The 72089-nt window shown below is 37.8% G+C and overlaps 1 protein-coding gene across 3 annotated transcripts; it reads left to right on the top strand.

Annotated features, from left to right (window-relative positions):
* Positions 1–27738: 27738 nt before the first annotated feature.
* Positions 27739–70469, top strand: ino80e (INO80 complex subunit E). 3 transcript variants are annotated; one of them, XM_088912964.1, is made up of 8 exons: positions 27739–27802; positions 35932–36017; positions 38709–38779; positions 39498–39550; positions 63525–63600; positions 66290–66401; positions 66892–66990; positions 69155–70469. In XM_088912964.1, exons 2-8 carry the CDS (start codon positions 35937–35939, stop codon positions 69359–69361), a joined length of 699 nt encoding a protein of 232 aa, XP_088769090.1. In that variant the 5' UTR covers positions 27739–27802; positions 35932–35936; the 3' UTR covers positions 69362–70469. The 3 variants fall into 3 exon arrangements, with proteins under 3 accessions (XP_088769090.1, XP_088769092.1, XP_088769091.1); XM_088912965.1 differs by lacking the exon at positions 27739–27802 and adding an exon at positions 38317–38388; XM_088912966.1 differs by lacking the exon at positions 66892–66990.
* The last annotated feature ends 1620 nt before the right edge of the window (positions 70470–72089 follow it).

Raw genomic sequence — 72089 nt, 5'->3', positions numbered from 1 at the left:
TCCATCAGTAAACTGGTTTCACATATGAAACCACCTGTATATTAGATTCCATCCCCACCACTTTATTTAAGTCCTGTTTCATCATTATCCTCAGCATAGTAAATGAATCCTTGAGCACTGGCATTGTACCAATGGTCCTCAAAACTGCTACCATTACTCCCATGCCAAAAAAGCCTAACATGGCTCTGGATAATCTAAACAATTTTCACCCCATCTCCAACTTACCCTTTCTTGCAAAAATTCTAGAATGTGCTGTTACAATTCAGTTAAATAACCACCTCATTGCAAATAACCTTTTCAAACCTCTCTAATCTGGCTTCCGACAACTTCACAGGACAGAAACTGCCCTGGTCAAAGTCACTAATGATCTTCTAATTCTGATTCTGATTCTTTCTATCCTCATTCTTCTTGATCTTAGTGCTGCTTTCAATATTGTTAACCATGATGTCTTACTTTCTCGTCTTGAGACTTTTTGGAGTTTCTGACACTGCTCTAAAATGGTTCAAGTCTTACCTCACTGATCACTGTCACTTTGTCTCTCTTGGAAGATTTAGGTCTGAAATTGGAATAGTTAAGTATGGCATTCCTCAGGGCACAGTTCTGGGCCCTTTACTTTTCAGCATTTACATGGTTCCTTTTAAGAACACATGGCCTCAAACTATCATTTCTATGCTTATGATACTCAATTCTAAATCCACACCAAGCCTGACACTGATGTGGCTGTCTCTATTCTATCTAATTGCATCTCTGACATAAAAACTTGGATGACTCAAAATTTCCTTCATCTTAACTGTGACAAGACTGAAGTCTTGCTTATTTGTAAAGCCTTTGTAAAGCCAATGCTGTAATTCTAACTGTGGATGGTACTGTACTTGAGCTTCAGTCTAAATTGAAAAACTTGGGGGTGATATTTGAATCAGGCTTGACATTCGACCTACATTTGCAGCATATTGTCAAAACATCTTTTTTTTCATATCGCTTGACATGTCCTATGTTATCACTAACTGTGTCTGAAAAGCTATATCAACACATTTGTCTTCTCTCAAATTCACTACTGTAACACTCTACTCACTGGGTTTCCTAAATCCACACTGAACAAACTCCACTATATCAGAAATTCGGCAGACAGAATCCTGACCAGGTCTAGTGCAAGTGATCACATTACCCCTATCCTGGAGTCCTTGCACTGGCTTCCTGTCAAGTGTCATGTTGACTTCAAAATCCCAATGCTCACCTATAAGGCTCTGCATGGCTTGGTACCTCAGTACCTGTCGGAGCTATTATCTCCCTATTGCCCATTTTGCAACCTTCGCTCTTCTAGTTTTGGTCTCCTATCTGTCCCCCAAGCCTGTCTACACTCTATATGTGATAATAATTATAATTATTGCTTACACTTATAAAGCGCTTTTCTGGACACTCCACTTAAAGCGCTTTACAGCTAATGGGGACTCCCCTCCACCACCACCAATGTGCAGCATCCACCTGGGTGCCATAGTGTGGCAGAACGCTCACCACACATCAGCTGTTAGTGGGGAGGAGAGCAGAGTAATGAAGCCAATTCATAGGGCCTTCTCCTATTATGCCCCAGAACTCTGGAACTCTGTCCCCAAAGATATTAGAGTCACCTTCTCTAAAATCCATCAAATCCAGACTCAAAACCTTCTTCTTAGAAGAGCCTTTACTTTACTGTCTCTGTTCTTAATCCCTCTGCTCCTACTGTATTGAGTTCCCCCATCTACTGTCTCCTCTAACTGTATATTCTCATGGTGCATATTTTCCTCAATTTCCCTTCAGGATCAATAAAGTCTTATCTTACCTTGTGTATTTTTTATTGTTGTTGTCATTCTGTATAGCGCTTTGAGAAGCACCTTTAAAGGTGCTATATAAAATAAAGTTTATTATACAACTTTAAAAAATCTTCACGGAGGGAAAATATCAAATCCATTTGATTAAACACATTTTTTTTCCTTGAAATTACAATTGAGTTAGTTAGATATCACTAGCCAAGACAATAGATTGCTTTGAGTTAAGAATTCCTTTATCTTCATTAAATAAAACAAAACTGCTGACACAGTGGCTGAAACTGAAGTTGTGTCTTTTAAAACTGAACAAACTAAGGAAATTCAGGAATCATCCTGAAGCAAACCCAGTCTTTCAACAGAACACTTAAAAGCCACAAACAATGAGAGTGAGAAAATGTATAGTGACGTGAATAAAAAGGAACACGTTATAGGTTTATTCAATGCTGAAAAGAGAAGAAAACACAATGTTTCGGCTGTAGAGCCTTCTTCTGGTGTGAATAAAAAGGTTTGTTTAGCTCTAAACAGACTTCAGATTTAAAGGTTAAGGATTAACCTTGAAGATTATGACCATTGATTTACCCTATGGCACTCTAAAACCCTAATGGAAGAGGGGTGTTTTATTAAAATACATTAATGCACTAAGCTGTTGGTAAGAATGGGGGAATACGAAACTGGTGAAATTCAGGAATTGAATAATTATTCATAACCCCCAACTTGTACTGTAAGTGATTTCTAGCAATATACCTGAGCAGCTGGTATAATTAAGAGGCATGTGATTTCTTTATTCTCTGGCACAGCTTTGTTGAGAGGAGTAATAATCCAGGCACACTTGGTTAAACAAATTTTTATTACAATGACAAAACACAAACTACACTACATACAACAAAATATACAACACACAAGATACTTTATGTACAGTATTTACAAACAATGTGTTTCAGAGGCCTAACATTCTGGTCATCCACAAAGCCCCAGACTGGGTGAAAACAGGGCTGTGTTTTGGGCTGTGGCTGGAAGGTTGCCGGTTCGTATCCCACAGCCGGCAGAGGAATCCTACTCTGTTGGACCCCTGCGTAAGGCCCTTTATCCCAACAGCTCCAGGGGTGCCCTATAAATGGCTGACCCTGCGCTCTGACCCCAAGCTTCTCTCCCTGTCTGTGTGTCTCATGGAGAGCAAGCTGGGGTATGCAAAAAAACAAATTCCTAATACAAGAAATTGTATATGACTAACTAAGTGATCTTATCTTATCTAACTTACGTAGGTATATATACTAAGATAAACTTTACAATTGTTTCTGCTTAAGGGACCCCCCAGACCCCAGCAAACATCCTCTCTCCTTTGAAGTGTGAAGTTTCTTTACCCTTCCAAGTGTCAAAAACTTTATCTGAAATCTAAGAGACACTTCTCAGTCACCTAAAGCTGTCACATTATTATAATAAACATATTCTTATATTATATAAAAAGTAAGACATGGCTTCCCCTGGTAGTAAATCTCTATTCTATAAACTCATGGAAAGCAATAAAAAGCAGAAGCAGAATGAATACTCTGAGTATGGGATTGATTTTACTCTTGGTTTATTGTATTATGCATTAATGAATGTATATATACCTGAATAGATTCTTGAATAGTAATTCACAAAGTGACAATAATCAAACAGCCAATTTTTAATTGTAAAAACTAGTACAGTCTATATAGATGGCAACAAATAATTTTCATTGAGGATTTAACTTTTTACAAATATAAAGTATAAACATTTGTACAGTACATATACAACTGAAGCATTAATATTTAGTTAAGGATTTAGAAAAGTAAAGTTTGTGTGTAACTGTTTACGATTACTATAATTTAACTGAAGCTGTTTTTGAATTGTGGCATTACGCTGGGGCGTGTCCAGTGTGGAGGTGGAGCCCTGGTAAAAGGGTGATGCCTCGCCTTTGTGGTCTCAGCTCATTTGGCTTCCAGCTGATGAGCCCCAGCTGAAAAGGTCTTATAAAGGCACACTGGACACCCACCGATAGGACGAGCAGGGCCACCCCTGGAAGGGGGGGGGGGGAGAGTTTACACCGACAGTCCCAAAGGGGATTGCACCCGTGTAAGGTTTTCTTTTTCTTTTAATATTTTTTGTTGCCTGTCCCATCATGCACTTTCACTGGGGCAGGCATACACATGCATTTTTGTTATGAACTCAGTTCTTGTTTTGTTATTCCCTTACATGCCCTGCTCACCAGACTGGACCCCGCTTAATACGGTAAGTCCAGTTGAGTCACCACTGTGCTAGCAGCTCTTTTTTTTTTCCCAGGCTGGACCTGTTAAATAGGGTAAGCCCAGCCTGGAGGTAACGCAGCACAGCAGCCTACTTTCTTTTTGTTTTTTGTTAATTGTTTCCACTTTTTTTGGTTTATTTTTTGGTCCCTGCTAACCTCACACCAGTGCTTCTGTCCCCCACCCAGGGCATAGACATTTACTGGTGCTCGCTGCAGTACGTCCCAATACACACTGTCACAGTATACACTGAGACAAAACAGCAAAAAAGAGATTAGCTGCAGTTATTCCTATCAGTAATCTGTATTTTTCAAATGTATTGTGCAACCTGATCAAAGGTCTTATATGAAAACTGTAGATTTAGCTAAATAAATCCTGGCCAGATCAGCACTACTAAACACCCGCTCCATGAACAATAAGACTGTTCTCCAAAGTGACTTTATTCGTCAGGTGGAGGCATTATTGTTATTTATAATCTTCTTGTTATAATGTCCTGTTACTGTACATCTTCCCTTTTGTTTTGAATGTCTTGCTTTAAATGAAATAAATGCTTAAATAAGATGATGATAATAATGATGATGATGATTATTATTAGCATACTACTCCTGGCATACTGTACTACTAAAGCAGGCATCATCAATTGACATTTGAATTTATTTAAATACTAAATTAATTTATTTAGATAATTAAAAATATTTAAATTTTGTTATTTAGATTTTTTATTTATTTCGATCTGTGGTTCTCAAACTATGGTACAAGAATACTTTGTCCATCATAGCACAATGAACTGTAAAACACTAAAGACAGACGGCATTACAGTAGATCCGTGGTTCTCAAACTATGGTACAAACTAAGTGGTACGTGGAGCGCCCCCAGATGGTACGCCAGATGACCCTGGAAATTTGTTGTGTGCAAAATTGGGATGGGTTTTCATATTTTCTATGGCAGATGATGTCAAAAGTACGCTAACAGAGTGTGTTAAGATGCTTTTCACTGCAATTAGATGAGTCATTAGATACCTTTGATTTGGCCAATTTGCTCGTTTATGTTAGATCCGAGGGTACGTCCCATGAGGACTTTCTGTTCTGTAAGCCACTACCAACAGGAACTACAGGAGAGCACATATTTCAGCTTCTGAATGAATTAATTGAAGAGAATGGCATCGACTGGATAAAATGCATCAGAGTTTGTACAGAGCAATGACAAGCCGACACAGCGGTGTAGTGTCAGGAATTAGAGGTTGCTCCAAATATGAAGTGGATGCACTGCAGCATCTAACCCGAGGCCTTGGCCGTCAAGAAAATGCCTGAGGATTTAAAATCTGTTAGACTCTGTTGTGAATTTTTATTAAGGCTCGACCAATGAATTCACATTGGCTTTGCTCGGTTAAACAGGCTCACCCCTCTCACTAAAATGGTGCTTTTTTATTATTTATTTTTAATTGTTGTGGTTCCTGTTGTCATTCTGTAAAGCGCTTTGAGAAGCCACATTTAAAGGCACTACATCAAATAAAGCTTATTATTATTATAATATTTATTGCATGAGTGTGTGTGTGTGTGAGCGCTCATGTTGGTCCTTGAGATTTTCTGTGGTTCCTATGAGAAGATGGCTTGTAGGTGGTACTCGGATGCTTTGGTTTGATCAGGGGTGGTACTTGGTCCAAAAAGTTTGAGAACCACTGATTTAGATTATTAAAGCAGATATATTTCTTTTTACTTTAGTACAGAAAGAAATGTCTTTAATGACCTTTGTATTCTATATATCCACATATATGTATATATCTCTCAGTTTTTGTACAGATTTTTATTCTTCACAAGAATCAAAAGTTTGTGGATGTTAATTTAAATGGTCAAAACCAGTATTGCATTATACTGCCCCCTTTTACATTTAAAAGAGTAAAATCTCACAATATACTATTGGTGTAGATGATTTCTGGAGACTTCCTTCCTAGAACCTTGCCGCTAATCATAGGTTTAGAGAAGGGATTCTCACAGAAACCCATGAGAAACTTATTTCTACATTTTGTATTAAATTACATTTTATTTATAACAATAACAACACAATATACAGTATTGTTTAATAACATCAAGCCATTTCCTAATGGTTGTGGTTAGCCAGAGCCTAGCCCACCAGTTACAGGGTTCAAGGAGAGACTACAACTTGGTCAGAACACATGGGGGACAATATAACAAAATACCATTTAATCTGTCTGAAATTTCATGTGGCTGTGGAATGAAATCAGTGCACTCAGAGACAGTTCAGGTGCTCATTTAAGACCATGTGAAGGCCAACTCAAAGATGAGCCATGCTGAAATTGAACGCAAGAACTAGGAACAGTTGTTCTGCTTCTCATGAGCACGGACTAAGAAGCTCTTAAAGATTGAATGGAACGTACATTACAAAGTACTGTCAAACCTTAGAGGAAAACATGCTTCAGACATAAAACTAGAACAAAAATGCATCCATCAGCAGGACAGAAATCCAAATCTACAAAGAAGTACCTTAAAAATGCAAGGCACTATATACATTCTGGTCACATATACATTCATACAGAATCATGCAGTTTGTTCAGAATTTCTCTAAAGGGGTTGCAAAGGGTATTTTTAAAATAAAACAGATTCTAGATTAATCATAATGATGAGAAATATAAACAAAAATATAATTATTCCATATTGCTACGTTATATATTTTTTCAAACTGAAATGTTAACTGATTACAGATGGAACAGTATAATAAATTTGTATTGTACTGATTTATTTAGAATATTAATAAACACACTTTAGGTAGAATATGGAAGTGAAAAATAAAGTAATCTCATGCATCATAATAACATGCATCACACTTTTGAGCAAAGATTTCTGTAGACTTTTATCTATAAAATCTACTATACATTGCAAAATGTAAATTTTTGATACATTTTAGAAGATACATTTTTTCTCCAAATATTAAAAGATCTTATAAAGTATTACAAATACCTAACCTTTTTAAAAGACTATTTGGAGATGGGAAAGACTGCAGATTTTTTTTTTGCTGCATACACAAATATTTTGCGTACAGAGTTTGTAAAATTACAGTTATGTTCAAATATACTCAGGGAGTTTTGAGAAAATATATTTAAGGCAATATATAATACATGACATGGATCTACTTTTGTTATGTTTAAAAGATACATCCATTGATTTATGAGTTTAATAGTTTTTTTTTTAATTTGAACAATGCTTCCTGTTTACCTTAACTTATCGTTTCATTGTCAACTGGTGCTCTGCACTCAATTGTATTTCCCACAGAGCAGACAGGAAGCACCTCTGTGGCATTTCACTTCCTTGAATACAATTTCTGAAAAGCCCACCAACCTGCCTGCTCCTGATTGTTGCGATTTGACTGTGAAAAACTCTTGGTGTAGACGATTTCTGGAGACTTCCTTCCTAGAACCTAGCCGAGGCTGTCCGCTAATCATAGGTTTAGAGAAGGGATTCCCACAGAAACCCATGAGAAACTTATTTCTACATTTTTGTATTAAATTACATTTTATTTATAACAACAACAACAATAATAATAATTCTTTACACTTATATAGCACTTTTCTGGACACTCCATTCAAAGCGCTTTTTTCTCCTGTTCTTTATGTTATACAAGAACAAGGAGTTTTTTTTTTCTTATGCTAGTATATGTCTCACAATAATCAGCTGTTCTCCGTTTTTCAGGCTCCACAAGTGGTCATGTGGTAGCTTTGATTTATGCAGGAATACTGTTTCACTATGTTGTACTTGCATTTTCATTACAATGATACCTGGGTTTGAAATAAATTGATTAAAAGATGTTTGAAGAGGAGCAGTTTTCCAGCATCAAAGATGACATTTATATAAATGGTTCTATAACATTTTAGGTGGAAAAGTCACTTGTGGAGTGAAAACCAGAATGAACTCTGGTTATTCATAAACATCTGCAAATTGCTGCTGACAGTCAGGCAGCCATCTTATTTTATGAAGGAATGATAATGCTTCAGATATTAAATGGTATGCTCACTTGATTGAAACTTAGCTTGGATTAATCAGCATTCAATACACTTGCACAGGGCCTCCAGCTCAAAAGTGGCAATAAAAATATGGTTCAGAAGGCTCATTGAGACTACTGGAGCATAATAGAAATAAATAAACTACCAATACAGTGCTATTCTATCTTAAAATGTTTAGTTTTCAAAGAAAAATGAACTAAAATAAAATGACTTAAAGAAAAGGCTAGATAAAGAAAAATGACCTCCTTGAAACTGCTTTCATATCAGTGTAGTGCACCCTTAACAATTTCATTCAACAAGCACCACACTTCAAAAGTGGAGATTGACCTTGGTGGCACTGTTTAACACCTGGAGTCACTGTGTTTTTTAACACATGAAAGTGATCAGTTTACTGACCTGGAAACTTGTATAAACACAAAATTATTGATGGTAGCACAGGATTATTACACCGAGACATATCTACACTAAGGCATGAATTGAACCCCGATAAGAATTATACCCACATGGAAAAAGTCCAAAAAAATTCAGAGCTAAAACATTTAACATCAATTACATGTTGAATGTGTTCATAACAAATCATCTTGAGGAGTGTAACTAAAAGCTTTGGCTTCTTGACCAACACAGACAACATGTCCTATACAGAGAACCATTCAGGGGCAAAATATGTAAAAATAAGCTATATTTGATCTTGAGACAGGTTTTACCAACAGGTTTTAACAATTCTACAGCTGAAGAAATAATGAAAGTAATCCTCAATCTTGCATCAGCTGAAAGTTAGTGAGCAAGCGTAGTCTTTTCTAAACAAATTAATCTTGTTACATGCTTACCCCGCTTTTACAAAAGATGAAGCAAAGCTGTCATTCTCCAGAATGAAGTAAATTCATTGTTTTGATTGTTCAGCGATCAAATTGTTATGCCACGGCTGGATGGAGCTCATTGCCGTGGTCAAATTGACAGGCAGAGTTTCAAGTGCAGGAATAGGTTTTCTCTGCAAGATCCCAGAAAGAACTGAAGACTGAGGGGAGAGAGGCAGACTGGAAAGAAACCATTGGGCCAATTAATGTTAAGTGGCAGGCAGATGACAGGCAGACAAATGACAGACAGACTGACAAGAATGGATTGGCATGCTGGCAGGATCAGGCAGAAAGGAACAGGCTGTCAGGAACAGCCCCACTGGACTAGTACTTTAGTGAATAATGGACAAGATGCTGAAGTGTGATTAACAAGATTTGGAGTCTTCAGATTTTAGGATTACAGGCTTCTCAGAGCAGGACTGGTCACAGCGCTACCTGAAGTATCTCAATGTCAGAGCACTGTTTCAGGGATTAAATAGGATGTTCAGTTAGCAGTTTGATTGCCTGATTGACAGGGGGCAGGGTAAACTGACAGGTGGCTTGGCTATGACCTAATTGGCTCAGAAAGAATGCGAGCGCTTGTGGGAATGCTGTGGTATCCCATAGCAACCACAGGTTACAAGCTGCCATCAGCTCCAGTGTGACACACATAAGACAGATGAACATATTTACCTGATCATTGAAAGTGAGAAAGAAAACTGTAATTTACATACGTAATGAAAGACTTTCTGAGTCCAATCTTGAAGAAAAACAGCAGTGGGATAATATTCTGCAATAGGCAGTATTAATCAACTAACCTTTTTTAATTGAGCTTATCTTTGTCAGGATTCTGTTATAGGTTTGATTCAGAAAGAGTACAAGATAATCAGAAAATAGTACTTGAAGTATTAACCCATAATAAAATGTTTATTTTATTTGACTATGAATTCATGTTTACAGTATTTAAGTAATTCTAGTTAAATAATTATAATTCTAAAGCAGGAAAAAGTGATTATACACAAATTAGACTTTAATATTTTTGAGAATTAAATATAATATTAATATCAGTGTGTATGAATAATGTGTGTGTATGAATATGTATGCTCCAATTTCCTCCAAGTCCAAAGACATACTAGTAGGTTAACTGGCTTCTGTAAAAACTGGCCCTAGTATGATTGTGAGTCTGACTAGTGCTCTGCTATGCACTAGTCCCATCCAGGGTGTATCACACCTTGAACCTGTTGCTTGCCAGGTTAGGCACTGAAAAACAGTCTGATGGATTGAAATATAGTTTTGAGAATTAAATTAAATACTACCCCATACTGTATTATACAGACATGCTAAAACATCATTGGTTAGCAGGCAGCACATCAGAAAGTGCTACACCATGTCAAAGCCTACATTATATACGCAGTGAAAGCATGGTATTAAATACCTGCATGTGATAAACACTATGGCTACTGGAAAGAAAATCTCAGAGAACATGAGTACAAAAAATAAAATATGAATTAATCCATGCTATTCCTATCAACAGTTTGCAGCTTAATATTTCACCTAATGCTGTATGTAGGACTTTGGAGATATTTTTAACTGGTACTGTTGATAGAGACTGAGGAAGAAACTATATAAAAATGATTACAAGTTTTTCAGCATACATTTTCTATGTGTTTGGTCCTGAAGAGTCTTTGTAAATAACCTTGCTGCAAAAACAGATATTAACAATTTTGGAAGATCAATATGCCCTTGCTTAGCAGAGAAAAAACAAAAAATGGAATAAAGGCATCACTACTTCAATTAAATAAGCTTATTAGCTACAGTATAAGGTGGTTGTGGGAAATTTAGAGGAAATTTTCAACCAGTGCTGTTTTAGCATTTTAGTAGAATTCCGGGCAAAATATCCTATTTAGGCCAGTTCTATTATTATATGATATATGATTTGTATGAAATAACACGTTTTACCAAATGTTTTGATTTGTTTCCATAATTACATGTAATGTATTCTCTTTAAATATAATCACTTTGAATGATAATTTCTAAAGCTGAAATTACATTTGGTTATCTTTTTCTCAAGGTAGTTTTAGATGTTCATTAAAAATATAAATGTTTAGATTTTAAAAAATACTTTAAAAGACTAATGATTAATTATACATAATTAATTTACTAATTATGCATAAACTTCATCTACATTAAAGTAAATTTTAGTTTCCTAAGCATCACAAAGCATCACAAAGACATCATATGTTTAATAATATGTGGCCCTTGACATTAATTTGAGATAGTATCAAGAAAGTCTTCAATACATAGCATTTTAAATTTTCCAATATTTACATGGTTACAACTTTGCAAACATTTCAACATCTCTGTTCTAATAAAACAAATTACAAAGTAGGTTAAAAACAGTAAAACAGTAAAACAGTAAAACTCAGCACAGAAATATAGGCTTAAAGGAAAAAAATAATTATCAGGATTTAAAAGGTTGGAGATTATAAAGTCTACTACTGTAGATTTATGATTAAAGGCATGTACTCCTTGATCCTGTCATTCAAGGCATTTTGGATTATCACACCTTTGGTTCAAGGGGTAAGACTTTTTTAAATATGAAAAATGACTAGGTTTCAGACTTGATATGTTTTTAACACTTGAACGGCAGAAGAGCAGAAATTAAGCAAACTTATTTCCCTGCCTACCTGAAACATGTAGACTGTACTTGTCATTTTGGAAGCCAGTTCCATAAGCTCAAGGCTTTGTTTAGGCACTTCAAGCAAAAAAAAAAGATAGCAAGATAATAATGTTTCCCAATGAGCACAAATCACTTGCATTTCACCTGACTCTCCAGTTATCATTATGGGTGACTTCAATCATGACTACAATCTGAGTGCTGAACTGCCGAAATACAAAAAATCGATCAATTGCTCTACCAGAGAAGTCAAAACCTTGGACCACTGTTATAGCACCATTAAGGATGCATACCAGATGATCGCCCGTGCCCCACTTGGAAACTCTGATCATTCCCTCATCCACCTTATCCCCTTATAGAGGCAAAAGCTTAAAACTGTTAAGGCTGAGGTAAAATCAGTGAGAATATGGTCAACCGATGCCATTGAGGAGTTGAGGGACTGCTTGGATTCCACCAATTGGAACATTTTCAAAACCACCAATGAAAATTTGGATGACTATGCTCTTGCAGTTACTTCTTACATCAGTTTTTGTGAGGAAACCTGCATACCAACAAAGACTGTTTGCAGGTACAATAACAAACCTTGGTTTACCACTGAGCTAGGAAAACTACATTCTGCCAAAGAAGGTTAGATCCCCTTTTCTGACCATAAAGGCCCATGGGGTAATAATCCTATTACCCTCAAACAGATTAACCCCCAGTACTCATTTGGAAAGCAGGCTGAGTGGACCCAGGAGCCATTTGGAAGGAATTAGAACAAGTTACATCACTTGCCCCTCCCTGGGAGTGAACCTGGGAACTTCCAGTCAGGAGCTAGACACCCTTGCTGTCTGAGCTACCTATCACGGACGTCCAAAGGGACTAACCGTGGGGAGCAGGAGAGCGGAAAAAGACCCATATGCGTTGCGGCGAGACGGGAAAAAGGCCTGGGCTCATTAGTGCAAAGAGTTCAGGAATGCCGTATAGAAACCTATGCCCTCAGGTAGCGGACGTGGGGCGCCCTGGTGCTAGGCGGGTCTCAGGACATCCCAACGTCAATGTTGAGCGAGGACAGAGTGCAAGACCCGGAAATATATAGCCCAAGGGAAAGAGAGGGACCGGAAGGACAGCAGACCAGAAACCAGGGACAGGACAGAGAAGGAGCGCCCTCTGGCTGCAGAGGGCGTGAGACTACCACAGCCCCTCTGCCAAGCAAGTGGCCTATAAAAGTGACGGCTGGGATGCATAATAAGAGGCCATGTATGCACTCGATAAGGCAGTCAGGGCTGCCAAACGCCAACACAGGGAAAAACTGGAACAGCAGTTCTCCTTAAACGACTGTTCATCCATATGGAAGGGTCACCATACCATTACAAACTATAAATCAAAACCTTATAATACTGCAGCAGACCCCTCACTTGTAAACCAGCTTAACATTTTTTATTCAAGATTTGAGAGTCAAAGGATTTCCACTTCACGCCCCTCCCTCCAGCCTAGCCAAAGTCAGTCTATGACATCCTTTACACCTCCTCTCTCCTTTCACCCCCGCCAATTCACACCTTTTCATCCTAACATTTTCTACCCACACCCTCCTATCACCATTACTGAGCTTCAAGTTAGCTCCATTTTTAAGAAACAGGTTAGGAAGGCTCCCAGCCCTGATCTTGTTTCACAAGCAGCACTCAGGCACTGTGCTGAACAGCTATCTTCCATCTTTGTGGCCCAGTGCGTGGTGCCTGCTTGTTTCAAAACCTCTATTATCTTATCTTTCTTTTCATGAAGTGCTTTGAGAGACTCTTTCTGCATCACCTCTAAATCATGACTGATGCCTTTCAGGACTTACTGCAGTTTGCATACAGAGCTAACAGGTCTGTTGACAATGCCATCAATTTGGCTCTATTACATCCTGCAGCACCTGAACAGCTCCCACACTTATGCCCTCTACTTTTGTTTGTAGACTTTAGCTCTTCTTTCAACATTATCATCCCTGATCTACATCTGGATAAACTGAGCCAGCTCAAAGTTCCCCATCCTGTCTGCCATTGGATCCACAACTTTTTAACCAATAGGAAACAGTTCGTCAGGTTGGGCCAACCACATTTCGGACCTCGTCCTTCTCAATACTGGCCTGTGTGCAAAGGCCTGTGTGCTTTCTCCCATGCTCTACTCACTTTACACCAATGAATGAACATCTAACAGCAAATCTGTGAAACTTCTTAGGTTTGCAGATGACACCACTCTGGTTGCTTTTATCTCAAATGATGACGAATCCACATACTGAGAGGAAGTAAACCCCCTGCTTTCATGGTGTGGAGTCAGCAACTTGGAGTTGAATACACAAAACACTGTGGAGATGGTCATTGATTTCAGGAAGAAGCCCATCCCCCTCCTTCCTTTGGAAATACATGGTTTCATGGTTAGCAGAGTCTTACACATTTTTAGGAACTGTTATCCAACAGGACCTTAAATGAGACAGGAACATCACCACAATTACTGAGAAGGCCCAACAGTGCATGCATATTTTGAGACTGCTTAAGAAATTTGGGCTGTCACAAGCACCTCAGGTCCAATTCTACACAGCCATAATAGAATCAGTCATTACATCCTCTATTTCTGTTTGGTTTGGATCTGCATCATCACACTCAAAGCGGAAATTACAGCACATTGAACGAAGTGCAGGGAAGGTCATCAACTGCCAGCTCCCCCCCATAACAGATCTATACTCATCTAGGATGACAAGCAGGGCGGGGAAAATCATGGCTGACCCCTCACACCACAGTCACTCTCTCTTCCAGTGTTTTCCCTCTCAGAAGAGACCAAGAGTGAGTGCCCATCTGGACTAACCGACACCTGCACAGCTCTTTCCCCAGGCCATAACTCTTATAAACAAGGACACTTCTCTCATCCGTTCTCTGTGATCAGTTGTACATTTTCATTTAATGGCACATATTTTACCAATATTTTCTGTAAATATATGTAGTATTCACTGTACATTTTATAAGTTAAATGTATATACCTTTAAATTGTACATATCCCTGGATTTTGTTTTTATCTGTAGATGTCTTTTTTGTTACTTTTATCTTATTGGAATTTATGTCGACACCTGCACCAAGAGAAATTCCTTGTATACTGTATCTTGTACTTGGTGAATAAAAGTTTTTAATTCTGATTCTGATGCTAATTGAATCATTATTTTGTCCATTTATTATTCAGGTTATTTTTTAAAAGGTATTAATGGATTAGCAGAACATTTGCCAGATGCTAAGAGGATCTACAGTATTTTCTGTCAGATTTGACTGGTTGTCTGAGTTTAATATCAATGACTTTTTAAATCTTTAAAACCACCGTTTATCTTCTCTAAATCCAGAGGTTTAGAGCATGCCACTCAGGCTTAACTTTGCAGCCTGACTTCACACAGAGATTGTAAAACATGCATCATAATAAAACCACAAGCCAAGTGTTAGTATTCTGCTAAATTATATAAAACCTGTGTGGAATGTATATGCTATTGTTTACAAGACTATATGCTTATTTCTCAGTGATACAGAAGGGATGTGAGTCCTTATTTTAAGTCTTGAAACTTTAAATTAAATGTGTAGGAACACACTTAATGCCAGTGTTGTTAATCAGTTTCCATTCCTTGATCTATCAAAATATGAGTGATACATACATTGCAACAGCTGCCCAATTTGGGAGCTTAAAAATTACACATTTGATCTATTCACCTTTGCATAATTAATCAAATGCTCTACTGCATTTGTTCAGGATTCCATACTCCACCGATTGTCCTGCGGATTAGATAGAGATTAAGAGAAATTGTTTCCTTGACTCTGGTGGCATCAGCAATCAAGCACACCTCCAAACCCCATGATCCTCTTGCAGGTCAAAAGAGAAGTGACTTTTTAAAGAAAAGTTTGTTTGTTTTACATACAGTATACAATGCTGTAGCCCTAAAGTTAAAGTATTGTCATTTCAATTACTCAAAAGCAGATGATTGAGATTCACCAGTGAATTTGATCACTTTCAAGGAAGTAGAAATGTTTCCGAAACATACTTGATTTCGCTATACTTGTTCTACATTTTGTAAACTGCATGAACATGTAGGCGAATACAATGGAGCTTAAAAATTGACCCAGCTTTGCTAATTCATTATCATTTAGGATTAGATAAGAATATCATCATGATGTGTATGACCATGATACATACAGGGCATGACATCCAGATATAAAAACATTAGCATCACCTTCTTGGCTAAGTAACTAGTAGCCTCAAGCAAGCACACATGGATGAACAGATTAAAATTTCTTCAAGAATCTTAGAGAATCAATCCTTTGTAATATGGTTTGGAAGGTTTTTTTACTTATTGTACATTCACATCTCAGATATAAAGTGCAGTAGATGGTGATTCTACTTGGAACCACATTCTCTAGAATGTTGAATGAGTAAAATTATTGCATAGAACTATAGATTCTTATAGTGTGCTGTTCTTAACTGCATTTAAAAGACGGTTATTTCAGGAAAAAATGGAGAAGTGATCCTTGAGTTCGATGGAGAGCCCAAGACGGAACTGATGGAGGAAGGCTTCCTGGTTCCAGGGCACTAGGGAAGCCAAAGATTGGAACTCAGAGGCATAATCCTGGAATGGACAGGATCCCTGAGACAGCGTGGTAAGTCGTGAAGAGGTGAAATGATGAGTGTGAAACTGTCCAAAAACAGACTGCATGGCAGTCTGAAAAAGATTGATATCGGCGGTCTCGGGGAGATTTCAGACGAGGAGGGTACTAGCCCAATCCAGAGCTTGTCCAGAAAGGTTTGAAACCATAAAGGCAATTTGTTCCCTGTCACTAGGGAAGCAATCAGGTCGGAGATGAAAAGTCATCCAACACTGGGTCATAAAACACTGGCATTTAGCTGGATCACCCTCAAATGTGCCTATAATTATACTAGATGCTCGGGTATAATCTGGAAAAAGCATTTACAAGTTACATTTTCGTAATCCCCCATTTGTAATATTATTTATCTTACATAATTTCAATATATTAATTTACTTTCAAGAAACAAAATATTCTCTGTAGAAAAAAAATACATTTAGGCCTTCTAGAAAAATGTGTCAAGCCTTATAGTCTTATAGTCTATTTCCATAGAGAATTGTAGCATTTATAGGAAAATTGTTCTGGTGAATGCTATCATTTAAATTAATAGCAGATCACAAATTCATATCACAGCAAGAAGCATTTTTTTTCCTTTTTCAATAGTTCTTAACCCCCCCAAAAAACATGCTCTAGTTTTTTTTCTAGTAATATGTTCTATGTCCTATTATTGTATGGCCACATTTTAAATTGAACAAATGTCTCCACCTAGTGGGTGAATCCGAAGGTGTAAGTGATGAGTCAGTGGGTGTCGGAATTTAGACAATTTCGAACTGTTAGAGCTTTTTGACTTTGAACAAAAACTGTTCCAATATTTGAGTCACTGTAAAATTTTAAAATGTATAAATAATCAGCATCTGGGAATTCTGACTTTATTTACTTGAATGTCACAAGAATACATTAGGTTTTTTGCTTCCACAGTAAAAAGCTAAAAGTGTGACCCAGAACAACATTATGGATGCATATGTATAGTACCCTTTATACTTTAGAAAATATTCACTTCCCTTGCATTTTTTCACAATTATTATGTTGCAAACTTAAATAAAAATATTAATATGGGAGTTTTTGTAACTGATCTACACACATTATTCTATAATGATAGAGAGGAACAAAAGTTATTGTATGGAAATTAAAAATAAACATTATAATGACTTAATTTGATAAGTATTGACTCCTTTTGCAATGAAACTCCAAATGTGATCAGCTCAATTGGTTGACAAGATATCAGTAAAAGCATCTAGGGTGTTGAACATTCCCAGGAGAAGTCAGGTCAATTGTGGCAGGCCAGCAGTAATTAGGATAGTGGCTAATTTTATAGTGGTTAATTTTACATGGGGTTAATAAAGACTGGGTTAGGATATGAGGTGACTCACGGTGGAGGTTGGTACTGGGTTAGTTTAAAGCAGGCAAGCAGGCAAGCAGGCATTGTGAGAGCAGAATGTTTTTGTTGAATAAAGTCTCTGTGCAGTTCTTAACTGTGAAAGACTCTGCTCGACTCTGATACACTGTGAAATTAAAGAATGGTGTGAAATGATGTTGTCTTCAGAAGACTCCCACCACAGGCCTTGGTTTGGTTTTCCTGTTTGGACCCATGCAGACCAAAGTTGCAGCTTTGAGAGTACAGTGTGAGAGCTGTGCAAGATCATTTGGAATTCAAAATGCACACTTCTCCTTACCGTACATCGGGAAAATGGAACCACAGAGAGGTTTAACCAGCTTTGATGAACATACTGGCCACACTAGAGCCTTATCTCAAACATGGCAGGATAGTCTTATCCTCTAAATACAGCATTATGGACTTAAAGACTAAGTGACTTCCCAGCTATCCAAAGAGGACTGATCATGTATCAGCCCTGAAGTATTACTTAGAACTAGTATTAATTTCATGCTCCACAATGTGCTCACTGACCTGAACCTATAGAAGTCCCTAATCCAGCATGAGATGGAGCTGCCACATGAGTTCGTAGGTTCACCCTTGTCTCCACACAGTCTGTGGCCTTCTTACTCTATTACATAGAAGGCTCTGATATAAACAAAGAAGATGGTGGAGTCAGTTTTCATAAGAGTTCCATTACTAATGACAAATCAGACCCATTTACATTTCAGAGTGGAAGGAGATGGCCCACTGAGAAATGCAGGAGGACCTCACTAAGAGCACAAAATCAGGGATTAGAATACTCCATTTTGCTGACTGGGGTGGTCTGCCTTCCTTCAAAAGATTAGAATATATTTTCACACAAGTGGGCATGAGTATCAATGGACAACTCACTGGTCCCACTGTCTTAACATGCTATCAGGCACCAATCATCGGCTAGCTTGTTCCTTTACCAGTCCTGAATGCATCACTTTGCTCTTTAGAACTGTTTAGCATGGTATAGTTCTTGGAAGTTAGAGAAAGACATACAAAGAAACTTCTCAGCACTTTTTTAAGCTGTGTGTAAGCCTTGCATCTCCATCTTGTAGTACTATGTGCATAGCTGGTAAACTCTGATGGTGAGACTGGTGGAGAGGATAGAACACAAACATATTTTAACTGAACTTTAGTGTATAAAATAGAGTTTTAAAAAATTTATTTTTACTTTTCATTCCTAAGAATGGATGTGTTGATGCCACTTTTTAGTCTCAGATGAACCTCTGATTGGTTTCGTTTTCTAGGTATAGTTGCTTGCCTCTCTGATGGTTTAGTCAAGTGGTTATTTAATAAAACTATTCAGAAGCCACAGAGGTGGAATGGAGATGTCTGCAAAATGTTTTACTACACATATTCAACTTGTTGTTATATTATGTGGAGGATTAAGAAGATTCATGTTGCTGGAAAGGCAGAAAAATATATCTTACTTATATTACCTTGTACTGTAAATCCAAATTATACTATCCAGAAAATTCTAATTAACAATATGTTGGTGAGCCATGCATAACACAGACTGTACTTCATTGCTCTCTCTTGGTTATTCACAAGACTCCATACCACTAAGTGACGGCTGTTTCTCCAAGACACACTACCACTGATGGAATTAGCAACAGAATATGTAAATTACAGTATACACCTTTGTGATATGCAGAACACTTACAAACTGCTAATTCAGGGGCTCACCATCCAAGTCCTGGAGTTCCACACATTTGTTGTGTTTTGTTCCAACTGAATTCTTTACATAATAGCACTAATTATATAAACTAAGTAATCACAAAAGCACACCAGCGCCTCTACTTCCTTCTAGGTATGTCTCCACAAACAAATTTCTGCAGATGTACAAAAAAAATAATTCTTACCAGATGCATTAATGTTTCGTACGGTAATTGCTCAGCTCATGAGCAAATAAAACTACATAAGGTGGTGGAGACAGCCCAGGCCATTACTGGTACAGAAGTCCCCACAAGTAAGATCTACAATCTATGCACTGCATAGATAACATAATTCACTTTTCTTTTTTCTTCCATCTGGCAAAAGATTTAGGAGTATAAAAGCCAGAACCTCTGGGTTCAAAACAAGATTCTTTCTCATAGACATCAGACTTCTGAACACCTCCTAATGCTTTTACCCCCACTTTACACCTCACTGCTTTTGCACTTTTGCACTGAACTCACAAAACTTTCACTACTTGGTTTTTTCTATTTGAATGCTGCTGAAGATTACAGTATATTGCTGCTAACCATAAGTCTATAAATACCACTGCTACTTGTATTTTACACTGCTGCTTTCCACTATATTGATGGCACACATGAATTATGTTCTTGTCTCCAACTATTTTTTATTTAATTTGTCATGTGAATTGTTGTGTCATTTTTTATGTGAGGAAACATGCAAATAAGAATTTCATTGTACTCAGGAACATATGACAATAAACTTGAAACTTACATTTTTTTCAATTTGAATATTGAATATTTTAAGTTTCTTATTAAACACAATAGTTTAAAAGCAAAATCCAAAATGTAAGAGCCAAGAATGGTTAAAGTGTTGAAAACAATTATATTTGGTTTATTAAGGGTTGAATTATGTAACAAAGATTGGTTGTAACATAAAACAAGAGTTATAGGAGTCCCCAGGACCAGGACTGAATCATGCTGGACCTCATGTACAGAAATCTGTTTTAAATAAACAGAAAAATTGGGTGTTATAGTCACAGTAAGGTGACCCCTAAAATATTTTTTGGGTTTGTTTTTACGACTATGCCACCTGGGTGCCAGGACCCTTTTTTATCTGCAATGGGTTCTTTTCATCTCCCAGGACCATCAATGCATTCTCAGGCAAGCAACAGACACTAGTAAGGCTAAAGTGCCCATTTATTTTCTAATGATTAACAACATTTCACACTGTTCACTCAACACATTATAAAACATTATAAAAAAATCAATTCTAAAAGACACACATTCTAGACTTGCCACAAGCACCCCATTGGACCCCCATTACTCAACAAATATCCAACGTTTTAAGCTTATTTGGTCCCACAGATCTGTCCTCAGTGTAGCTCTCTAAGTCCAGTTTTCGGTTGAAGGGGGAGAAAGATGATGCTGGCATCTTCCTCCACTGCTCCCAGTCCTTGACGTCTGAGTCCTCTCCTGGTCCAACTGCCGCAGTCTGTCTCCAAAACTTCCTTCTTTCAAAGGTCCTGGTTCTGTCTTGACTGGGACATTTTAGTCAGCTAAAAAGACATATGGCCAGCAGCCATATCACCCTGTAACTCACATCTGGCAACCACTTGAAGCTAAGCAGGTGTGAGCCTGATGAGTACATGGATGGGAGACCTCCTAGGGAAAAACTAAGGTTGCCGCTGGAAGTGGTGTTAGTGGGGCCAGTAGGGGGCACTCACCTTGCAGTCTGTGTGGGTCCTAATGCCCCAGTATAGTGACAGGGTCACTATTTTTAAAAAAGCTCCATCCTTCAATTGAGATGCAAAACCATGGTCTTGACTCCTACTGGTCATTAAAAATCCTTGGTGGGGGTGGAGGGGGGTCCCCATTACCTGTTAAGAGTGGTGAGTCCAGAAAAGTGTGAAATTGAAACATGGTATTTTATTCAAAACCTGAATTAAACCTGAATTCCAACTGAAGACTTCTAAGGGTAAGATCTGTTACATAACATGTCAGCAAAAACTAAAGAGAAAAATGTTTACAAAAATGTTGATGTGTTGTATTCAGCCCCATGAACCCAATATTTGGCCTTGTGTTTTGGATCACTGTTGTCACGGAAGCCGGATTGGTCTCCCGTGGAGGGTGATAATAATAATAATTGCTTACACTTATATAGCACTTTTCTGGACACTCCACTCAAAGTGCTTTACAGGTAATGGGGACTCCCCTCCACCACCACCAATGTGCAGCATCCACCTGGATGATGCGACAGCAGCCATAGTGCGCCAGAATACTCACCACACATCAGCTATCAGTGGGGAGGAGAGCAGAGTAATGAAGCCAATTCATAGATGGGGATTATTAGGAGGCCATGACTGGTAAGGGCCAATGGGAAATTCTGCCAGGACGCCAGGGTTACACCACTACTCTTCGAGAAATGCCCTGGGATTTTCAATGACCACAGAGTCAGGACCTCAGTTTTACGTCTCATCCAAAGGATGGCACCTGTTTACAGTATAGTGTCCCCATCCCCCTGCTGTCCCCACTAACACCTCTTCCAGCAGCAACCTTAGTTTTTCCCAGGAGGTCTCTCATCCAGGTACTGATCAGGCTCACACCCGCTTAGCTTCAGTTGGGTGCCAGTTGTGAGTTGCAGAGTGAGATGGCTGCCAGTAAACACTGGTAAATGGTGATGTTTAAGACCCTATGCGAGGCGGCGATTCCAGAAAAAGAACCATAGATGGGGTTCAGGAAAGACACAGGATCACTGTGATCATTATTGGTGGTCACAGTGAAGTAGGGAAGTTCATGCAGACGTGTGGAGAAAATCCGTATGCAAACATATCCAAAGAAGCTCAAAGGGAAGTCAGCAAGCAGTCCATTAGTCCATTGTCGGGAGACCCATCAGGAGATACAGACGAACAGAAACACAGACAAGACGAGACGAGAATTCAGGAAATACGGGGCTCCGTTCCAAGCCCTGGGCTCAGTGGGTCAGGGAGCGTAAACAGGCCTATGCCCACAGGCCACGGACGTGGGGCGACCGGATACTAGGCGGACTATCGAGCTACCATATACCAAAGCTGAGCCCCAGAGGCAGGAAGGAGTAAATTTAAATAGGAAAACAAAAAAAAGGCACACCAGGAAATAATGCAGGTAATTATTAAAAGCACTAACATGAGGAGGTTGGAGCGCCCTTTGGAGGAGAGGATGGTGACCGTAACAACTGTCCTACTGAGAGGCTAAGATTTTTTATTTCAGTTTTAGGTCTGAAGCAGTTTTTCTTCTAATACTAGATATTTGGATATCACATGGATGAATATTTTCTTCCATCTCAGCCATTGTATCTCTTTTAAGGCCACCACAGGCCTCACTGTGTCATTCCTCACCAATTTCCTCTTTACCCTATAGCGGCAATGCTTATTAATAAGTCAGAATTAAATGTTGCTGTGTTTTCCTAAATGCGGCCATCTCTCTTTCTCATTTTTGTGGTGCAGCCACAAAATGCAGTTCTGCATTTGCAGTTCTGATTAAAAGTTTTCTCTCAGGAACAGCTCCCAAATGGGGATGCACCCAGCCATGATTGGCTATCATGATCAATGGCCATTCCTGGCACCTATCTGTCTGTGAGATTCTTGGGAACATCTGCAGTCCTAGATGTCAGAGGTCATTGTTACTTATTGTTACTCATCTCTCGCCTTGACCCACCAATCAGGAACCTGAAGGGCGTGGTAACCCCACGTGGGTCCGAAATGCCTGCTAAACTTTCGACCAATCATCACCCATCACATGACGGCCAGTGTTGTCTGTATAGGGACTGCAACCGTGTTTCAGCAAAGTGTCAGCCCAGGGAATGCCCGTACATAAATCGCTAGCCAGCGCCAACGTGTATGCTTCGCTTGATCACCGGAGTATATGTTTGGACTCTTGTTGACAACCTGAATACGTTTTTATTAGCAATAGCACTACACCAGAAGCAAACCAAGTTTCTTCCTCGTAAAGAGTGACTTACTCAGAACCGCGGTCACCCTCCGTTCATAGAGACTTTCTACTAGTCAGCCGGATGAAGCCTATTGAACGCCGCAGCGATTGAACAGAGCCACTAGCTGGTCTTTGGTGCCCGTGCCAGGAAATACGAATCCATATCTGGATAAGTAAACCCAATGTTCTACATTGCATCTAAATAATTTAATTATTATCTCAACACAAGTTAATATCAATTCAATTCATAGAAGTAATGTATTTACTTTTGAGTAGCTAATGTAGAATTTATATTAATGAGCCTGAGTAACAGTAGTATAGCCGATTGGTTTACTGAAGCATATTCTTTGTATCTCTTTGTGTTTTGCATCTCTTCGTGATTATATACCTTGCACTTTGATAACCTTCACAATAAGATCTGCCATCTGTATCCAGGCAGACTGTTAAATGTTTTATATGCGCAATTTATGTATTAAGAAATGCATCTCGTGTATTGAATCCATGTGTCTCGCCGATTGATTGATTTTCTAATAGCCATAACAAATCACCTAAATTGTCCCAGTAAATTCACAAAACCCTTACAACCCATACGTTTAGTTTAGAGGAACAGTGTGATCCAGGTACTGGCTGGAAGCCTTCTACTTATTGATGATTTATTTCACCATGATCACAGATTTATAAAGGATGTTTGTAAAGTTTTTATTCCCATTTCCTAATCTTGGGGTTTACACAATTTTATCCAAGTTATTGTGAAGGCTCCTTTTTTTTCCATTCATGGAGTCTATACTTGAAATTCATTACCCCATGAAAGGAACATCACATAGACTGTCATTTCTATTTTAAACTTATTAAATTTACTATTGTTGCACTGACACACCCTGTTGCAAATTGGGTATCTCAGCCAGGCAATGAAGTTGTTTTTTTACCTGTCAAAAAATATTCAGTCTCTGCCAAAGACTTGTTATAACTGCAGAAAAATACATAAAAACAGGGATATTACATTAGTAATATTCCTCATCAGTTTCATTAAAATAATCAATATTCATGCACTCTTAAGTAACTATGGCTACTTAAGTGAATTAAATGGATATTACAATATTTTACAATTACTAACAAGTGTTTTTCAATATCAAGTTCACTTTTTCCAATCTTTTCACAAATTACACCAACACAAAGCTTGGCACAACTGTTCATTTCATGCCCAAAATGCACTAAAGCTATCAAAATACTGCAAACTTGTCTCAAAATAAAATAATCCTATTGAAACACAAGCACCTTTTTTTCTTCCAACAAGAATACTTTGTCCATCATAGCAGAATGACCTGTAAAACACTAAAGACAGGTGGCATTACAGTAGATCTGTAGTTCTCAAACTATGGTACAAACTAAGTGGTACGCGGAGCGCCCCCAGGCGGTACGCCAGATGACCCTGGAACTTTGTTGTGTGCACTAAAAAATTGGGATGGATTTTATTTTTTTCTATTTTAATCAAATTAGTATGTGTCAAATACGCAGCTTACGTACTACTCTACAGCGTGCACTAATACTTGAGTGAACACAAGAGCTACTATTTAATTCTATACCATTGTATAGGAATGCGTGCTATGAACGAAAGTGGCCAATTGTATTTAAAAAAAAGTTATCTCCAGCAAATAGGGAGGTAGGAGAATGTGCATGGTTTTGGAACACTGGAAATCATGTGAGCGCAGGAAAGCTAAATAGATAACAGAAGAATATTTAAGGACTGTTCTAGGATAATTTGAGAAAAATATACCGAGCGTCTCTGTGTTTCACTCCCATGCGCATGAAATAAAAACTTATTTTAACTTCTGAGACAGACTCCTGAAACGGAAACGTTACAAACCGTTACAATAACAAAAGGACAGACAATGAAATCTGGGTTATTTCGAAGTCGCAAATGTGAGATAAAAAGTCGCAACTGTGAGATATAAAGTCTCAATTCTGAGATATAAAGTCGCAATTGCAAGATATACAGTTGCAATTGCGAGATATAAAGTCGGAATTCTGAGATACAAAGTCTCGCAATTGCGAGATTTTGTCGCAATTCTGAGATATAAATTCACAATTCTGAGTTTTTAAGTCGTAATTATGAGTTTTTAAGGCGCAATTCTGAGATATAAAGTCGCAATTCTGAGATATAAAGTTGGAATTCTGGGATATAAAGCTGGAATTGTGAGATATAAAGTCAGAATTGTGAGATATAAAGTCAGAATTCTGAGTTTTTAAGTTGCAATTGTGACAAATTCAATTACACATTCACTGTGGTTCTAGAGGCTAATATTTACTGTATGCATTTCAATTTAAGCCTTTGTAAAATGGATAAATTACCTGCTGGTTTGTCTGAAAGTTCTTACTATAGATGTGACAGTTGAATGGTTGAGATTTGGCTGACCTCTTAGACCAGCCTCTCTGAATGACAAACCATGCTTTATGACATGGTCTGTTATGGTAGCTCTTATCAGGCATAATAGCTCATGGTCTTCCTCTGTGGCGAATGCCACCACGCATTCAAACTCCTCTCCCTCTTCCTCTCCATCGTCCCGCCATTTGTCTTTCACCCCCTCTTGCATTTCTTGCTGGGTCCATGTTGAGCAAAATCATTCCAAAGATTTCCTCTTTTTATAAGATGGTCATGGAATTGCACCTGGGTAGGAAATGGGAATTTAGTCTACATTTAGTATACATAACTTCAATCAGCAGTTTGTCTCAGTAACCTTTATCAAAAACTTTGCTGTGGACTTTGAATGTGTTCAAATATATTTGCGACCTAGCAAATTGCTATCCCCTTGGATTTTACTGTATATGTTAGGTTCTGAAATTTAGTGTTATCAGTTTGAGACAGAGTATGCAAGCATGTGCAAATTGGGCTGTTAAAATATACCGTTTTGCTGGTAGTGGAGCTTGAGTGAGAAGTGAATTGAAGAATTTTGAAAACTATGTTCACCGAATGCATTTTGTGTCTAAGCAATGAAAAAATCATTCATGGTTTGGTCCACGTAGAGGGCTGTTGTGTTAACCGTGTGAAGAGTTTTGAAAAAGGGAACTCGGTATTGAAAAACACTTGTTAGCAACTGTAAAAAACTGTAATAGCTTGCTTGAGCGCACACCCCACCAAATACAATAAATTAACTTTTTTTGTTGTTGTTTTTTTTACCTGGTTGGAAAGTAGTGAACCAGCTGAACCCATTTATATCCATCTAATTAGTGCCTCTGCTATGAAGTCTGAACAAATGGGTCACGTGTTTTCACAAACACTCAAAAAATCAATGGGCTCTGACAAACTGGAAGGTAATACAGTACTTTACATAAATATCTTAAACAACTGAGTCATGTATTCTGTGAACTTTCTCAAAAGTGACTGGACACATTTACAGTTAACAGTTGCGAGGAAATGGTCTATAAACCGAAGCAACACTGGCAAAGACACTTATCTGACAAAACCATGGTGATTTTCTATTAGCTGTGGGTCTGTATGATAGATTTCAGCTACATTTGGAGAGGCACAAATTTCTGTTTGGTCAGAAGTGCGACTTTTCCCTGTCTAGCATTGTCCAGTTCTAGCCGGGGAACAAGAAGTGTTCTATAAACCCCAGCAACATTGGCAAAGACACTTATCTGTCAAAAAAATGTGATTTTCTATTAGCTAGGTCTGTGCAATAGATTCCACCCACTTTTGGAGAGGCATAAATTTAAGTTTGGTTGGGAATGAGACCTTTCTCCATCTAGATCTACACCACAGTTTGGCTAGAGGTGATCTACACAGACCAACACTATTAGTCAAGACTTAAAACTGAATGAAGAAGGGTGATTTGCTATTGGCTTAGTGTGTCAATATTGTATGTTTAACCACTATGATGATGCTTAAAATATGTTTTTGTCCCCAGTTATTGTTAAAAATCTTGATTGTATTAAAATGTAAAAAATTATCTGTTTTTAATTACAATAAACAGATATTTGATACAGCTCCCTTAAAAAGCTTGCACCTCAAAAAGCTTTTCATTGAATGGAAAAAAAAAACATATTTATAAGAAACAAAATATAGGAATGCCAATTTACAGAAATACTGTAGAATAAACGTCCTGCAAAATTAATTTTAAAAAGATTATAATAATTATAATAAGATTAGTCAAACTTGAGGACCAGTGGAGGTGATGTACAATTAAAAAATGCCCTTAAAAATATAGCAGAATGTTCAAGGAATTACAAGTAACCGGGAAGAAATAACAAAGCAGGTGTTTTTGCGGCTTGTTGCTTCGCTTAATGTTGCTATACTCTTCAAAGCCACCGTAGTGGCCGAAGATCTCAAACTGTGATTGAATTTCGGTCGCTTGCAAACACTTCCGGGTCATTCTCGTCCTGTCGCGTCACTAGTTTCACGCTACTACAGATTTGGACTCAACGTATTTTGAAAGTTTCAAACTACCTTTCCCATAACTCTCTTTTAGTGATACTTCCGCTAAGTCAATCGAAAGATACCGGAAGCGATTGATTTGTCTCTGCTGCAGTTTTATGGTAGGTTTTAAGATAAATACAGAAAATCACAGAAAGGTTTATTCTTCGTTAATGTTTTTTTGTGGTTTGTATCTGAAGTTCGTAGCGTTCGTTACTGCTGTTATTTTACATTTCTATCATGTTTACAAAATAAATGACAGTAGGAAGTTAACTTCTAGTGAGGTGTCGTAGCGTGCGCGGAATTTATGTGAAGATGCTTTTATTGTGAACATACAGAGTTGCCTAAAATGTGATTGCATTTAGTGTACCAATAGTTGCAGTATTAATGTGTCCAACTAATAGAAATTCAAATTTCTATGGGTCGCAATAATTTAAAGAATCTATAATATAGCGATTAGATTATACGTTCTGTTCGCTGCAGCAATATCGCCATTTTAATGCGAGTTTGATAGATAACGCAGTGCATATACTGTGAAATGAAATACTGTTTTGTGTTATCTGCCCTTCCAGGATTCAGTGAATGCATTTCAGTGTTTGTAAACAAATAAACAATAAGACAGCTGCACATTCATAGAACACAAATGAACGAAACCCTGAATCAGATTTGCTCATTTACACATATCTGTTTAATGCCATGTGGAGGTTAATCTACTGTAGTAGTTTTTTAATTGACGTTACAGTACTCGTAAGCATTTTTTTAAATTGAAAAATACTATATTATGTGGAAAAATAATTTAGAATTCACCTGGACTGAAAACCAACAGCCACAGTGTAAAAAAGGGAAGCTGACAGCAGAAGACACAGTACAATAGAAAACACTACACAATGTAAACAGTACATTACAAACATAATAAATAATAACAACCAGAACAATAAATATGTGGTAGTGAAAAAAAACATGGTAGACCTTGCAAAAATGCGTAGTGTAGAAGCGCATTGAGTTTTGAGACATTGCGCTTAGCTGTTAAGGATGCAGGAGGGTAGAGAATGTTCTTAAGTCTAGTAGTCCATGCTTTAATGGTGCAGTGCTGCTTGCTTGAGCGCTGGGGGGAGAACCTTTTTTGGCAGGTATGGTTGGGATCTTGGATGATGGATTGGGCTTTATTGTAACAGCAGATATGAATGTCACTGATTGATGGTAAATCACATCCTACACTCCCCTGTGCCTTTAATACCCCTTTGTAGTGCATTTTTGTCATGGATGGTAGTATTGCTGTACCATACAGTGACATCACGAGTGAGGACAATTCCTATGGTGCTGTGGTAAATGTTTGTGAGTAGCCCATACTGCATTTCTTTAAGCACCGCAGAAAGTGCAGGTGCTGTTGTGCCATTTTCAGGCTGGCTACAGTATTGTGAGACCAAGCCAAGTCTGTGGAGATCTGCAGACCCCTCTGGGTCTCCTGAAGTCCATATTGAGTTTTTTTTTTTTTATTTTATTTTTTATTTTGTTGCCTGATCTTAGTAGTGTCTGGATTGTGCTATGTTTTTTCCATTTTGTTACAATGGACTTCACGATGTTCCTAGGAAGGTTCAAAGCTTTGTCAGTTATTGTATAACCTGCTTTTTTCCTCCTAACAACTTAATCTCGAAGTTCCAAGGGCAGCTCCTTGGTCTTCATGGATAGCAGGACTGATCTGATCTGCTGTTTTAGTTGTGAGACCTCACAAAGTCAGTGGTATTTGTTGTGCAATCAAGCAGTTGAACACAGGTGGATTTGACATGAACACAGGAGTACCTTGTTAACGTATTTAGTGGGATCTATCAAGATAATTGAATACCTCTCCCAATTTAGGTTGTTAAAACAAAGGGGGTGAATACTTATCAATTAAGTAATTTTCAGATTTTCAGAATTACTTCTACAGTAACGAGAAATAATTGGGAGGTTTTTGTAGTGTTGCTGAATTTTGGGGTGGAGCGGTGGCTCTGTGGCTAAGGATCTGCGCCTGTGGCTAGAAGGTTGCCGGTTCAAATCCCGCAGCTGGCAGAGGAATCCTACTCCATTGTGCCCCTGAGCAAGGCTCTTAACCCCAACTGCTCCAGGGGCGCTGTACAATGGCAGACCCTGCACTCTGACCCCAGGCTCTCTCCCTGTCTGTGTCTCATGGAGAGCAAGCTGGGGTATGTGAAAAGATAATTCCTAATGCAAGAAATTGTAAAGGGTTAATAAAGTGATGATAATAATAATAATATTATTATTATTTTCCAAGACTCATCTTTTTCTGAGACATATTTTTCTATCTTACCTGTATAAATGCTTATGAGGTTCTGTATTATATTTTCATCCATTATCAGAAAGAAATGCAGCAGAAAGAAATACAGCAGAAAGAATTGTAAAATAAGAATTGTAGATAGAACTAATCCAAAATATGCTTTTTGCCTGTCCAAAAACCATCTAAGCAATCTAAAAGTTTAAAGGATAAGAATTGGAAAATGCTTCAGAAATGATTTAATTACTGGGTTAGGTCAGTGTTAGGACTCCCTTGAGTGTAAGTGTCATACTACCTGATATGACACTTACTTGACACTTATTGTCAAGTGGTAGTATCAGGTAGTATAGTACCTGATACGGAACAAGTAATAGGTTTATTCCATGCTGAAAAAAAGAAGAAAAAGCATTTTTCTTCTTTTCAATTGCTTTTTCTTCTTTTTTTCAGCATGGAATAAACCTATTACTTGTTCCTTTGCAGCCTACGCATGCTGACGCAGCTACCCACCTGAACTAGTACCTGATACTACCACTTGACAATACTATGCTACATCATTGCCACCTATGCCAATTCATTTAAATATAATGACTAAAAATCTCAAAATACATAGAAATGAGGTGCTCAGTTTGCAACATGTTCAGTAGTGTGAGGTTTGCTAACTGGTGTTACAAAATGTCTACATTAATTAGACACTCAAATGCAGTTGCTCATAATGAAGCACATTCTGAAAAGAAGCTGAGGCCATGTGATCTTAAAAGCTGACCAAGTGGAAACATGTAAATGCTGAGGAGCAAGGGGCCCAGTATCGAGCCCTGAGGAACACCAGACTTAACAAGACCAATTTCAGACCTATACCCATTAAGAGAGACAAAGTGACAGCGATCAGTGAGGTAAGACTTGAACCATTTGAGAGGAGTGTCAGAAATTCCAAACACAGTCTCAAGATGAGAAAGTAAAATGTCATGGTCAACAGTAGCACTGAGATCAAGAAAGATGAGTATAGAAAAAGAACCAGAATCAGAAGCTATTAGAAGATCGTTAGTGACTTTGATCAGGGCAGTTTCTGTGCTGTGAAGTTTACTGAAGCCAGATTGGAGGGGTTCGAAAAGGTTGTTTGTCATGAGGTGGTTATGTAACTGAAATGTGACAGCACGTTCTAGAATTTTAGCAAGAAACGGTAAGTTGGAGATGGGGCAAAAATTGTTAAGATTATCGAAAGCCAGGTTAGGCTTTTTTAGCACATGAATAATAGCAGCAGTTTTGAGGACCGTTGGTACAATGCCAGTGCTCAAGGATTCATTTATAATATTGAGGACAATGGGACAGAGAGAAGAGAAACAGGACTGAAATAGATGTAGTGGGTTTCATGTGTTTAACTAGTTTATTGAGGGATGCTGAGTCAAGAAGAGAGAAGCTGGAGAGAAGGGAACGAGAAAAGTTGAATAAGGAGGGAGGAGGTATGGAAATGATATGCGTAGTGGAGAGAATGTAATGCTGGATGTTGTTGATCTTGGAGCTAAAGAAATCTAAGAATGTTTTGCAAAGTTGCGAAGAGGTAGGTAATGTGGTGGGGCAGTTTGGCTTTAGTAAGCTGTTGATGGTAGAGAAAAGATGTCTGGGATTGTTATGGTGATTTTCAATGACGTGAGAGAAGTAGGTGGATCTAGCAGACTCTATTGTAACCTTATAACCTTAACTGGACCTTCTGTGATTAACTGAGACCTGGCACAAACAAAACGATGGACTCCTGTTCAACCAACTAGTCCCTCCTGGGTATGGTTTCTTTGACCTTCTGCGTCTTTCAGGCAGAGGTGGGGGCATCATTGTTATTTACAACCTTTTTTACAGTCTAAGTCCCATTACTATACCTCCTCCCTTTTCTTTTGAGTGTCTTGTTTTAAATGTTTCTATTCTAAGACGTTCTAAGATGCCACCTACGCTCAAGTTTGCGGGAGGCTGCCTTCATAGATCGCAGATGGTTGTTGTAACGGGGGGCAGGGCGAGAGAAGGAGATGGTTCGAGTTTTTAAAGGAGCAAAGTTGTCAAGGGTAGATAAAAGAGCACTGTCAAGTAACTGTATTTTGTCCTCTAGAGGGTCAGAGGTAGAGAAACAAGATAAGGAGGACAGAACAGAATTTGCAAACCTTGGGTGATCAATTAATCGCCAGTTGCGGAAATTTACAGAGCGTGAGGGGGAAGTGTTAGAAACAGGTAATTCCAGATGGAAAAGAATAGCTAAGTGTCAGAGAGGCCTAGATCAAAGGAAGAGCAGTGGGAGACAAAAGAGTCATTGGCAATGTTTAAATCTAGGGTGTGTCCTTTGTTATGTGTAGGAGTACAAACAAACTGAGTAAGATCAAAGCATCCCAGTGGAGAAAGGAAGTCTTTAACCAGATTAGAAGATCTTCAGTCAATGTGTATATTAAAGTCCCCTAGAATAAGGATCCTTTTAAACTTAAGGCATAAAAATGAGAGAAAGTCAGCAAACTCACCTAAGAAGGCTTCACTGGGTTTGGGTGGTCTATAAACTGTGGCAATGATAGTAGATTGGGGGATAGAGACATTTAAAACAAGGCACTTAAAAGAAGAGGGAGGAGGTATAGTAATGGACTTTATTTTACAATCTAAATTGTAAAAAAGGGTTGTAAATTACAATGATGCCCCTGCATCTGCCTGAGAGACGCGGAAGGTCAAACAAACCATACCCAGCAGGGACTAGTTGGTTAAACAGCAGTCCATCGTTTTGTCTGTGCCTGGTTTCGGTTAAGCACAGAAGGTCCAGTTTTTTCTCTTTGATAATGTCACATAAAAGAAGAGCCTTGTTGTTTATGGAGCGGGTATTGAGTAGCGCTGATCTGGCCAGTCACGGGGATGCAGGGGGAAGCGGAGTGCGCTCCAGGTGTGGTAGTAAAAGAAAAGATTTTTGAGGTCGGTGCCAGTATGGGATGGACTTATGTTTGTGTGCCGAAAGTCAGGGATAGAGACTCCGCTGGCAGACGAATGAAAGAAACGGCGTCTTGTGCTGCGATGGATGTAGTGACTCGGTTGTAAAATCCCAGTAATACGGTAATAAACAAATGTGTCCTTTACCATGAAGTAGATTTGTTTTAGTTGAAGAAGTTGCAGTGTTGTGTATCTCAGAGACATGATCGATGAATCCAAGAAGACGGTGCAACAAGACAGGAAGGAAATCCAGAGTAAGGCAGTAGCAGGTGGTGAAAGTCTTCAGTTGAGCAATTTCACAATGCAAGTGGAAGTCACATTTGTAAATTGCAACATGAAGCGGATAATGTGAAGTGAATGAAAAATAAATAATTAGAAACCAGTGTTGCTGAGAAGAAAAATAAATAAATAAGTAGATAAACAATGAAAAACTGGTGAGAGGGGCGGCAGCTAAACACGCCAATGTTCCCTCTCAAGAAGCTATCTGAATGACAAAAGTTTGTTAGAAATGCATCAAGCTATTGCAAGCACACAGAAGAGTTAGATGCTGCTGTAGGGACAAGTCCCATATTTGCCTTAATATTGGATGAGTCCACTGATATAATTAACAGTAAGTAGCATATTACTTTGCTACTTTTAATTATACTATTACTTATGTAAGGTACATACATGGAAACAAAGGAAATTGCAGATGGAAGGACAGAAACCATTGTTTAGGATATAGAGCAACGAATGAGCATAAATATAATCATTTAATTGGAAGGAAACTTTTTGCAGTATGCACAGCTGGAGTTGTTGTTATATCAGGAAGAAGCCAATGAGTTGTTCAAAAACTCTGGGAAGAACTCATTTCAGAATTAACCGGATTGCACTGCACAGCTCACTGGCGTGCCTTTTCTGCTAGTGATGCAGCCAGATCTGTGGAACAAGTGAAAAAGTTCCAGCAAGACTTGGGGGCAGTTTTTGTTTTTCTTCAGCAGCTCCGCTATAAGAAGCAACAAGCTTCATGAGTTGCAGAAACAATTGGAGGAACCAGCTCTGAAGTTTACTCTGCCGCATACAGGTGGTTGTCAATTCAAAATGCAGTGTCAGTTGTATGATGAGAGATGAGCTAAAACACATGGCTGTCTCCGGCACTCAGGACTCTGATAAAGCCAAAGTTCTTTTTATTGATGTCAGACAGTTCAATTTTGTGGCCTTCTGTCACTTAATGAAAGATGTACTGGTGCATGTAGTCCTTCTCTCAAATCATTTTCAAGGGAAGACTTGGACTTCTCCACAATCCAAACTATGGCTCAGAGTACTAAAGAGGCACTGAGAGAGATATTAGTCCATCCTGGTCCTTCAGAGCAGGACTTTTTCAGTTCTTTTAAAGAGACAAATTTATTATCATACAAAGGCCTGTGTTTGACAAAATGAAAAGCAGATACATGGGTTGTTTAATTGACAAAATTGATAGATGATTCCCTGCTGAAACTATGGATCTTCTGTCCTTGCTTACTGTTTTGGAACCAAATAAAGCCTTAGCTGCCAAACAGTCTACTGGAAATTAAAGACTTAAAGAGAAACATGAACACCTGTCTCCAGTGATTCATATGCTTCATTATTGTTTTAACAGTTTACAGAGACCGTGTTGAGTGTGAATAGTGGCGTGTTCACTGAAAAGGAGAAGCTTCTTCAAATAGACATGGTCATATCAGATGCAAGTGTGTCATGTGATTCAGTGCACAAAATAGACTTAAAAACAAAGTTTAGAAATTCACTGAATAATACAAATGTCACAAATTTAATGCTTATTTCAGGGCTTGGGCCTCTGTGAGGATAGTTTAATTTCAACAGTGCAGGTATAAAGTGGAAAGAAATGAAGAGGAGAAGAGAGGATAGAGAAAAACTGAGGGAGACTGAGGAGAAGAACAGTAAAGTATTTAGTTTAGACAGAGAACACCTGAGGCAGATGGAGAAGAGAAAGTATCAATGAGAAAGAGAAAAACTGAGGAGAAGGACAATAATATATATAGTTTAAAAAGAGAACACCTGAGGCAGATGGAGAGGAGTAAGCATGAATGAGGAAGAGAAAACGGGAGAAGATCAATAGTTTTAGTTCTTGTACCTTCAGTGGAGAGGAGGTTGGCAATGAAAGACGGGTCAGCAATAATGTAGGAAGTTATGAAGCTGAGGTTGTGTATTAATTATTTTGATACACTTGTTTCATTAGTCTACTATTGGTCCCCCCAAGATGCTAGAAACCCCGACATGAGCTTCATGTAAAGGGGGGGTAATTCCCTCTTATTTTTAAAAATGAATTTCATGCCCTGCTGTTATATTTTTATATCAGTCCACCCATTTTCTAACCACTTTATCCAATAAAATGTTGTAGGGGAGCCAGAGCCTATCCTTGCAAGCAATGGGTGCAAAGCAGGATAAACCCTGGACAGGATGCCAGTCCATTGCACACAGACACACACTATCACCAGGGCCAATTTTCCCAGAAGCCATTTAACCTGCTAATATGTCTTTGGACTGTGGGAGGAAAATGGAGCACCTGGAGGAAACCTATGCAAACACATGGAAAACATACAAACTCTATAGTAGTAGCCCGGGAATTCAAATCAGGGCGTCAGAGCAGCAAAAATAAGACACAGTGCGTAGTAGTTAATGCTCAAGTGCTTTGTTTGTTTCACTTTAGAGGCGCAAAAAAACTCAGCCTTTTTTAATGTGTGAGGACTATCTTTACTGCTAGCATTTGTACTGACATAGTACTTTCCATCTCCAACAAACTTTACTGTTTTGATAGTCTGCTCAGAGTTAATTGAAACTTAATTATTGACGGAAGTTTTAAGACTTTCTTATAAATTGGTTCACGTAAGATATATGGTGTAAATTGTTATCAGTGCAGCTGTGTAGATGTCTATAACATGAAGTATTAAGATGCAGGATTCGCTTTACCCACTTTGTGCTCAATTCTAAGAGACTGTAATTGCTTTCATGTCTTTCCAATTTCTGTGTGTTCTCTGATATGTTTGTTTTGCCCTTCAGGTAAGATGAATGGGCAGCCGGAGATTGAAACCGACTATAAGAAAAAGTACAAGAACCTGAAAAGGAAGTTGAAGTTCTTGGTTTATGTGAGTAAACCTTTTATAGTAAAAGTGAAGAAATGGAGATGACTTCACAGTATGTTTCAATTATAAAACATATACTCTTGATTATGAGCTGCCTTTACTTTAACAATGCAGGGAATAATAATTAACTTAACATGGTCTGTACTTTTAGCTTGTCCTTTGGCATCATAGAGTGCTTCAAAACATGAGGAAATTGAATCAGTGAGATGCAGTATTACAGCCTTATTCAGATTTAGCCAATCACAGACAAGATTGTGCTGTATCTCTTGCACATTATTCAACACATGTCAACATTTTTGCAGTTTTAAAAATTCTGTTTGCACATGTATTCAATAGCCATCATGACAGGGTGACTGATGCCCGGGGAACATACAGGGAGTGGACAAAATAACGGAAAAAAACTAACAATATATTAATATCAAGGACCTAATAAGGAGTAGGGCCACCCTTTGCCTTCAGAACAGCTTCAGTCCTTCTTGGAATGCTGCCATATAAGTCCTGAACTGTGAGTAGTCTTATATTGCACCATTCTTCAAGAAGAAAAGCCTGTTCTTTGAGGGATGAAGGAGGTGGAAATCTTCATTGCACTCTGTGCTCCAGTACTTCCCATAAAGGTTCAATAATGTTTAGATCTAGTGATTGGGGAGGTTTGACTTCATCCTGGTGTTTGTGAAACCACTTTTGAATTTGTTTAGCAGTGTGTATGGGGCATTATCATCCTGGAATATGGGAAAATCATGAGGGAACAGTGTTTGCACCATAGGGTGCACCTGGTCCTGTAAAATGGCCTCATATTCCTTGGTTGTTATACAACCATGCAGAGCAATCATCAGACCTGATGACTCCCACAAGATAGCTGCCCATACCATTATGGATCCCCCACCATATTTAACAGTTGGCAACAGACATTGTGGGTTGAAGGCATCCTTTGGCTTTCTCCTAACATAAACCTGTCTGGATGTAAGAAATAGGGTGAAAGATGACTTATCAGACCATATTACTTTTTTCCATTTCTCAGGGGTCCAGGTTTTGTGCTCCTTACACCAGGTTATGCGTCTTTGTGCGTTGGCCTTGGATACAAACGGTTTCTGAATGCCAGCCCTGCCATAAATTGCAGCTTTGTGAAGCTCACAACGTACAGTTTTCGTTGAGACTGGGTCACAGAGGTGCTGATTCAATTCTGTGGTAGTTTTTGAGGCTGTACTTTTGTGGCATTTAGCCACTATCCTGTGAAGTGTCCATCTCTTCCTGTCGTTGAGCTTTGACTTGCGACCACTGTTCCTCTTTGCCGATGCAGTTTGTCCATGTTTGGCATGTGCTGTCATTACTTTTGAGACTATTCCCCTTGACACATTAAATAATTTTGCAGTTTTTGTGACCGATGCACCTGTAATTCGAGCACCGAATATTTGGCCTCTTTGGAGCACTGTTAGTCTCCTCATATTGCTTTGAAAACTCACATATCAAAGTGCTAATTGTCAGACCTCATTTATAGCTGACACAAACTGCTAATTGGCAATCAACATAATATGACTCATCTTTGGAGCTGCATTTGTAATTGTGATTTAGTTACTTCAAATTTAAACCTTTTCATGTGGTGTTTCCGTTATTTTGTCCAACCCCTGTATATCTTATTTTTGCTTTTCTACCTGAAAAGCTGAAATTATTCTGCGGGTATAGAATGACTAGTGGCACTGTCTTCCACACCACAAAACAGTCAGCTAGTGTCGCTCTCTGCCTTCAAGTACAACATTCCTTTCAAAACCTCTCTGTTCCAGTTACACCAGCTCTTTCTTAATGAAATGTTTTGATCATAATTGATCTTTTAATATTATATTTTCAATATTATAATTTTTTGATCTTTCAGTAAACTGTGAAACAATGGACACTGAAAGCTCTTGACTTTACAGCAGTAGGTACATGCCTGCATTTGTTCTCCCCTTATCTGTATATTATTTCTAGGCAATATAAGGGGGTATGATGTGGGTAAAGCTAAAAAGTTTCACTCCTTCCACCCCAAATCTGAAAAAACTAATTTGTTCAATGCTCCTCATACTGACTTACTGACACAACTCGCCATCTTCTTTCAACTCCAAACTCCAGTCCCAATTTAACACTCTTGCACATGCTTTTAAACCTATAAAATCAAACTGAGACCAATGACGCAAAAGAAGACTCTGAAATGTGGATTGTAAATGCAAACAATTTCTAAAAACAGACACAGAAAAGTAAAACAGACAACACAAGGCTAGTTACTTTTAATTTTTTGTTGTATAATAAGTGTATTAAATGCTCCGTGTAGGCTGCATACAAGTCAGTTAATTAGATGGATACCGACGTTCTCCTTTTTCCTCCTTACTGGTTACTTGATCAGGTGAGTAAGACTTTTATTTTAGTTTTTTTGAATACATGTGTTATATCTATGCAGCAAGATTTCATAATGTCATGGAACATTATATTAAACTCCCCTGTCTCTTAATACCTTACTTGAACATTTGGTTGGAACATGCACATTTTTTGCAAACCAAAACTTCACATATGCATGCAGCACAAAATAAACAAAATAACTGTTAACTGATGCTCCTTTAATGTCAAGATCATAGTTAAAAGACAGTGATAATGTGGTCCCATATATTTTGTCAGAAAAATACTACATTACAAATGAAATACATAAAATCTGATTTTTATTTTCAGGAGCAAGAATGTTTCCAGGAGGAATTACGTAGAGCACAGAGGAAACTGCTGAAAGTTTCTCGTGATAAGAGGTAATAAACACTTTGTTCCAACTTTCCTTAACAGGTTGTTAAGTGTCTAGGACTCATTCTTCTGATTCATTAGGGGTTCACCTGAAAAGCTGAAGTTATTCTGCGGGTATAGAATGACTAGTGGCACTGTCTTCAACTCCACAATACAGTTAGCTAGTGTCACTCACAGCCTTCTAGTACAACTTTCCTTTAAAAAAACTCTCTGTTCCAGCTACACCAGCTCTTTCTTAGACATTTGTTAATAATTGATCTTTCAATATTAGATTATTGATATTATAATTTATTGTTCTAAAAACATCTGTAGCATGGCAATATAAGGAAGGATTACACAATTGGCTGTCAGTGTTTTGAGACAGTGTTTGACAAAGCTTCATAGAATTAAAAGATCTTCATTCTATCTGCATATAATTTTATGTTTGGCTTGGAGATATTGCATAGCATAAAAAGATTTCATTGCTGTGACATGCAATTCCTAAAAGCAGCATCAGAGCACAAAGTTACCCGAGGGGGGTTTTAAGTGAGCCATTTCCTATTCTTACAGCACATCTTTTTTCACCCAAATTCCAATTGCGGTGTTGGCAGAAGCAGTTATTGTAGTGTATTTTACAGTTTTATATTAACAGAGTATGTGTATGTTATTTTTCTGCAGGAGTGTTTCTGAGCAGAAACTAATGATATTGTCAGGACTGCCATTGTAACTTTGTTTTTTTTCCCACAGTTTTTTACTTGACAGACTTCTGCAGTATGAACATGTGGATGATGACTCTTCAGGTAGTTTATCTCCCAGTCATTCTAGCTCATTGTATGTATCTGTCTCACTTTGGTTTTATTGGTTTCAGTCTAGATTAAGTCTAGATTAGCTAGACTTTTCTAAATTAACATAAACTCTTATTTTGTAGAAAAAATACATGACTGATAATTGCCACTCTTAAAGTTCATTCCAATACTTGTGAAGCACTAAGTTAACATAAACCATAATAAGCATGTAATGTCCAGCCATTCAGAATGTGCACGGGATAATGCAGTACTTTGGTGTGCACGTGCTGCATTTTACCACACCTTTTAAAAATACTCAGTTGTGGGACTGCACTACTGTGTAAAACCACCAGGTGGAGCAGTGAAAGCTAAATGTGGCATGTAGAAGCATGGGCTGTCACTAGAAAACACCTGGTTTTGAATACTGGTCAATACTGAGGGACAACCTTTTTCCAATTATAGAATTTAAGTTGTATACTGACTTGTATTCATTTTTTTTAACTGTATACTACAGTATTTTAAATATTGAATTAATTAAAAAAGAGTAACATTACTCTTTAACAAAACAAACAAAACAACATTACTCAGTTCAATATAGGAAAAATAGTTCATTCTAGTGTGTCTTCTTGTGAAACAGTGTGCTTCTCTCAGGCTTACATCCGCATTGAGATGATCTATAATTTGCCATAATGTCAATTTCAGCAATGAGTAATCAGGATAATTTAACTTTAAATTTCGATTATGAAAAATGTATTTCACACTTACTGTACTGTAGTGGCTTCAAAACCCTTAGATATCATACTGTATATACAGTATATTTACACGTTATATAATCACATTGCAGTTCATTGTCGTGTATGCTACTGTTTCAGTGTATCTATGGATCATGGGATTCGCATGTGTGGAACATCGGGAGATTAGACCCTGCAGGTCTTGATTACACTACAAATGAGTCCCTGAGGCATACTGTCCAAGTTTCGAAATTATAAAAAAAATATAAAAATTTGTTGAGCACTTTCCCTAGTGCAAGTTGATCATATGCTAGCTGGCTCCCTCCTTCCCGTGCTCTTTCCGAGCATCCTGGAGATGGTCTGGATATTCATGTTATGAATATCATGTAATTCATGTTATTACGTTATTATTAATATTAATATTTGATATGTACAATTATCAGAAAGGTAAATATAGTTTGCATAGTATTTTATTGTGAGAGAATCGCAATTATATTAGTCATTGTATTAACAGTTACAGCAGATATTTCACACCTGAAAACACTAGATTTTTTATTATACTTGGAGTGTGAAGATTGAGTGAGCACCGTGGTGCACAGTGAGATTAACACAGTGAGATTACTGAGATAGTTAATTTTAGTAAATATGTTGACAAAGTCTAGATTTTCAGTTTCATGAGGCAAAATAAAATTGTATCCAGCTCTGAATTAGCTACATGACGTTGCCCCTGTCAAGTTTTCGGGAAAGGGGGTTATTGCGTAGCGTTCCTCATAGAGAAGTGCCTGTAGTGTTTGTTTTAATATAACAGTGTATTACTGTTATCTTGCCAGTACATTTTTTAAACATTTGTAATCTCTATTTTTGCAAATACATTTTGTATAGTTATTTAGTTTGTGTCTGCTTGTTAGCTGGTGGGCAAAAGTTCGAGGTGAAAATTCTTCCACAGGGAGGGTATCTTTAAAGTGGAGAAGATAGCACCAAAATTCTTTCAGCTCTGTATGTCGCCTAAGCCATTCCTCTTTGGCATTTTGGCTGTCTGACTTGTCCCCATTTTTAACCATTCTGTGTCTGAATTGCAGCAGGTGAGAGATATTACGGAGAGAGAGAAAAAAGTGAATCCTAGCTACAATACATTTATATATTTTTGTGGTAAGAGGAAGCAATACATCAGGATTTACTGCGAGAAATTAGTGTAAGATTTATAGATGAAATCTGAGCCTAAATATAGACTTAAAATCTCGACAAACAGAGGAATGTTGGAAATCTGTATTTTTTCTGGAGCAGAAATACAAATAGACAATAAATGCTTTTTGACATCTCAAATCAGTTTTGATCAAGGTCCCCAAAATTAACAAGAAAAACTTTCAGAGGACAACTGCTTTGTGTTTCCATAGAATAAGTAATTAGGAATTTGAGCTATCTAATTTCTTATGTGTTAAAACAGTAACATTTCACCTGCAGAAGATTGCACCAGAGACAGCACTAGCTCTACTTGCCATAGATGTTCAGTTGCTGAATTAAGGGTGAATTAAGCCATATCAAGTGCAGTTCAGTGATCAGTAATAACAGCTTAAAATGTGCATAGATTAATGTAAAAATTCTGGAAATTTCACATTTAAAGAGCTTTGAAGGACAAGTAACAAAAGAGAGAGAAAACTTAAGCTTTTCAGGGCTGAAGTGAAAATTCAGTCTAAATAATTAAGACAAACTAAAATTTAGGTCGTTAATGTGTTAGCAATGTAAATGACATGCACTTGAGATGTAAAAATGTAAAAATACATATGAGCAAAAAGTTTTAGAAATGGATTAGGTGTTAATTTGAAATGAGCAAGTAGAAAAAAAGGGAATCATGGTCAGACAGTGCAAAAGAGGAATGCAGGAACACTTGCAAAAGCTTAGAAATACAAAAAAAAACACAGAAAGCTGTTACAAAAGAACACATGGACATTATAAATGTTTCCATAGATACTGAAATGAGATTAAACATATTTTAATTGTATTTTAATCGAAACATTAAACGTAAATGTATTTTAGATTTTGTGTAGTTGCTAGCATGGAACTGTTTTTTGGATGTACATAAATAGAAGGAATGGGCAAACATACAGTAGCTGATGGTGATCTGCGGACCCAGCATTGAAGGATGTTCGTATTTAGAGGCAATTTATTTAAATGACAAACTAGCTGTGGATACTGATGTGCCTGAGAGGTGGAAAGGAGGTTTCCCTAAGCCAGCACATTAAAATTTAACTTAAGTGAGTAACTGCTGCCATCTCATATTGGGTTATTTTCTAATCTCTTTATCCAGTACAGGGGAGCTCCCTGGACATAACACCCGTCCATCACAGGGCAGACACGCAGACACAATCACACACATTCACACCAGGGCCAATTTGTCCAGAAGCCAATAAACCTACTAGTATGTTTGGACTGCGAGAGGAATTCAGATCATCTGAGAAAACCCATGTGAACCCAGAGAGAATGTGCGAAGTACACAAATATAGTACCCCACAAATTGAGCCTAGGGCCCCAGCACTGTAAGATAGCAATGTTAACCTCTGTGCTACCATTAGAAATAGAAAGATAGATAGTCATCTTTGTAGTTTAAAGATTTTCATGCAAAATTTAATTTTGAAAGCCACTGAGACAGCTGGTGCTACTTTTATATTTCTGAAAAAAAAAATACAAAAAGCTTGCTAACCTCTGTGCCATCCTATTCTTTAGGTAATACATTTAATTTATATAAACAGTTACATTATTATCAATTGTTGATTAGTTAGTAGAGTATGTTAAATTATGTTTTACAGTCTTTTTAAATTTTATTGTTTTGTATTTTACTTATTTTCTGATTTAACAAAGTCTTTTTGAACAAAGTCTTGTAAATTAATATTTTTACAAGATGTGGAAGTGCAACAATTATTACACGATGGGAGACAAGAAGGACCTGCTAAAGAAATTTAATATTATTGATCACTAATAGTTTATGCTAACACCTGACATTCTTATAAATATTGAACTAAGTGTGACATAACATTCAGAAATACAAAAAATAGTTTGTGGTATTTGTATAGATGAAACTTATCTAAAATTTATCAAACATTAAAAACAATTAAAATGTATAAACTTTCCACGTGTAATGTAATTAAGAAGTACAATAAACTCCTGCTTTGTTTAACAATGGTTTGAAAAATAAAACTATGTTTAATGATCATTAAAAGACTTTAAGTTAAAAGAAACGATTTATGTTGCTTGATTAATTTTAAAAACTAAATTTTAAAGGCAGGCGCGCTTGGCGCCTTACACGCTCCAGGCTTCTCTGACTGAGCTCTGTGGGCGGTGTGCTATTTTCTTAGCGACCTGCTGATCTGCTTCACACCATGGGAAGACATGAGAATGTGATTTTTTCTGTACAAAACGTGTGTTGCATTTAAAAAATGAAAGTGTTTAAAACCTTTAAACAAAAAGTAAATAAAACTTGGAGCTTACACAAAGATCCTAAGCTGATCACGAGGAAGAAAAATCAACCGTTTTTCTCGTATAAAAAGTGTTTTTTAATTATCTAACCCCGTTTTTGTAGCTCTTAAAGCTACGTTACGTCATTGTTTCTTATTTTTGATTTTCTTTTAAAAAAATCAAAGAATCAGTTCTCCATTGTGCCGTACAGTATTATGTTACATTTTTGAAAATATTTTTAAAAGACTTCAGGATGCTTCGACTGATGCATAAAAATATAGCATAATTCGTACTGTCATGATAAAGCAATTATTCTGCTTTATGTGGTCAGACATTTAGAAAACATACATTTGTTTCCATCTCTGTATCCAGTACAGGGGAGCTTGAGCCTATCCCAGCAAGCAACAGGCTCAAAGCAGTTGAATAGTAATTCTTTGTAATAACTCCCTTACACCTGGGATCCACTCTATTCAAATGAAGGTTTCTAAAAATTCAACCAGGTACTAGGTTTTACAGATCACAACCTTTAAAATGCATGAGGTTTGAAGGCTCTGTGTCATTTGTTCACAAAGTTATTGACATCTGAAACATCATGTCTCATAAATAGGTGTTTTAATAAGAAAGCGAAGGAAGAAGTTTGAAATTATTATTTATTGTAAATAAATTCATATTGTTAATAATGATCAGATACTTTATTATAGTTCAGTTTCAGTGACCTTATGGTTTATGATCTCGATTATGATTATAATATATATGATTTAGTTTTAAGGCTTGTTGTAAAAGCTTGTGTTAAATTGCCCCACGGGGATGAATAAATTATTTTTAATTGAATTGACTTAAACTGGTTGAACTGGTTTTTACTCCCACTTTTGACAGTATTCATGTTTACTCATTCATGTTTTTAATGTCTCTCATTTTGTCCATTTTGTCCATTTGCACCACGATGTAACTCTTCCTCACAGACCATCTTGCTCATCTGTGAAACCTAATCACCCTCACGCTAGCAGCTACTGACTAACCCATATTCTACCAGTCTTCCCTACGATTTTGACTTTTCAATTAATATTTGTACACACTAGAGTACTCCACAGTAGAGTTAGATCCAAGGAGAGCTAACACCCTCTTATACCGTAATTAAGGTGGCATTGTACTACTTAGAATAGCAACCAGAGGCCAGCTACTCGACAGACTCACCCGTTTGGACCTCATGCATAGAGTTGGGTTCCTCTGGTCAAATGCCTGCTCTCTGGACTTCACTCACTTCTTACACATGCATAGCCTACTTTGCTCTACTTATTCCTTTACTTACACAGAGATTTTCATTCACTCGGGCAAGACAAACATGCTAAATAAAGCTAAGAAGTCTTGCAGATCCTACAGCCCTGTGCCATCAACACGTCTCCAAAACGGGCTGTTCACAAATAGATCCCTTCTGGCTTCCTAGATTTTACTTTTCTCCCCTTCCTGGGGAAGCTACATGTACAACAACACCATGTAAATTCCCTCATTCAAGACATTAAGATGCAGCTTGCCTAAGCTGCATTCTTTCATTATAAGACCACTATCCGAGCAGCAAGCCTCCTGCTGTGTCTGCATCTGTGACTTATATAGCCGTTTGCTTGTCTCAAGTGCTGCTTTTGCATACAGACACACTCCTGCTCACAACAGAAGTTATTACCAGGCCAGTCTTGCTGCCACAAGTCAGACGAATACAGATCGCACACACACTAGAACTTTAATAGCTCTGGCTCTTCCAGATCTACTGCCTTGCCTCTCTTTTGGTGGGTAAACTACTGACAACACCAACATTAAACATACTTCTCGGGAGACACTCTTGCTTCTCTGTCTGTAGTGTGAATTAGGCTGAAAGCTCTGTCTTGCTCTGTTGCGGAATTAACATAACAAGTCACATACTTCCTACAGCTGTGGTCACTTAGTGACATACACTTCTCGAGGAGAAGCACCCCTCAGCATTTTTAGCCTCTGGCAGCGTTAAACACCCTAATCAGAGTGTTCACTTCTTTATATACCAGAACGTCATCAGCATAAAGGGTTACCTTATGCTCCGTTCCTTTCAAAAACATCCCCTTTATGTCCTGCTCCTACCTAATTGCTTGGGCAAGAGGTTCAATGTATAAATAGCAAATTTAACAAATAAAAGGGGAGATAGTGGGCATCCCTGATGTGTGCCCCATTCTAAAGCAATGTTGCCTGTGAGGCCACCATTTACCCGTACTTTAGCTATGGGGTTTGTACAGAGTTTTAAAACACTTAACTGACTCTTCTGTGAAACCAAACCTCTCTGATACCTGAAATAAGTATCTACAATTCACAGATTTAAAAGCTTTTTCTCTAACTAAGCTCACTAGAATTGTTCCAATTCGTTCTTTTTTGTATAGTGAAGCTTATGAAGTGTTTGTCTAATAATATCCTAGGTTTGTCGTCCACTGATAAATCCAGTTTAACTGATTTCTGACACAAATGTCCACAATCTTTTAGATATAATTGTGGCATATAACTTATTGTCCACGTTTAAAATTGAAATTGGTCAGAACGACGAATAATTCTCTGCCTTTGTCCTCCTTGGGAATAACTGTGATTATTGTTTCTCTCCATGAGGGAGGAGTGATTCCTTTTTTAAAGGGTCCATTTGAAAGAGGATACGAGAAGAGGGGAGATTTCTTTTCTAAATGTCTTGTACCACTCTGATGGAAATCCATCACTACCTGGTGATTTATTATTTTTGAGATAACTTATTGCCTATCTAACTCATCTTGTTTAATTCTTTTGTCAAGACAGCATTTTGTTCTGGTCTAATTGATGGTAGATCCAACGAGTCTAAAAAGATTTTTACAATTTTGTTTTCCTGTGCTGGTTGAGTATAAATGGTTTTTAATAGGATTAAAATCCTTCTCTATGTCTTCTAGATTATTTGATGTCTTTCCAGTCTGGGAATCTTTTATTTTATAGATTGTGTTTGAGGCTTGCTGTTTACGCAGCCTTCTTGCCAACGTTTTTGTAGCCTTTGGGCCTGCTTTATAGTATTGTTTGCCATATACATTTGTACTTTTCTCCAGTTCCTTCTCATAGAGCTCACCTATTTCTTTACTAGTGTTTTTAATCTGTTCCAAATCTATTGTATCATTATTGTTATGTTTGTCTTCTAGACCTTTTAATTTTGCTTCTAAATTTCTTGTTTTATACTCCCTCAACAACTTCTGGGCGGTGGTGATAGAAATCATTTTCCTTCTGAGAACTGCCTTTGCGGCATCCCATAGTATGACAAGGTTCACTTCTTCGTTATCATTATTCTCTAAATATGACTTAATTTCTTTTCTAATTTGGTCAATAACGGTTTTATTATTGAGTATACCTGTATTCAGTCTCCAAACTGCATTTCTAGGTCTAGTATTTTGATGTAACGATGATCCGACACATCAGTGTTTCCTATTGTACATTCTTTCACTTTATGTCTATCACTATTAAAGTAATCTATTCTTGAGTAAGCTGAGTCTGGGACAGAGTAGTAAGTGTAGCCCCTCTCTAAAGGATGAGAGTCCTGCCACACATCTATTACTCCTAAATCCTTAAATGTTTTCTTCAGCAGTCCAGTGTGTGAAGTCTGATTTCTCTTGGGGTTAGTTGAATCTAATTTATGATAATTAAGTACCATGTTGAAATCCCCACCACAAATAAGTGTTCCCTGAGTTTCAGAAGCCCGAATGTCAGAGAGTATCTTTATGAAATCCCTATTACTTCCAGGGTGTGCATAAACATTAAGGTTATGCTCCAATCTACCCTGAACTAATATTTTTTTTTATTCTTAATTTCTTTTAAGGGATCAAAGTTCATAGAGTTAGGTATTAAAATAGATAAGTCTCCCAGTGGATTTGCATCTTGGCTGGATATGGTGTATGGAAGCGGATGTTATTAGCTTTAAGAATCTTTTTGATCTCTTTGAGCTTTGTGATCACCTCTGTTGAGTAGTCGAGTAGTTGAGTAGTTTCTAAAAGAAACCACCTTGTTCTTATACGTAATTTCTTTAGCCCATGCTGTCTTCAGGATGAGTTCTTTCGTGCTGTATTGTTGAAAATGATAAGGGATCTGTGTGCTCTTTGAATCTGTAAATCAGTGCCCTCTTGCAAGGAGAGCTCTGTCTTCAGAAAGTTTTCTATGAAACTGTACATCGAGGTTCCCTTCGAGTCTTCTTTGATACAGTAGATGCGAATGTTATGTCGAGATCTCCCCTCTAGGTTGGTCAGTTTGGCCTAGGTTTTTTTTCTGTTGTGCAGGGCATAGAGCATGGTGTCCCTCAGGTCAACATTCACTGTTTCAAGCTCCTGAATACATTTCAGGAGCCGTGTTCATCGTCATCTGTTCTCACTTCGGGAGATTTTTGTGCTTTTTGTTTTGGTAGACCTTTCTTGGACTTTGCCCCACTTATATTTGGATTGTAAAATTGTTTACATTTTTTTTTAAATAATTGAATTTTGTGGGGTTTTGCTCTCAATGACCGGGAGCTAAAAAGTTATGCCATCATCTCTATTACTGCATCACCGGACGTCCCCAGAGTATTCACTTCACATCTAAAGTTCTGTCCATTAATGAGTTATCATTCCAAGCACTCTTATTACCTTGATTGCCTGCTATCTATAAATTGACAAAAATAAGCTTGTATGAAAAAAACAGGCATATCATATGATTTACTCTCTGTATTCATTACTTCTGTGGGTGATGTGGGATTTCAGTTTACTATAACACAAATCAGAAATTGTTACTATAGATTGCGAGGGAATAAGTGACGACTTTTAGGAACCAATCAAACGTAACTTACAGTCTTACAAATTATAAACATACAATATACACATTATTGATATAAAACCAAAACATGCATATCAAACAACAAGCATAATAGACTATCCCTGTGAAAAGGCTGGCTGTAATATGGATGGCTGATCATTTACTCACAGATTACAAATTTTAATAATTTTACAGTTAAAATACACATTGACTGTAACATGTTAGCTTCAGTTTAAGCTAAATCAGGTGTCTACTGTCTGTATTTCCAGAGATATTACAAAATGCAGAATTTGCCTCTGGAGGCCTGTAAGAAGCAGTTTGTGCATAGTTTGTTTCACTTCCTCAGCCTTACATCTTGAAAGTCCTGATTCGGTCTGCTTACAGTCACATTGGGTGAAAAAGTCATATTGTCAGTTCAGTAGTAGAAATATGAGGAGCCAGTGAGTTAACCAAAGAAAATGAGCTGGGTAACAGTTTTTAAAAGCACAACATCACAAGTTAGTGATTGGTCGAGATGCTATCAAGTATAGTTCTGTAACCCACTCTTCACATCCCAGTTGGTGCATCTTCCTTTAGGTAATGATTAGTGACATTGGAACTGTGATTTTAGGAAAAAAGGAGACTACAGACTTGATTGAGCCCATCTGCGCTTTACAGTTGCAAGAAAAGATTTGTGAACTCTTTGGAATTACCTGGATTTCTGCATTAATTACTAATAAAAAGGTGGTCTGATCTTCAACTAAGTCACAATAATAGACCAACACAGTCTGCTTAAACTAATAACGCACATACAAGTGTACTTCTTCTTGTCAATATTGAACAAATCATTAAACATTCAGTCTAGGGCTTCGGGGACAGTTAGGAGACCAGAATTAAAGGAGTGAAGGTTGCAAGATGGGGAGTAGGGCAATGATAGATCAGACAGGTACTGAGGTGCCAAGCCATGCAGAGCCTTATAGGTGAGCATGGGGATTTTGAAGTCGACATGAAACTTGACAGAAAGCCAGTGCAAGAATTCCAAGATAGGAATAATGTGATCACTTGCACTAGACCTGGTCAGGATTCTGGCTGCCGAATTGTGGACATACTGGAGTTTGTTCAATGTGGATAGGATACCCCAGCGAGTAGAGTAATACAGTGGTCAATTCAGGAGAAGACAAAAGGGTTGATTTCAGCCACAGGTAAAGATGAAATAGGACATAGTATAGCCATGTGTGTAAGGTGAAAGAAAGATGTTTTAACAATATGCTGCACATGTGGGTCGAATGTTAAGCCTGAATCAAATATCACCCCAAGGTTTTTCAATTTAGACTAAAGCTCAAATACAGAACCATCCACAGACAGGGTTACATGACTGGCTTTACGAAGTTGATGGGGGGTGCCAATAAGCATGACTTCAGTCTTGTCGCAGTTAAGATGAAGGAAATTTTGAATCATCCAAGTTTTTATGTCAGAGATGCAATTAGAATAGAGACAGCCACATCGGTGTCAGGTTTCAAGTGTCAAGAAAGACAAAGTGAAAGCGATAATTAAATCAAATCAAATCAAATGCACAACAATACAGCATGCAGCAGTAGTTGTAGTTGGCAATGAAATGTCTTTTCTGCGAGCTCACAAAGATCACAAGAATCACAAAAATCACAAAATTAAGGTTATGAAAACAATGTTACATTATACTAGATAATAATGTAATAGAAATTGAATAACACTCAATATGAATAGAGCTGCTACAGATGCAGCCATTCAAAGTGCGCGGCACAGACACGTACCGCGGATAATTGGCTACATCCTCGCGCAATACCGCGGTGCGTGATTGGTTGACCGACAGGGGCACTCGTGGTGCGTTGGTCGGTCGTAGAAAGATTTAAATGTCTTTACTGTGCCTGTTTTAGTATTGAATATTTATATGGAGTTTTACCACTGAAGGGAAATCTTAGTAGCTGAGCATAAAAAGAATAGGAGCATAACGCGTGTGAAGGCCATAAACTCTATTAATTTTGGAACATAAACATACAGTATTACAGTATATGGCTGGTCTCGGTACTTTAAAGAAAAAATACACACCAGTATTCCATTTCTCCCTAAACATTTTAAGCATCGAAGTCTTTAACTAACGTGAAATAGCGTGTATAAAAAGTGGTAGTTTTAAGCTTTTCTGCTAATATAATATGGAATCGCGTATCTAAAGAAATTAATAACGATATAATTATATTCATATACTGCAACACAGTAGTACAAGCTGTACAATGTCTGTTGATTCTGTATGTGTAGGGCTGTTTCACCTCTCCTCATGTGACCTTGCGGGTGGTACTGTGGTCTACGTTCCCGACTTCTGACCCACAGGTTGGGTGTTCAAATCCAGCCGGCGCCGCGACTTTTCTTTTAACAAACATTTCTTTAAAAAAATGAAATAGCAATATTATGGACAATTAATTGACTTTTTATATTTCTAAATTTCACAACATGTTTGAATTTAAGTCATTTTCAATAACAATGATTAGTCACCTTCTTTCCTTCTGACAACGGTCCTGCTTCTGCTTCCTGCTTCTATCGTGTGTGTGTGTGGGGGGGGGGATCCCTTTAGATCTCCCTTTAGATTTAAAAGGTTATTAATCATATCTTCGGTGTCGCATCTTCCCAGTGTAGCTGATCTTTTGCTGCCTGGGTAAACTATCACAAAGCTTTAGAGAACTTAATGTTTCTGTTATCAACAAATTGAAATACGACGTTTACATTGGTATTATTAATTTTTCACTTGAGTGTATGGAGGATTGTCAGCTGTCACTGAGAGCAGACCCCCCCCCCCCCTTAGGCTGCGCAAACGATCTTTTAAATGTTTATAGAGAAATGGAGGCTGTACAGTGTGTGTTACAATACAAACATTTATATTGATTTAAATCGCATTTTGATTTAAATCGCAAACCCGTGTTTAATTATATGTATTTTTTTATTCACAATCAGACAAATGCAACATAAATTTTTATCTTTGTCTTCTAAGTATCTTAATAAACTTTCAGCATAGCTTTCTCCCCGTTTAGATTTATTTTTCTTGGGATTTTGGGATCAAACGTGGAAAGATTAGATTGTAATCGTTTTTATTTTTTAAATACATTTTAGAAAAGTGTAATCTATACTAAAAAGCTGTATTTATTTAATACCACTCGATATTTATATTAATGGAGTTTAGTTGATACTGTTTAAACTTCTATTTTAAATTGTATTATAGCATTGTACACATGCTTAAAAGAGAAGAGAGAAAACGCAAGCCTTCTTCAGGTGTGAGGGTTTCTGCTCAGAATGAAACGCTAAAGATTTCAGTGCTTTGTGTATATTCTAATGGCAGTGGGGGCAGGGTGTGTGGGAACAGGTTTGGTTGAAATTGCATTGGAGATCTATGTTCTTCACACCTGAAACATTTTCTCTGAAAGCATTTTCTTCCCAGTCTAGCCAATCTTGTTACAGCATGTTACAGTTTACTATTATTAACCATATTAATTTTAAGTGCTAAATGCCATTTTTTGACCATGCACGAATATTCTTATGTCCATATCTTCGCAAGGGAATCAGTGCGAATTGTAATACTAATTAAATGACCGTGGGCACTTTCCACCCCCTCTGACAGCAGGAACATTCCTATTCTTAGCTCAGCAGCTCATTACAATATAGGGTGTTCAAACCATTTTTTTTTACACAGTGACACAGCGTCGCGTTGTGAATCTGTTTTTCTGTGTTTACAAAGAAAGTGGAATACAGTGATACTACCTGCTATATAGATACATATGTTTAGATATTTAGACCCGGCATGGCACCGAGAGAGGGAGGAGGCGTGGAGCTCAGCAGTACAGAACGAACGTTCTGCTGCCTGGAGCGCTTAATGGCACCAATCGCGTCTGCATTTATAACTTAGTTTTTAAAATTAATCAAGCAATATGAAGCATCTCTTTTTACTTTTAAGTCCCTTAATTATCATTAAGCACAGCTTTCTCACCACTTAGACTACTTTTTGATACCATCCTTAGACAAAGCAGAAACTTGTTGTACTTTCTAATGACATTACAAGTGGAAAGATTACAGATTTTAATCGTCTTTAATTTTGTTACGTTATACATTTTAGAAACGTTTCATCTATACAAACACCACAAAACTATTCTCGATTGTATTTCTGAATGTTATGTTACACTTAGTTCACTGTTTTAAATACATCTAATTAAGAAAGTTAGGTGTTAGCATAAACTATTAGTAATCAATAATATTAAATTTAGCACTGTAATAAGTTGTTGCACTTTCCCCCGCATCTTGTAAAAATATATTTTCATTGTTCAAATATACATTAAATCTGACTATCATATAATAAGTTAAATACAAAACTAAAGAAAAAACAGGGTAAAATATAATTCAAAATATTTTGCTAACAATGTTAACTGTTTATAAATAATAAAATGTATTAACTAAGGAGTAGGATGGCACAGTTGTTAGTATGCTTTTTGTTTTGTTTCTTTTTCATAAATACAACAGTAGTACCTGATGTCTCAGTGGCTTTCAAAATTAAATTATGCATGCAAACCTGTGAACTAGAAAGATAACTAAAATATCCATCCATTTCTAATGGTGGCGAAGTGGTTAGCATTGCTATCTTGCAGCACTAGGGTCCTAGGTTCAATTCCTGCTGTCCTGTGTGTGTGGGGTTTGCATGTTCTCTCTGGGTTACATGGTTTTTCTCCATATGTGTGATATGACTCCCTCCCGCACTCCAAAACATACTGGTAAGTTAATTGGTTTATGAGAAAACTGGCCCTGGTGTGTGTGTTTGTGTCTGTCTGTCCTGTGATGGACTGGCGCTATGTCCAGGGTATATTCTTCCTTGTGTCTGTTGCTTACTGGGACAGGCTCCAAATCCTCTGTACTGGATAAAGAGATTAGTAAATGGATGGAAGTAAAGGCACTGTGTGGATGGAACTATACACAGTGTTAGAAACCCACTATGAGATGGAAGCATCTCACTGAGAATAAAATATTTTATAGTGCTGGCTTAAGGAAACAGCCTTTCCACCTCTCTTGCAAATCAGTATCCATACCTAGTTATTTAAACAAATTGCCTCTAATGCTGGCTCTGTGGATCCGCATCAGCTATGTTTGTCCATTCCTTCAATTCATGTGCATCCAACACACAGTTCAATGCTAGCAACTACACAAAATCTAAAATACAATCCTCATTTCAGTATCTATGTAAACATACAGTCTGTTAACTTCATCATCTTCATCAAAAGTATGCCTAACCCCATTAGGAAGTGTTCTTGTTATCAGTGTATTCCTCAACTTTCCCAAAATTATCTTCTTCTTACCAACATCTCTAGTCTTTTATCGTGCAATAACTCAGCCAACACTTAAATCCCCAAAAGCTGCTTGTGTTAATTTCTTTAAATCACAAATATCATATGTAAATACTGGCCATGTAATACTCTGCATTGTGGAATAATAGTTTATTTTAAAGGGAACTAGAGAAACTAGGAACTAGAATTAATAAATGCACATCCTGTTCACTGGGGAAATTAAATCCACACTGAGCAATCTTCAATATGTTCAGAATATGACAGCGAGAATCCTAACAGGGATGCATTACACCTGTCTTCAAGTCCTTGCACTGGCTTCCTATCAGGTTTTGAGTCAACTTCAAAATCCTCATCCTCATTCAGTACCTACTGTATATGGCTTATTATCTGTCTACTCCCCACCTTTGTCTGTCAGACTCTGGTCTTCTAGCTGTCCTCAAGAACATCTACATTCTGTGGGTGACAGGACCTTCTCTAGCTGCACCCCAGAGCTCTCGATTTGTATCCCCAGTGATATCAGTCACGTACCCTGAGTGCATTTAAATCTAACCTCAAAACCTTTGTTTTCAGAAGACTTAGTGTCTGTATCTGCTTCATTTTCTAATTTTGGTAGCACCTCTGACTGCTTGTCTTTCTTATATGTATTTACTTTGTAATCTGTGGTCCTTTTAACTGTTTTTACATCTGCTGTATTGCTTTGAGATGCCACTTTTAAAGGGGATATATAAAATAAAGTTTTTTATTATTGTTATAGAGAAACATGATCAGATTTTCCCTGGTTCAGAAAAAAGATCTAAAGTGTACTAGTTTGTCACTCTTCTCATTCCCTCTTTGCTAAATGGCTTTTCATAATCTGATCAATATAACTGCCTATTTTCTGTGCTTTCTCTATCCTGCTAGATTTGCAATTATTCTGAAAATTTTCTTCTTGAAATAACTATTTCTAAATATTTCTAAATACCTTTTTCACTGTTAACATCTTGCAGCAACTCTGCGACAAAATATCCACTTAGCTCAACCTCACAGTTCATCCTGCTACCAACATTGAATAAAAAAAATCTTAAGATTTCTATATTTATGTCTTTATTTAGTGGTTTCATTAGTGACAAAGGCTAAACTTTCTTGGAAAAATGTATTTTATGTTTTGCGGAAAAACTGACTTGCTTTAACAAAATATATTTACAAATCCTTTCACCTGGCAATCTACCTGAATGCCCAACTATCTGAGAAGCCCTCCATGAAACCATGTTTGCTATTAATTCATTTATGGCTCACTGACAGAATTGCTGTTTTTTATGCATGCCAAAAAATTTCGGTGCCGTCGTCTCCGCTTTAAAGGTACCCCCGTGCTGGAAGAATTTGACCTCGGAACGTTTGCCCAGCGTACTAATATAGGCACATCCCAGAATTTTGACTTCACTGTTTAATGAAGAAATTTTAAAGACTACTTAGCGTAGATAAAAAAGCTTGGATTCCCATGGACAGTATCTTATACACATATCTTTTTCTGTTGTCTTTGTTGATCTCTTGGGGATCCTTGTGATATTTTGAGCTCTCATTGAATGATAAAAGTGTCGCAGTTTAAATAATTTTAGTTGTTAGAAATTATGAACCGCTCTGTTAAAAGCAAGGGAGTTTTTATATCTGTTATACTAAAAGAAAATGCCCGACGAACTAGGGATTGAACAGTTTTTCAGTGCTTGTACAATCGATGGAAATGTTCAAATAAATGTGCTAAAGAAATAAACAAAAAAGTAAGTTATTTCTTTATCATATTGGCTAGCTATTGTCCCATCCTTGTTAGTTAGATCAACGAAATCCTGTGGTTGGTGTTACTTTTTGTCGATGAAAAAATAAAGTCTTTTCATTTAAAATGATGGTTGCAAATAGTGTGGACCAGCGTAATACTTTGAGTTTTACTGGTGGAGCTCATACAGCTGTGTCTGGATATCTTGGTCAAATATCCGGCTAGTGTGTACTGTCTGTTTAGAGTTCTGTAGCATTCCACACGGCTGGGCAGCTTGTTCCCCCCTCCCGCTGAAGACTCGACCCCTTCTACTTTGAAAATACCTGTGAAACCGGTTTCATTCTTCACAGCCAGCACTCCCGCAGAGAGTGATGAAAACCAGATGTAATGTTTAGGGAGAAATGGAGTATTGGTGTGTATTTTATCTTTAAAATACCAATAACAGCAACATACAGTTTACATTATATGTTTATGTTCCTAAATTAATATCGTTTATGACCTTGATGACCTTCATTATGCTCCTCTGCGTTTTATGCTTAGCTACTAAAATTTCCCTTTAGTGGTAAAATTCCATATAAATATTCAATACTAAGCAGATTAAAATGTGCACAGTAAAGAGATTAAATGATTAAATATTTTCACTAACGACCAATACACCACATTATCTTCCGTGTCGCATTAACATTGGGATGTTTTTTTTACAAGTGTAAATACATTTTCGCAAAGTCATGTACCATAAAAGTATGGAAATTAAAAACCATTAATACTTTCGCTGGAGTTTAAATAAAGTCGATGTTTTCTCTTTTGGCTAGACTTGACTATTTAGCCATGAGATAAACAATAGATTGTCATTAGACAACCTTATGTTTATTAATCTTCCTTGTTATGCACAGTGAGAATGATAATGTAATGAGAATTAATTTAATCACAGAGTGCTCATAAATTGTGCTAGGAAGAAAACAGATAGGTGTTCTGAAAGGTCACATATAAACAGGTTTTCGATGGACAGATTGATAGTGTAATGATTTCAGGTTCGGATAGGACGGACCCAAAAACTCAGACTTGCGGAGTTAAAAGCTGCCTTTATTTTCTTCTCCGTCACCACCTGCCAGTGAGCTCTCCCGCGCCCCGACCAGAGACAGACACACAACGAGCCCTGCTAATAAAGCACCTTGAATTGAATTGAATTGAATTGAGGGAGGGGGGAGGGCGAGCGAGCGAATGATATATAATTATATCCTTATTAATTTCTTTAGATATGCGATTCCATATTATATTCCCTATTAATAATCAAATTCTAAAAGTATGCTTGTTGACTCCGGTATCAAGCATATTCGCAGAAAAGCTTAAAACTACCACTTTTTATACATGTTATTTCACATGTTAGTTAAAGACTTCGATGCTTAAAATGTTTAGGGAGAAATGGAATACCGGTGTGTATTTTTTCTTTAAAGTACCAAGACCAGCCATATACTGTATGTTTATGTTCCAAAATTAATATTGTTTATGGCCTTCACATGCGTTACAGTATGCTCCTATTCTTTTTATGGTCAGCTACTAAGATTTCCCTTCAGTGGTAAAATTCCATTTAAATATTCAATACTTAAACGGGCACAGTAAAGACATTAAATATACATATACATACTGTATACAGTACAGTTTGCATACAGTAATATGTTTATGTTCCTAAATCAATCTCTTTTATGAGCATGTGAAAGGCATGGTGAATCGGAGATTCTCAAAAATTACTGTACTTTGCATGATTGGAAAATGCGTGATTGCGAAATGCTGTGGTGTTACTTTTACAAAGACGGTCAATGAAAAAAAGAATGTGGACGAGGGCAATACTTTAAGTTTACAGCTTGTCCAAGGTCATTCATTATTAATACTATTAGTAATATCTTCGGTAAAGACTTTGATGGCGACAGCTCAAACATGATAGGTTTCCACCTTGCGGAAATTCCGGATACTATTATTTTACTTGCGGTACCACGTGGTATCATGCGGCACTATGCGAGAATTTACGATATTAATACGGTAACTTGCGGTAAATGCGTCAAGCGCACCGCAAAATAATGCGGTATCGCCCGTTTGTTTTGAATGGCTGCATCTGTATGTGTCCATGATGTATGCAATATTATGTCCAAGTAGTGCAGTATGCTGAATACAATGAAAACTTTATGTCCATGTAGCTAAATTTGGTGATAGTGATTTGCTAAAGGAGCTGCAGGTTGGCTGTTTAGCAGTCTTATTGCCTGGAGGTAGAAGCTATTCTGTAATCTGATGGACTTTGACCGACTGCTTCGGTACCGTTTACCAGTCAGTTGGAGAGAAAACAGTTTGTGACTGGGATGACTGGGGTCCTTGTGAATGGACCTGGCCTTCTTAAGACATCTAGCTGAGTAGATATCCTGGATGTTTGGTAGCTCACAGCAAGTAATGAGCTGCGCTGACTTCACCACCCTCTGCAGTACTTTGCGATCCCGGGCGGAGCAGCTTCCATACCAGGCAGTGATGCAACCAGTCAGGATGCTCTAAATAGTGCACCTGTAGAAGTTGGCCTGCATATGTGACGGCATGCCAAACCTCTTTAGCCTACGGAGAAAGAATAGGTGCTGCCATGCTGTTTTGACCACGGTGTTGGTGTGGTGGGTCCAGGTTAAGTCCTCTGAGATGTTAACTCCCAGGAACTGCTGACCCTCTCCACTGCAGTCCCATTGATATAGATAGGTATGTGATCTCCTCCCTGGTGTTTCCTATAGTCCACAATCATCTCTTAGTCTTACTAATGTTCAGAGAGAGGTTGTTCTCCTGGCACCATGCTGCCAGGGTTTCAAACTCCTCCCTGTACGCAGACTCTTCACCACCTGTGATCAGGTCGATGACTGTTGTATCGTCCGCAAACTTAATGATGGAGTTTGAGTTTGGCGACACAGTCATGAGTAAATAAGGAGTAGAGGACAGGGCTAAGCACACAGCCTTGGGGGGCTCCAGTGTTTATAGTCAGAGTAGAGGATATGTTGGTGCCCACCCTCACCACCTGTGGACGTTCCGTCAAGAAGTCAGGGATCCAATTACAGAGGGAGGTGTTCAGTCCCAGGTCCTGGAGCTTGATGACAAGCTTTGAGGGCACTATGGTTTTGAATGCTGAGCTGTAATCAACAAACAGCATTCTCACATATGTTCCTTTCTTATCCAGGTGTGAGAGGGCAGTATGGAGGGCAGTGGCAATAGCATCTTCTGTTGACCTGTTCTGGCGATATGCAAATTGCAGTGGGTCTAGGGTGTCAGGCAGTCAGGAGGTTTTGACCAACCGCTCAAAGCACTTTAACTAACTGATGCAACAGGGCAGTAGTCATTCAGGCAGGTGACTCTGGGATTCTTAGTAACAGGGACAATGGTGGTTTTCTTAAAGCAGGAAGGAACTATAGACTGAGCTAGAGAGAGATTGAATATGTCCGAGAAGACATCTGCCAGCTGGTCTGCACATGCCATCAGAACACGGCCAGGGATAGCATCAGGGCCAGGAGCCATGTGTGGATTGGTCTTTTTAAAAACTTTACACACATCTGCTCTGGATATGATCAGTGGGTTTCTGTCTTGGATTTCTGGAATCTTCCTGACTGGATCTGCGTTACTGACCTCAAACTGAGCATAGAATGAATTTAGTTCATCAGGAAGACAGGCAGACTGTTGTGTGATATAGCTGGGTTGCGTTTTGTAGTCTGTAATGGTGCGTATACCACTCCACATGTTCCGTGTGTTGCAGCCGTGATAATATACTCTATGTTTACTCTGTAGTTGTATTTAGCTATTTTGATAGCTTTCCTGAGGTCATATCTGGATTTTTTGTATTTATCCCTATTGCCAAAATCGAAAGCAGCTGTCCTAGCTTGAAGTTTGGCACGTATCTCCCTATTTACCCACGGTTTCTGATTTGGATATGTGCGAACAGTAATCCTGGGAACCACGTCTTCAATGCATTTACTGATGTAGCCAGTAACATAGTCCGTATACAGATTGATATTATTTCCGGCAGCTTTGCGGAAGATCTGCCAGTCAGTAGTAGCAAAACAGTGATTTAATATAAAATCCAATTTTTTGGCACAGGGGTAATGGCAGACATTTTGAGGACCATTAGCACAACACCAGTGCTCAAGGATTCATTTATTATATTGAGAACAACTGGGCAGAGAGAAGTGAAACAGGACTGAAATAAAGTGGTGGGGATTGGATCTAATATACAGGTGGTGGATTTCATATGTGAAACCAGTTTACTGAGGGATGCAGAGTCAAGAAGAGAGAAGTTGGAGCAGCAAGGAGGTGAGGAAATGATATGTATTGTGGAGAGAATGTGATGCTGGATATTGTCAATCTTGGCGATAAAGAAATCTAAGAATGTGTAGCAAAGTTGTGATGAGGCAGGTAATGTGGTGGGGCAGTTTGGCTTTAGCAGTCTGTTGATGGTGGAGAAAAGGTGTCTAGGGTTGTGTTATGGTCATTTTCAATGATGTGAGAGAAGTTGGTGGATCTAGCAGATTCTATCGTATCCTTATATTCTTTCCAAGCCTGATGATGTACGTTTAAGGCCAGAAAGTCGCCACTAACGCTCAAGTGTCCAGGAGACTGCTTTCATAGATCACAGATGGTCAGTGTACCAGGGGTCAGAGTGAGAAAAAGAGATGGTGTGAGTTTTTAGAGGAGCAAAGGTGTCAAGGATAGATGAAAGAGATTATAATTAATTAATAAATTAATAATTTATTAATTATAATATTAAGCAAATGTATTTTGTCCTCTAGAGCAGGGGTTTTCAAAGTTTTTGACATGCCCCCCCCATTTGTCTAAGTTTGAACTTGCGCCCCCCCCAACCCAAAACCCATTGAGAAAAAAATGCGAACACCCTTGTTACAGTCACACAATATAATTGACATTATGTATACATACATGCATTTCAGCACCTTTCATTAATTTGATTTAACAGCTTCATGTTCACCGCTGTTGTTAACTTTATCAGTAAGCCACTGGTCCATTTTTAAGTTTGTAATCGTGATGTAATGCGAAGTCTCAATTCTGCTGTAGCCTTCGCCAACAAGAATAGATGGCAGGTAGCCTGCTTAGCCAGGGATGTGAGGCAGATTGCAACACCCCCCTCTAGTGGATGAATATGAATTGTTATTAACGACTGAAACAACATGTTCGCTGCAGTTGTTTCATTCTTTTTCATATTACTTGTGTGTTTGCCCCTAAATGTTTCGTAATCTCGCGCCCCCCTTGACAGGTGCTCGTGTCCCCCTGCGGGGGCACACCCAACAGGTTAAAAACCCCTGCTCTGGAGGTTTAGAGTTAGAGAAACAAGATAAGGAGGATAGAACAGAATTTGTCAACCTAGGATGAGCAATTGATCGCCAGTTGCGGAAATTTACAGAGCGCGAAGGGGAAGTGTTAGAAACAGGTAATTCCTGATTGAAAAGAATAGCTAGTTCCCCTTTAATTCTAAGTTAAATAATTAGACACTTGACCCAACACTCCTAAAGAAAGTTAAAGTACATTCTTTTCATTTTGATTAGTATGTTTAAACTAATTGAATATGTTTAATATTATAATAATATTTCAGGTGGGTAGCTGCGTCAGCATGCGTAGGCTGCAAAGGAACAAGTAATAGGTTTATTCCATGCTGAAAAAAAGAAGAGAAAAAGAGAAGAGAGTGTTTTTTCTCTCTTCTTTTTTTCAGCATGGAATAAACCTATTACTTTTTCCATTATAATAATATATAGTACATATCAGTAATATAAATATTAAATACTTATATTGAATAATACAACTTTAATTTGTTCTTATGCTGCTATTTTATTTCTAAATAACCAATACAAAAATATTCAATATTGATATTTGTGCCATTAATATCTGTATAATATGTTAAAAACAACTTAAGATTGCCAGTGAATTCATAAATGCTTATAATTTGTTTTAGATTGATAAAGGGCAAATATCCACATTGTTATTATATTTTCTTTTTTAATTATATTAAATTGAGATTTTAATTTTCCATACAGTTTAAGGTTATTTTGTTGAACTTGAAAAAAAAACCTGCAGATTATGTCTGGGTATACATATGAATATAGAAGCCATCGTGGTAATCTTGAGTTTTTGTCAATGGTAATCCTGAATCTACTGAGCTTCTTTAGATTCCTACAAGACAACCTCCTGCCACTGCACCCATAGAAGGTTTGTAGGATTATTGTAGGATGATAATACTTGCTGGAAGACAGATGTTTGGGTAAATATTTAAAAACAAGTGTTTTTATTGTTTAAAAACAATACAAATTATTATAGGATGATCGTGCCATATGTCAGAGAACCAGAACCACTTGTGCTAGAATGGACAGGTTGAATCCAAATGATTCATTTTTGGAAACTAACATGAATGTAATTGAATGTATCTAGGAGCATCTGGATCAAGAGATGAAAAAGTCAGTTGTCTCCATCTGACAGCTACTTCAAACAAAGATCTGTGTTAGTCCAAATGTAATTTATTTGGATGTCTTCAAGAGACAAAGAACATTCTTTGATATCTTAGTGTATAGAATCATTTTGACTTTGCTTGTATTCTTAACTGTTAAAGTAGTGGGACACAAAATTGGCATTTCCCTGTTAATTACACAAGAAATTGAAATTCACATTAAACAAATCATTCAGAGTCAGAGTTCAAAAGGTCACCTTTTATTTTTAGGACATATTTTGCAAACACACTTAATCATTTTCAATCAAAGCATATGTTGTGTTCAGTTCCCCAAAACATAGGTGACCATAAGTATTGGGACACTTAACTAAGCAAATTCAAGAAGTGAAAAGGTCATTATTTTGTTACAAATCCCTTGCCAGACTTTATCTGCAGCCTCTTTAAAACAAAAAGGCTTTTTGTCTTTAGTCTTTGAACAAATGAAACGCGTTTTCAGTTGGATTCAGATCTGTTGATTGACTTGGCCAGTTTAAAATATTCTACTTTTTCTGTCTGATGAACTTGTTTGTTTCGGGTCATTGTCCTGCTGCACAATGAACTACAGCCAATTAAGTTGCGCCATTTTTTCTTACATTTGAAGACAAGATCTGTTTATCTCTGAGCTCATCCTTAAGTTGCCATCTTCGGTTAAGACATCAGTAAAGACCATTTAGTCTGTTCCAGAAGAAGCCATACATGTCCAAGCCATGATACTCCCTCCACCATGTTTTGGTGGTAGAAGAAGAAGTGGTATGCTTATGGTCATTGGTTGTTCCTGTTTTTCTCCACATGTTAGCCTTTCCATCACTTTGATAGATGTTTATTTTGGTTTCATCTGTCCATAAAACCTTGTCCCAGAACTCCTGTTGCTCATCTTTTTCGCAAATTTCTATCGAGCTCTTCTGTTCTTGCTGCTGTTGAGGGGCATACACCTTGCAGTACAGCCTCTGAATTTTTCTTGGTGAAGTCTTCTGCCTACTCCAGGTTTGCATCCCCACACTCTTGAGATTATTTTTTATTTCACTAACAGTAATTTTGGGGGTTTATATGCCTAGACGTTCACAGCTTTTTTTTGTGTGTGAAATGTATGCAGCGTGTAACCCCTTGGAAATTAGAAACAACTGTAAACCCATTTGTTCCAATACTTATCCTTATCTAAAATGTGGAGGGTTGAACAATACAACTGTTGTTGTATAATGGTAAAACATTAATGCATAAAACTACCCATAGGTAAAAGAGGATATTCTCTGCTTTTTTCTAATATTCATCTTTTGATTTGAAATCCTAATTTCCTGAGCATAAAGCTATAATGGGCTAATTTGAACTCTTGTCCCAAAACCTTTGGAGAGCACTGTATATATCCCTCTGTATGAGCATTACCACATGTCTTTGAGAAGATGTTATTCTGATCTTTTGATGTCTGTGTTTCCAGATTCTGATGCCACAGTCTCATCAGATAACAGTGATGGAGAGGGTCGGAGAATGACTGAAAGTACAGGAGCAAAGAAGTGAGTTTGAGAGTGAGAATAGCATCTAGTTTTATTTATAAAAGCCAGGGTGTCAGCTTTGACTACATGGAGGGAGACTGGGACAAGCTACCAGTCTCCCAAAACCCTTTGTAAAATAGTGTCACCTCAGTTTTAAATGCACTTCAATATAGTTCCTATTTGTGTGCTCTGGTTTGTGTTACACTTTTGACTTGGGGAGGAAGCTATGAACATACTGGAGGTTTCAAATGAGTCAAGAGTACTGGTGATTTTGTTTATTTGGTTCAATTGGTTTATTAATGCAGGGATCTCACTCATCAAGTTGTTTCTTACATCATCCCAAGAAATGGGGATTTTGTCAGTTTGATTTTCCAGTTTTTAACAACGCTTTGTTTAAAGAAGTGCATCCTGTTTTCAGTCTTATATGCACAATCTCTTAATTTACACTTGTGTATTCTGGTCTGGAATTAGTCAAAGTTCTTTGGATTGTCCTTGTGAATAACTTTTCAGGATTTTAACAAGTTGCATCGAATCGCTATAGCTCTGTTGAAAGCTAATCATGAATATAACAACAATCCACTCAACCTGAAAACTAGGCTAGTCAGTCTTACTTCTGTTTTTGGTAAAGTTATGAAAATGATAGAGTTACATTAAAAGAATAATTAGAAAACATATTTAGCAGACAACATACATTTAGAAGGGCTAGTAACTTTCTTCAAACAAGCAACAATGAAATTAGAAAAGCATATGACATGATATTGTAACATCAGTCAGTCCAGACAAGAACAGTTGCTGGAAGACAGTTGTTTATGTAAATATTTAAAAACAAAAGTGTAGTATTTGTGTCCAGGGAAGTTGGTTAAGATCTTCAGTGCACTAGTAAGACTTCATTTAGAAAACAGGTAATGGTGGCCAAAACTAATGCAAATCTGAACAAAGAAAATATATTATAGCCTTTGAAAGAGTTCAAAGTAGAGAAACAAAAATGATTCCTAGTAGGAATTTTAGGAGTCTGAGGGTTTTCATTTGCTGTAACAATCAGAAATTGTAACAGTAAATTGTGGGAGTACTTGATCATTTTTGGAAACAACCAAACATAATAATTTACACAAATTATTAATATAACACAAATATACACAAATGTATTTATGAAATCAAAACATGCATAACAAACAACATGATAAAATATGTACATGATAAAATCTGTGAAACGATCTTCTGTAAACTCAAATGCTGAATGTTCACTCAGGGATTACAAAGAACAGAATTAATGCCAGTAACAATATCAATGTAACAATAATTCTCAAGAATTATGTGATTAATTAAGTTATGCGCAACAAACCATTGTCCAAACGTCCTTAATGAGTGTAAACCTTGTGCTTGTAAAAGCTAGCTGGGTTTCCATAGCAGCTTCTTGTGCTGAGAGGGTCCCAACATAGGAAAGAGAGAAAAGGCTTTTCTGGTAGTGCCTAGCACTTGTATTGGCCTGTGCCAGAGTCATGCCCTGCTAACTTTGGTCTTTAAAATAGTCTGCACAGTTTGTTTTCTTGATGTTTACAAGGTAGACAAAAGTTGAACTGAGTTCATTCTGTGCAATGGCTTTGTTCAGAATATTCTGGATGTTGACAAAAAGAAAGAGTTAAACTGTCTAAATTTGTTGATCAGGTGAAAAGTACAGTGGGTTCGCAAACACAAGATTTCTTTTATTTCAGAGAAAATATTGTTGACGGAATTCTGTACTTTACTGACTCACTCTCTCAGCCTGATTTCTTGGAGAAAACACCTGACTTGAACAATGTGGTTACAAAGTCAGTTGGCCAGTTTAGAGAGAGATCAAGCAACTGGACAAAAATGACTTGTTTTCCAGTTTATATGAGGCACCAGTTGGTGATTGGCAAAGATGCTATCAGGTTTGGTTCTGGTACCCAACCAACAGATCACTTATTGGTGGAAATTCCTTTGGGTGATAGATAGTAACCTTTAACTTGTGGTCTTTGGGAATGCATCAGCCTGGAGACTGGCTGGAGCCCATCTGCACTATATATCATTAAATGCACTGCTTGATACAGTTTCATGTTGTCTCTTATGAGAGAGACTGCTTTAGCCACATTCCTGTGGATTTAGGGAGAGACACAAGGCTGCTTTGTTAAGGGACACAAAGATTATGAGAAATCCATAATACATTTAATTCTTAAGTGAAATAAGAGGCCTTATCCCTGTAGCATATACAGACAGGTTGAGCAAACTAAATGTTTTCAGTCTGCGACTGAAGAGAGAATTAAGGAGAATTAAGACAACCTAGGTTACTGTTTCAGTAGTGAAACATGGGACATGGACATGGGATCACTGTTGGAAATTTAAGAGGCACTCTTTTGGGAAAGAGATTAAGAAACACTAATTTAGTCAAACATCAGTAGGTATCTGGAACAGGCCAACACCCTATGCACCTTTAAGAAATGGCTGGATGAAACTTTAGCTTGACTTAGCTACTTAATTTCCAAATGGCCCCCTTTAATTTGAAGAACATTTTAATTTTCTTTGATTATTGTGACCTCCCCTTCTTTTGACCACACTGATGAAAATGTAATGTTGGTATGAGAATAATGACATTAAGATTAATTTTACTCTCTGAAACTTTTCTAACAATATATATGGTTTGACATACAGATGCATTAATCATTTGATTTCATTTGTTATTGCATTGATCCAGACGCAGAAGCAGCCCTCATCTGCCTAATGTCCCCTCACCATCCAGCAGTCTGGCTTTGCTGTCTAAAGGCTTCACAACCCTGACCAGTGGCCCAGGACCCTACCTTAGCACAGTGAGTGTTTGTCTCTGTCTCACACTGTGTTGTCTGCATTTCTCCCTTTATCATAACCCTCATCATTTACACCATGAACCTCATGTCCTGCTCCTGTAGAGCCATAGGCTTTCAGGGCCTATAGTTCTCTTTTTTTCCCCAGAGATTAGTAAAGCTCTTTATGAATCTTGTTTGAAAAATTTAACTCAAGTTCACTAATTAGGGTTGATTGTAGGGCGTGTGTGACATGCATGTAAATTAAGGCTCAAGCCATGTCCTTTGATTTTCATTACAATTAAAGTCTTATTTTTGATATAATTACCATATTTATCATCATTATTGCATTCATTTTGTCAGTTAAGTTTTAGAATTTATTTTTTCTCATTCATTATTCTTTTTTCTCTTTTTCCATTTTTACTTTGTTTTCCTGTCCTCGGGGTTGGTCACTGGTTAAACACTGGTTTTGTTGGCGATCGGTTGACGAATTGGCTGGCTGGCTGGCTGTTCGTAGCTGCCCTTTCCCCCTGCCTATCTAGCATCTCCTGCTGACAAAAACAGGAAGGAGAAAAAGACAAAGAGTGGCAAGCACAGGAAGCAGCCACCGGGCAAGGTACCTACTCCCTGAAAGTGAACATTTAAGCCCTTGCCATTATGCATAGTATCTTGTCATACCAGCTGTGCTTTCCTAGGGAAATATTCAGTGTTATGGATATGCCCTCTGAGGAAGGTTAGTATATTACCAAGAACAAATCTATAAGAATCAGAAATATATAATTGTTTTGGTAGAGAACCTTATATTCATTTATTTTTTTATTTATTAATTGTTCTGCTGCCTCCCTATCATGCTGTTTCAGGCTAACATAGGAATCTATAGCCAACATTACTTTTATAACTTTTGCATGTCCCTAAGAAATCCATTATAAAATCACTTTTTATAGTATATTTTGCATGAATTATTTTCCCACTATATGATTCCACTATATGGTTTAATGCACAAGCATTAATCCCAAGGTGCTTATACAGGTAGTAGACAAAACTTAATACAGCTTTGGACCACAAAATGCACTCAGTTGTCTACTAGAGTCTACTAGTGTTTGAAATGCTGCAGGGGAGTTATGGCCCATTTTATTATGAGTCATTTAACTCATGCCTGGTTGATGGAGATGGAAAAGTCTTGGGTTCTGATCTAATGACTATGAAAGCCATGACTTATGGATAAACATCAGTGTCATGCTCATCTAACCATGTCATTTTCATCAAGTGAGCACACTTATTCTATGGCTAGGGCCAGTGTCATCCGAGATGACACTCCTTCTGGCAGGTGGTAAATGCTGCAACATGCAGTAAAGATGTTCAAGTAGGTGACTGCATCAACATGCGTAGGCTGCAGAGGAACAAGTAAAGGTTTATTCCATGCTGAAAAGAGAAGAAACAAACTATTTCGGCTGTATGTGGAGCCTTCTTTGGGTGTTTGGACCCAGAAAAGGCTCCACAGACGAAATATTGTGTTTATTTTCTTCTGTTTTCAGCATGTAATAAACCTTTACTTGTTCCTATGGAGTGAGGATGATCACCATTAAATACAGATTAACATTGACTTTGCCTTGTAAGGGAATGAATGCACACAAACCATGCCAGGAACATGTTCCCCAAAACAGTACCACCAGAATATTTCACTTTTGGAAACAAGCACTCAGCGCTATAAAGTTTTTTAGGCCGGCTGCACACATGCAGTTGTCCATTTATTGAGAACATGGAGAAGGATGATTTCTCCATCAGCCTCTATACATTTTCTTCAATGCTTGGTAGTCCATTGTCTGTGCCCTTTGCATCACTGGACTAGCAATCATGCATTACCAGTTGTGAAGAGATGTTTGTGTGCTGCAACCAAACGAGAAGTATTGTGTCTTGTGAGAACCAACTGTAATTTCATTTGATCAACAAACTTATTATAGTTGGAACCAACTCATTTGTTTCTCTCTACAGGATTGCTCCTGTAAGGGAATTAAACAATTATTTCAATCACATGCTTGATAAAGTTTAGTTTATTAACCGTAATCAGTAATTACTGAGGAATATGTGATTAAGACCGATTTAACTTATGAGGTTGACCATAAAGAGTGTTGTAGTCAATGCATGTTAACCCTGAAGTTATTAATATATTTGTAATCCCTAAGTGAGTGAACAAGCATTGGTATCAAGTTAGATAGATTCATGTGATTTATTGTTTTAATAATAAAATTGTATACTTTGAAAATGTGTTGTAAGTGCCTTTAATTTTGATTGATAAAACACTCTTGCAATTTACTGTTCTAATTTCTATTTGTTTCGGTAAAATAAAATCATCACATAAGCTATAATTATAGGCATCCAGGCCTGTCCACCATTTTTTTTTACATGACCCTAGGCTAGTTGGGGTGTCACTTGCATGTGCTACACCTGTGGGGAATTTCTTGCTTTTAATTTACTTGGTGTTCCACATTTATGTAGGTTTTTACATTTTTGTCCACTACCTGTACTTCCTGAAGCCCCAGCTGGTCTCCCATTTTCTGTTTTACTGTTTAAAACATCTTGGTAGGTTGTTCCAACTGTTCTTTTTTGTATGTTTTAGGAATATTTATTGGTTGAATGATTGACCAGGCTCTTCCAAGAAGAGCCAGTTTTTAAAACTTCCAGTTTTAAGTTTAAATTTCTTTAAAACGATTTCTTACCAATTCTCTATTATTCTTACTGATACATTATTTTTGTCATTGCTGTCCTTATTCCATCTTTAGGTGGCGGGGCCTGCTCCAGCACCCTCATCAGGCCCAGCCTTCCCTGTGGCTGCTCCCCCGATGCCTCCCCGCCCTTTCAGCTGGGTGCCCAGACAGATGCTCAGTGGGGATGCTCCAGAAGATGGGAGCAATGGAGAGAGTGAGAGAGAAGAGGAGAGGGGAGAGGGAGAGGAGGCCGAGCTGGTCATTGACATTCCCAATGAGTGACAAAGTACTGTCATGATTGGGAGAAATACCTTTTTTTCAAATTTTGCAATTAACAATTATAATATGTTGTAGTACTGTCCTCCTTAGCCTACTACCAATTTGGAACTACAAAATTGAATTTAATTCACGAGTCATTGGTACACCCCTTGTACCGGTGCAAGAAAACTGTAGGTAGCGCAATTGATTTGTCAGTTCACGCGTTACAATGTTTTTACAATACAAGTTCTATAACACTGAAATAAATCTTAGACTGGTAAACCTAAGCTTATCTGAGACAGCACTGCGAAATCAAAAGATTAAAAAAAAGGTTCTTAAAGGTGCTATTGTGAAACAATCAAGGGAATCTGTGGACAACTAAAAATCCACTTAACTTTGGCAGCTCTTGGCCAGTTGAACACCTCCCCTGTTATGAAATCCCAGTCATACTGGGCTTGCCCAGAATGGACCCAGCAATCTTTGGGCTGTAGGGTTCAATCTGCACCCTAAACAAAGACATTTACAGTCATACTGAACCAACAGTTAAAATACAACAGAAGTAGTAGTTCCTTATAGGTATAGTTGAGGACATGGTGATAACATAAGGGTGCTTTATAAAACTAAATTTTGTATTGAACTGTGTTGTTTTTAACAGTTTAAGACAGAAGCCAACAATAAATGATCTCCTGATGCTTGTTAAAAATCTCTCTAGATATTACTTCTAACATTTGTGCTGGCAGAGCTAGTCATTGACATTCCCAGTGAATAATAAAGTGATATTATTCACTTTATTAAGTGTATCAATCCAACAGTACCAATTGGTCAATAATGCATCTTGTAAACGTTCTGTGGATATTGGTGTACTTTGGGACAAAGGATGCTAATGTAATTAAGCCATTGGTGTTAGTTATTGGTGTTATATAATACTGTGGTTTGATTGCAAGTGTAATTACTAGAATGAGGTCATGATTTATATACAGGAAGATGCTTCATGAATATTCATCTTCAGAAACATTCAGTGCAATTCACTGAAGTGGTAATGCACCTTTTTTAACAGTAGAAGGTTTGTCATTTTTTATGTTTTCAAGTTTCAAAAATGTAAGAAGTGAAATAAAAAATGTCATTAATCTGATGCTGTGTTTTTAAGGTGATGTATGATATACAATTAAGCTGACAGAAGAGTATTAAGTAGTTCTTAGTAAATTTCTACCCTGGGTTATGCTTGGCACCACTGACATTAAGTCATTTATGTTGTATGCTTTCTTACAATATCACTTAAGGAAGCATTGCACAGATCATAAATTATAGAATTATGTCAAGGATCTTTTAGGATCTCTGAAGCAGATACAATACTGTAGGGGTTTTATGCATTTACTGGGACAATTATTAATTGTAGCAGTAAGTCATAAAATGATTCTTTGATGACTTTTAGAAAACCAACCTTGCGGGATAACTCAGCAACGCACACACACGGATACTAATACGCGACAATACATTTATTAATACATAAAATGTGCATATAAATATAACAGATCTTAAGAGTGAGGGTTAGCAGAATACAAAAGGTATATATTCAATAACAAAGAGTTACAAACCAAGAGAGACATACATTCAGTATACCATTCATTTATATCATTTCGTTAATGAGCTTTGATTACAACTTCTACACTAGATGCTTGCAAGCAAGTACGTCACTCATAGGAATTAAATTGATATCATCTCAGGTTGTGGTAACAATTGAATTCTCAAGCTGCAATGCAGAATGTTGAATACTCATCCAATCTGTGTGGATTCAGATCTCCCGCGGACACAAAGGAACAGCGGCAGGCTGTTGCTGCGTCCAATCGGCGTCCTCTGGCCTCTGGCCAGGCAGTGCTGGTCAGGTGTGAGGTGTGGGAGAGATGCCTGCTGCGGCGCGCTGGCAGTGGGCTCTCTGAAGGCCGGCTAGTCAGTCCTGGCTTAACTAGCAGAGATTGTACACATGAAAAGTGACTGCAGGTCCAAGCAAGTCACACTGTTTAGATGGGAAGAAGACCGGTTCGTTCCCGACGTAGTGCTATTCCTGAAACCCGAGATTCGGCTGTCGACAGTTCCGACCGTAGTTCACTCGTTGATCAGGCGAGCGTTCACGGTGGGTACCGGTGGTTCACGAGGCTTGCTGCTGGGCTAACCTCGGGCAGATCCTTTGGTTACGCATGGGCGACCTCCATTCTCGACTCTTAGAACAAAGTAAAGTCTTGGCACTCGGAGACACTGGCCGTCACGTGATTGTCCGAGCTGAGTCTGAGAATGTCCTGGAGGAGCTACTTCTGGGCCCTGTGCTGCCTGTTTTATCTGAGGAACTACGGTCATTCATTGGTTTAAAGTTCCGCGGGCATTCAAGACCTACATGGGGTTACCCTGCCTTACCAGTTCCTGATTGGCTGATTGAGGTGGAGGATGAGTAACAATGCTCTCTGACCTTAGGGTTGTAAACCTTGGGATGTGACTCTCCCACAGAATCTCCCAGACAGTAAGGCGCCAGAGATGACCATTTATTAGGGTGGCTGGAGGACCTCAGTCTTGGGAGTTGTTCCTTATCAGGAAACTCTATGAGATAGAAAAACAACTTAAATCTGAACAAAATGGAATGGCCTCTCTGTGTCCAGCACCACTAAGATGAGAGAGAGAGACTGGCAAGGGAGCAGCAAACTTAATTCCTGTATTATTAATAAGCCTTGCCGCTATAATACAAATGGTCAAAAAATGGTGA

Source organism: Atractosteus spatula, chromosome 4 (assembly GCF_055471065.1).
Source record: "Atractosteus spatula isolate fAtrSpa1 chromosome 4, fAtrSpa1.hap1, whole genome shotgun sequence".
Classification (NCBI taxonomy): Eukaryota; Metazoa; Chordata; class Actinopteri; order Semionotiformes; family Lepisosteidae; genus Atractosteus; species Atractosteus spatula.
Note: the sequence above shows the minus strand (reverse complement) of the source record. Positions and strands in the feature narration are given on the sequence as shown.

Coding starts and splice junctions, on each gene's coding strand:
- ino80e (XM_088912964.1), top strand. CDS start 35,937: ATGAATGGGCAGCCGGAGATTGAAACCGACTATAAGAAAAAGTACAAG. Junction 66,402..66,891: donor CAGGACCCTACCTTAGCACA/GTGAGTGTTTGT, acceptor GGCTGTTCGTAG/CTGCCCTTTCCCCCTGCCTA. Junction 66,991..69,154: donor GGAAGCAGCCACCGGGCAAG/GTACCTACTCCC, acceptor TTCCATCTTTAG/GTGGCGGGGCCTGCTCCAGC.